Source organism: Polypterus senegalus, chromosome 7 (assembly GCF_016835505.1).
Source record: "Polypterus senegalus isolate Bchr_013 chromosome 7, ASM1683550v1, whole genome shotgun sequence".
Classification (NCBI taxonomy): domain Eukaryota; kingdom Metazoa; phylum Chordata; class Cladistia; order Polypteriformes; family Polypteridae; genus Polypterus; species Polypterus senegalus.
Window position 1 is genome coordinate 77,276,497 of NC_053160.1, and position 72,089 is coordinate 77,348,585.

Sequence of the window (72,089 nt, forward strand, 5' to 3'; positions counted from 1 at the left end):
TTAGCCATGCTCACTCTCTCTCTTAGGGGTCGGGGTCAACTTGTTCTCAATCCTATTTTTTGTAAAAATTAAATGATTTTTGTATGGAATGATTACAATAAAATTAATATTAAAAAAAAGAAAGAGTAAGTGCAAATGTGAGTTATGCAAGGAGGGCTTAGGAGGGATACTGAGAGTTGTCTTCAAAGAGAAGTACAAAAGCAGACAAGAAGCAAACAAGGCATCTCAAAATAACAGAATCTGAAAAGCAGACTTTATCGGAGTGTGCTCAACAGAGGACATGTCTGTCAAGAAAGCTTCAGACACACAAGTATACTGATGAAAGACACTGAAGGAAAACATACAGTAAGAGATGTGAAATACTTTTTAATTTATTCTGTTCCATGTCTTTGACAGGTTACATGGCTAGTGCTATATGAATCATGAACATTGATTCTGCCTAATATGCATAGTCCAAGTAAATTATAGTATTGGTGATTTGATGATTTCCAATATTAACTGAAATTCTGAGAGGAAGGAGGGGAGCAGAATAACCAAGAATTTCCCAAAATAAAATAAATTTTAATTTCTACTAGTTCTAACAAGTTCATATGTTTCAGGTTTGCTCGAATTTTTGAAATAGAACCTCTCTTTTTATTAATAGTTGTTGTACCTTGTATGCACTTGTAGACTTCTTGTGCAGTTTCCTGAATTTTCTTAGCTTAGAAGTATCATTTATATCATTTCTATTTAAATGTAGAAGATACTGTATATCCTGCACACTGTACTTTCTTATTTGAAAAGATTTTTTCTCATTCTTTCAATGTCAGATTATTTCTAGCTTTTTAGAATAAACCCTTTGTAAGGTCCCTCACCATCAGCCATGAAGTGTGTCTACTTAAAGGCTCAGGCTTCCATTTTCCTAATAGGCAGACTGCACATTCACAGTTGTAAGTGACTGAACACTAAGCAGGCATAAAGTACATTAACACAAATCCAGCTTTATATGTACTGCTATAGCACATCACTCCGTTCCTTCCCTTAGAGGTGAATGTTATTTTTTGAAAAAAACAAAGTAAGACTGAGTGTGCATAATTAAATAATGAATTAAATAATGATGCAACAGATAACACAGGTGAATGTCTTGAAGACAAAACAAAGGTCATGATTGTATATTCTAAAGGTTAAATCAAATCTAGAAGAACTTAGCACTTAGCAAGTTATTTTCTTTTTTCTATATTTTTAAAATATTTATTGTATGTGTTTCTTAATGTTTTGAAATATTTACTTTTAAGAAAACAGGATCAAAGAATAAGTGCTGGTCTCTTTTTATACAGCTTTCTAGAACTGACAGGACAGCCATTCAGTGTTAAACAGCCAGAAGCACATGACTATCAGAATCTGGTCTGCAAATCTAGCATTAAAAAATACATAAATTAAAAAGATAAATAATAGTATAGTATTTTAACTTATAAATAAGTAACTCTTTAGCAAATTACAGTGTTCTTTTTGTGGCACAGAAAGTGCCAAAAGCAGACACAGGAAGAAGCTTGCATTTCTCCAAGATTTGCAAACACAGTGACCTCTTTTAAGTATATTTCTCTTATTGAAAGCAGTATCCAGATACATGTGCAGATACAATAGTGTGTGGATAATTAATTATTGTCAGATTTACAAGCTAGGTCTGGGTCTTTATGTGAGCTTTATGTGAGCTTTAGTATCTTACAGTATTGCCTTGACAATAAACATAGCTGTCTGATGTAACAAGGAGGACTATATGTTTAACTATGAACACATTTTCAAGATAAAGTTTTAAAACTTTTAATTATGTAAGAAAATATAATTATAGAATCAAAAAAGAGGAAAATCTCAAAAAAATAACTACCGAAACATTTTCAGTTAATGGCATTCAATGTTGAGTACTCTTTCCTGGGTCATTAAGAACTAATTTTCTACCACTCATTTATGGTGAAATGTTGGTTATTCTTGTTTATTGTCTATCATGTGAGTTATAGGTTTACCTTGAAAAGCATTTGCTGTACAAGTAATACTCAATAAACATTATCTCATAGTTATAAATGAACTAGAAGCAGTAAGTAATTGTAACACAGAACCATCTAACTTCTATAAATTGTGTTTCTTAAAGTGTACCCTCCAAGAAACAGATAATTGAAATTTATTTAATTGGCTCAAAATCTGGGAAAAGGCACTGCCCTTAAAACTCACGGTAGTTAAAAGAACACCCCACCCCATGGTACCACCCAAGGTCAAAATGTTGGGTTCCAAGGTAGTCTATTGTCTCTTCCTGAAAAAAGTATATGTGTGCAAACTTTTGTTGTGATTGGACCAAAGGTGTAGAATTGAATATAGAGCAAACACATACACACACACACACACCAATGCATCCGTATTGAGCTTAATATAATAGATTATGAGTAACTTTAATATTGTCTCCTTCATTCAGTTCTCTTTTACTATCAAAATATGTCCAATGTTGAAAGTAGGTGCAAAAAATTAGAACTCTGTTACTAGAAAAAGTAAACATGGCTAAAAAAACTCAGTGTCTGATTTTACCAGTACATTTTTATTAAATTCTGTAACTGGTGAACTAATAATGGGCAAAATTAATCTATGTTTTAATGTTGAAATGGTTTATTTTAAAACGTCTAGTTCAGGGGTGCCCAATGCGTCGATCGCGATCGACCGGTAGATTGGAAAGGTAGTGCAAGTAGATCTCGTTGCATTAAAAAAAAATTGTTTTAAACGTTAGTCTATCATATATCCTGCCTGTGGCATTTGCCACTTCATTGACATACAGGGCGGCCAGTCTGAGATCTCTTTTCTTCTAACACACTGGTCATACCGCACGCATGATCAAATGCACGAGCTACTGCAAAACTCAGGCTGTGATCTAGTTACCCTTCCAATTTATATCGACTAAAGAAGGGATTTTAAAAAAAATTGTTTGGGGAGGGTATGGCCTGGATGTGGAATTGGAAGAGGATTTTTTTTCTCACAATGTCACAATCGAAGTGCGTTTGTCTGATCTGTCAATCTGTCATTGCTATTCTAAAGAAGGAAAATGTGGAAAGGCACATTACTGTTCATAAAAACTATGAAACTGACTTCCTTCCGAAAAGTGATCTGAGAAAGAGAAAGGAGATGGAACTAAAATTGAAGTTAATCGTACAGCAGTCATTTTTCACTCGGCTGAACTCAAAAGCTCCTTGACTGCATTATTCGGCTGCATTTATTTATGCAAGTCAGCATTTTCCCACATGAAGATTATTATATCCAAATACTGTAGTGACCATAAATGTATTGAATTGTTATTGTGCCATAAAGGTTATTCAGTTATGCAAAGTATGGCAACATATATTTTATGTATGAAATATACTCAGTATATATATATTGTGATAAGAGTCTTATTGAAAAAATAAGTTCCCCAAAATAGAAAAAAGGTTTGAGGATCGTCCCCATATATTGTTGTCCAGACAATTGAAATAAAAGAAACCGATTCAAATGACTTGCGGTGCAAATGAACCATTTACTGTAGGACTATACAAGATGGCATTTTATAACAGAATGGATGATGGGAGAGGAAATGGTTGGCCGGAAGTGACGATTGGAGGCAGGAACACAGAACCAATGTCATCAGGAGTTGACAGGAGCAATGGATTGTGGGACCGGACGTGACATCATCATAATGAACCGGAAGTGAACCCGGAAATGGAGAGGTTTATTTTTCTTCAAGTTTTCTGTAGGTACACAAAGATTTAGGTAAGTACCACGTGACAGCCCCTTGTCTCGCGATATTTCACTCACCTTTAAGCTGTTTGATTGCCTCCAACTCGCAAGTGTGTGACAATATACAGTGGAACCTCGGTTCACGACCATAATTCATTCCAGAACTTTGGCCATAAACCGAGTTGGTCGTGAACTGAAGCAGTTCTCCCCATAGGATTGTATGTAAATACAATTAATCCATTCCAGACCGTACAAACTGTATGTAAATATGTAAATATATGTAAAGATTAAGCACAAATATAGTTAATTACACCATAGAATGCACAGTGTAATAGTAAACTAATGTAAAAACATTGAATAACACTGACACAAAATATCCAGGCTCCCTACTCAGCCTGCTCGCGCTCTCTCTCTCTCTGTAGCACACACACACATATACCACCCACCCCTCCTCCCCTTCCCTTCTCTGCCAAAAGCAAGTGCTTGCTCTCTCTCTCTCTCTTAGCTTGCTCTCTCTAATCTCTCTGTAGCACGCGCTCGCTCTCTCTGCGCTTGCTCGCTCGCGCTCTCTCTCTCTCTCTCTGTAGCACACACAGACACACACCACCCACCCCTCTCCCTCCTCCCCCTCCCTTCCCTGTCAGCAGCAAGTGCTTGCTCTCTCTCTCTCTCTGCGCTTGCTCGCTTGCGCTCCCTAATCTCTCTGTATCACGCCCTAGCTCTCTCTCTGCGCTTGCTCGCTCGTGCTCTCTAATCTCTCTGTACCACACACCCACCCACCACACCCCCCCCTCTGTCAGCAGCATGTGCAGCAGTTTTTTTAAAATGAGTCTTAAGCACAGCAAAAAAAGGAACATTAGAACAAATCTGAACTTTAAACACCAACCACAAGCAACCAAAAACATTGCAGGAGTTCATGCTAATAGCCTTACAGCCCGATCGCTGTAAACACTTTTTTTAAAATGAGTTTTAAGCACAGCGGAAAAAAGCGAACATTTGAAAAAAGAGAAAAGTAACATTGCAACAATTCACGCTACGAACTGAAAAATTAACTTTTGAAAAATCCGTAATACAAAAACCACCAAGAAAACTAACCTTGCATGAGTCAAGTTCTGGCATGAAGTGTTTTCCTTCAGGGGTTTTCTCTCTTGTGATTTCTTGGGTTTCTGGTGTTTTTAGCTGTTTAGCTGGTGGGAGCGAAAGCCTCATGCAGCCATTCCAAAAAGAAAGTCCTTGTGACCCAACCCTTTGTGTTTGCCCTCCACATTACTGGCTGTCTGGCTTTGTTTACATTGTGCTGCTTGAAAGCACGAGGGTTCTCAAATTGGTAAATGAGTAAACTGGTAAACAGTTTTTCCACCTCTTGTAATTTCTTTCTTTACTTCGATTTCAATTTTCTTCAAAACTTTCTTCTCACCACTCTTCACTTGCTTAGAAGCCATAGTTAACTGCAAAAGCACACAAAATACTGTACAGCACAAAGAGAGTGCACGTCTGACTGAAATCAATGAACAAGGAGCGGCTTTGCTTAAATGAAAAAGCCAGGCAAGCACGTGGCTTGCTCGCTCTCTTTCTCTCTCAGCCTGCCTGTGCCGGGGGTGGAGTTGGGGGGATGTGCACGTACTGCTTGCTTCTCAGAGAGAGAGTCTCAGCTGTACCCCCCTTCCCCTATGCAAAAGGCAGGCAGTACGTGCAGCAATCTTCCCCTCCACAGCAGGCACGTGGCTCGCTCGCTCTCTCTCTCTCTCAGCTTGCAGGCAGGCAAGGGAAACTGGCTTGTTCGTATACCGAGTGTGTGGTTGTGAACCGAGGCAAAAGTTTGGCGAACTTTTTGGTCGTGAACCGAGACGTTCATGAACTGAGGTTCCACTGTGTGTGTGTATATATATATATATATATATATATATATTTTAATGTTGGTAGATCATTTCGACCTGGTCATTTTAAAAGTAGCTCGCAAGTCGAAAAAGTGTGGGCACCCCTGGTCTAGTTAATTTAAATCTGTAACTAATTCCACACTGGAAATTTTATACCTAAGAAATAACACAAAAGTTATATTAAAATCACACTTCTTCAATTTCAGTCAGAGATTAACCTTTACCAGGTTTGATGAAACACCTTATACAAGTTGAGTATGATCAAATTTAGACATGGCAAAAATTAGTTTTTATTGGCAGATTATTGACACCAGATGATGGTTTGGTTCATTGGTTAGCGCACACGGACCCAGCATTGTGGGTTTTAATCCCATAACCAGTTGCTGTCTATATCTAGTTTCCACTTTTTCCCCATCTCTGTATGTTTTGTTCTCTATGCACACTGTTTTTTTTTTCGTTCTTTATTTTGCCTTATACAATTTCTTGTATTAGGAATTTGTTAGTTTCGCATACCCTTTGGGGTCAGAGCACAGGGTAAGCCATTGTACATCGCCCCTGGAGCAGTTGAAGGTTAAGGGCCTTGCCTCTTTTGGCAGTGACAGGGATTCGAACCAGCAACCTTTGGGATACCAGCGCAGATCCTTAGACTTAGAGCCACCACTCCGAGGTTTTAGTCTCTCATCTCCAAAAACATGCAGCATAGGTTAATCTGTGATTCTAAATTGACCCTGTGCTAACGTGTGTGTGTGTGTAATTGGGACCAGCTAGGGACTGGTGTCCTATCCAGAGTCCAGGACTTGATTTACTACCAAAGGTGTCTGCATATGCTGCTGCTACCCATGACTCTGAACATGACTGTGATGACTTGAAAATGACTCAGATGACCGAGAGTTGTACATTAAAATCTTCACACAGATAGGATTCTGGATTTGAAACTAGGACACAGGATCTGTGAAGAAACACCACAAAGCTTTGTGTTAGCATGACACACAAGGCCTAAGATACCAGTAATTAAAGCAAATGAACTAGACAAGCCTGAAGTAATTAAGAAAGCTGAGTCAAAACCAAAAGTCAAACCCTGTCTTAGAAACTAGTTTATTTCATTTTTTTTAATTGTATTGATTTTTTTTTAAATCAAATAACATTCCATACAAATAAGTAAGGTTTTACAAGATTTGGTTCAAAACAATTCAATCCCCACCCATGAGAAAGAGAGCTAAGTCAGCAGAGTAAAACTTCAAGCTAGTAAAAATAAGTAAACAGATAAATTAATATATTAATAAAAAAAAAGAGGGGCGAGAATCGGCTTCCTCAATTAAAATGCTTATTCTAAAATGTTATTGATTAGATCCTGCCAGGTTTTGGAAAATTTTTGTATAGGTCCTCTAAATGAGAATTTGATTTTTTTCCAGATTAAGATAGTATATAACATCAGTTACCCACTGACTGAAAATAGGAGAGTTAGGGTTCCTCCAGTTGAGCAAGATAAGTCTACGTGCCAATAGTGTAGTGAAGGCAATCGCAGCTTGCTTGTCCTTCTCCACTTTAAGCCCATCTGGGTGAACACCAAACACAGTTGTTAGTGGGTTAGGACAGATTGTGACACCAAGGCTGTTTGAAAGGCATTTAAAGATTTTGTCCAGAATGATGTTAATTTGGTGCAGGCCCAAAACATATGACCCAATGAGGCTAGAACTTGATTGCAATGTTTGCAGGTTGGATCTTGCCCTGGAAACATTTTGGACAATTTTAAATGAGACAGATTAGCTCAATATATAATTTTAAGTTGAATAATTGTATGCTTTGCGCATATGGAGCGCAAGTGAATTCTGTGCATTGCTACCTTCCACTCCTTTTCTGAAATGTTGAGTAAGAAATCCTTTTCCCAGTTTACTCTTGGATCTTTGAATGGGAGGCATTGTAAAATGGTATTATATATTACAGCGATGCTGTCTAAGTCATCAAGACTGATCAATATTTTATTGAGTGATAGGTGGGAGATGAGGAAGATAGGCCAGGTTTTGTTTAACAAAGTTTCTAATTTGAAGGTAGTGAAAGAAATTTGTTCTGGAAAGTTAAATTTGGAATGTAATTGTTCGTAGAATGCAGAGATGTTGTGTATGTACAGATCTCTAAGTGGTTTAATCTCGAATGTTTTCCAGACATTAAAAACTGCATATGTTTGAGGTGGTTCTCTTGCAGAGGTGCCACAGCTAAAAGCTTCTCTGTCTTAAAATACTTCCTACATTGGTTCCATATTTTGAGTGAGTGAAGCACAATTGGGTTGTTAGTATATTGGCAATGACTTGTACTTATTGGGTTACAAAGCAAGGAATATAAAGAAGTTGTGCAGGATTTTATTTATATTGCGGACCAAGCCTGCACTGTAAAAAATGTAACTAAGTGATAGTCGACCCAGTGTAAAAAAGTTTGTTGTTCCAGCATTTCTGTGTTAAATGTTTAGCTTGACAATCGTTTCTTCATTGTGTGGCGCAGATGTGAGTTCTATTTTTCTTTTCGGTTCAAATGTAAAAATCAGCATTGTGAGAATTAATAATCTGTTGTTTGTGTGAGTTTTCTTTTGCGCAATGCGCATTTCCTGCGAGAATGTTCTCGATTTATGAGGTTTGGACACGTGCATGAGTCCACGACTCCAAAATCTGTAATTACTAACGTTTTATAGTCCCGACTTAAGGTAAGTAAATGCATTTACATGAGTAGGACTTTTCTTTGTTGAAACCTATATAGTTAAAAAAATCGGGGTACGATTTATTAACAGTTGCCACGCGAGTAACCTTACTAACTTCGACGACCATCGATGATAACCTACTGCCGAACGTAAAGATTTTTATGCGTTTAATGTTAGCTTGTGTTATTTGCAACGTGTAATGATGGCGGGTCCGTTAACTACGGAAGATTTTAATGACTGTAACAGAATCTGAAAATGAATTATTATAAAATGAAAGCTCAGTTGTGCTTATTGTCGTGGCTTTTTATCAAAAGCCACACTATTGCGTTATTTCCTTCTTTCCTTTTTTCACTATAACAGCTTATGTTTTTATACCTCAAAACCCGACATCAGGACTTTGTTCACTTAAAGTTAGCGGTCTGAATTCCTGTAGTAGCTGCGGTGACCGACTCAAGCTTTTTAGGCACCATACCAAAGTTGCGAACAGAGACTGGAAGCAGATGATTACATAGTGGATTGGGCAATAAGAGCGTACAAGGCAGCAGCTTGTGGATGAAGTGAAGAAGAAAAATATGAACCTGGACCTAGTCAACACCAAAATGGACCTCACTTTTTCCCTGAGAAGAAAGGAGATTGTCATGGATGAACCACTGGTCTCTGTAGTCCAACAGAGATGGCCAGGCCTTTTCATAGAGCAACAGGTGAGTTTTTTCTAATCTTATAATTCAATTGTTGAGTAGCGATGCTAGTATCTTGAAAATAAGTACATTATTAATTTCTGAATTTTGTTACAGGTATATGCAGAATTTTATCGCATTACCCAGGTGCAATTGAAAGAAACATTTCTGACATCCTTGGACAAGTATTCGACAGCTCTGATCAAAATGTACAGAGCAAATGGAGGCAAGACAGCACATGAATTGAAATCACTTTTAGAATTACTAGATGAACAGGTACGTAATAAGGATCAGGAAAGAATTGTTTTATAGTCATAAGCATTAACTTAACATAGCATGTGGCAGTGTTGTAATTAAGGCTGTTAAACTGTTTGCTTATGAAGGTGCATGTGGCAAACCCATAGACTGTTATCAAATGCATGCAAAATTATTTTATAGAACAAGCTAAATTATACTGTATATGTTTATATCTGAGTCATTGGCACTACACATATTCCCTCCAATGTCATGGACTACAAATTCATAATGTATTAATTTACAGTTTTCTTTAATGGTGAGATTTACACAAACAATATTTTACCAGAAATAAAAGTACATTCCTGAGCTATTCTGTTTATTATAAATTGAAATTGCCCAGGTTAATAGCATTTTTTTGTTTGTTTCTGGATGTGTGCATACATTTTGAATAATTTGCAGATGTACAAAATCCTTTCATTATTTGGATTCATTTAACAAAGATGGACTTTTGTATATAGTAAGGAGGAAGGAAATATATCAAATATATTTAGTTGTTTTGTTTAAGTTTTCTTACATTGTCGTTTTGTTCAAACATTATTTCTTTGTATATTCTAACTCTATGACTATCATTCTTGTTAACTTTTCAGACAATGGATGTTACCACACACAAGAGGGCAACGGTTCTACAAGGACTACCTCTGTACTTAAGAGAATACAAGAAGTTATCAACAACATGTCATGTGAGTTCGGTTGGAAATGTAGAACTAAATGATTAACAAACAAGAAAGTTAAGTTGGTAGACAACCTTTCACTTGGCTTTCGAAAAGAGTCAACTATGGTTTATTTTTTCACACCTTATCTATATCATTGTTCTATATTTTTAGGATACAGACTCCCTTCAAATATATACAAATAAAATGAAGATAGGAATATTGGAGGTTGTGAGGCACCATGAGACCCATCCGGGAGCTGCACCAATGAATGTGGCTGTGGTGATAGAAGGTCAAGTAGTAATTGAAGAGCTTGTTGACTTCACAACTGCATTTGTCATACTTGTTGGTCTTCTGTATGCTCTAAACATTCAATACCCAAAAGAACTGAAATACACTTTTGAAACAGTGCAGAAGGTGTTTCTAAATATTGGAGACTCATACTCACATAGAGTATTGTCACTCAAAAATATGCTGCGCAAATGTTAGACAAATGTGTCTCAAATCTGCAGAATAGGATGTGCTTGTATTTTGATTTTAGATTAAGTTAGCTATATCTACTTTTCTTTGTGTGAAATTCTTTCTCCGTTGCAAATTAGTGTTAATGTTATGACAGAATCCCTTTACCCTGTTCAGGTTCTGTTCAAAAAGACATTTTGGAATTATTGATGTAACACTTTTCAATTTAAGATTCCACAACATCAGAGATGGCATGGCTTGTGGTTATTAGTAATATGTTATTAAGAAAAAATTTGAATGCACTGAATATAAATACATTTATAGAAGTGATTTTCATATTTCACATTGTAATAATAATGTAATGCCATGTCTAAGAAAATAAAGCTACATTATTTTCAAAAAAGCTGTTTTTTCTTTTTTGTTAAAATGGAATATGTTGCTCAATATAGTCAGAGTTCTTAAGTAACTGATTACAATGTGCTTTTTGAGTTTGCAAAAAATAAATATATTAATTTCTTGAATTACTACCTTGAAGTTTGCCTAAATTTACTTACGTTTATTCAGCATAGGTTTTTTAGTTACGCCAATTAGAGATGACATTGACAAAGCCTTAAAATTTATGTTAGATGGGCTTAATGCTGTTTTTACATATTAGTTATTTCTACTTGAGCTAATTTAATTTTCTTAGTTTGGCATAGAGTAGCTTATATCCAGTGAACTCAAATTTTGTAATTGGCTGGATTTGTCAATATAATGTTGGGCAAACTCAAAAAGCACATTGTAATCAGTTACTTAATATTTTTTAATTGGGAGTAGGATTGATTTTTTACAGTGTGTGTATGTTCATCCATTTGTGTCCATGTCCAGGTTTTAATAGCTAGTATATTTGCTGCCTAGTAAAATAAAATGAAAGGTAGAGCCGTGCCACCTTCTGCATTAGGTCTTTGTAGGGTCGCAATTTACATACATGGATGTTTTGAATTCCAAATAAATGAGGTTATAGTTAAATCTAATTTCTTGAAAAATGATTTATTGATGTATATTGGAATGTTTTGAAATAAAAAAGAAGCTTAGGAAGGATATTCATCTTAACAATGTTAAATCTTCCGGCTAAAGTGAGATGAAGGGTAGACCATCTATAAGTCTTGCTTGATTTTTTCCATACAGATGGCAAAATGTTGTTGAAAGAACTTTTTGTTTATTTGTGATGTTTACCCCTAGGTATTTAAACTAATCTGCGATGATAAAATGGAAGGTATCCAACCTAATATGGCGTGCTTGAGAATTCACTGGAATTAGCACACTTTTGTTCTTTTGAAATTCTGTTAGTGCTGTTCGAACTGCAGGCACAGTATTTTGTGGATCTGATATATACAATGCCATATCATCTGCATATAGAGAAATCTGTTCAAGCCCTTCTCTCAAAATCCCTTTTAACTCATAAGCATTTCGACAGTGAACTGCCAATGGCGATTGCAAAAAGCAGTGGTGACAAGGAACATCCTTGTCTGGTACCACGTTCTAGTTTAAAGTAGTCTGAATTAATGTTGTTAATACAAACTGAAGCTTCTGGATTGGTATACAGTAGTTTGGTCCATGCACAAATGTTTCGGGCCAAACCCAAATTTCTCCTATGTAGTAAAAAGGTAATTCCATTCAACCTTATCAAATGCTTTTTCTGAATTCATTGATAATAATATCTCTGGGGTGTTTGACTTTGCAGGTGAATATATTACATTAAACAGGCGCCGAGGATTGGAAGCTAAGTGTCTGCTTTTAATAAATCCAGTTTGGGCTTGAGATATTATCAAAGGAAGCACTTTCTCAGTCCTTCTAGGTAGGACTTTGGAGATTATCTTAAGAAAAGACTTTTCATTCATCAGAAGCTATTTTATTTCTGATGAATGAAAAGTCTTTTCTTTTAAAATAAAGCTCAGACAATGACAGATTGTGTCCCAGCTCTTAACTGTGCAGTGTGCAGCATTTGCATCCACTGAAACCACTCATTCGTCCAAATCCTTTTGGTCTCGCTAATGACCCATTCTGATTGTGCATACCTACTGCTTTATTCCTGAAAACCTTAAACAGTGAACATAGAAAATAAATAATTTCTTAGTATACAGTTTCTTGTTTGCATTTATTTTCACTTAACACTAGAATTACCAGAGCCTACAAAAAAACTCGTAAATCCGTCCCACCTTAAATCGCTTCTTAAATTCGTTCTCACCTCTCCGCCAGCATCATTTGTTAATCTAAATGTGCTGATAAAAGAAAAGCTGCAAGTAGCCGGCTATTCCATCCCCCCACCGACTTAGAACGTGCACGAACTTCTCCCAGCTCATGCCTTGATTGATTTTCTGGGAGTGAAGTGGAGCTTTAGAGTGGAAATAATAGATTGTTGTTTGGAACACATGCATTTCATGTCTGTTCCGTTTCTACAGTAATCTGTGTAAACACATTGTTAAAACAGAAAAGTTTTTTATATTCTAGTAGTAGATGACAAAATGTAGGCATAAACTATATAATGTATGAAGCCTGAAGTCCAAATATCAAAGAAATATTTTCACAGAAGGTACTATAGTAGTAGGTGGTAATATCCCTGGTTAGTAGCAACTAATAATCAATATATCAGCATGATGTGTGCTTTATATGTCCATAAGGACATTGTGTACATGGTCTGTTTATGTTATAACTACATACTTACACATAGATATTCGTTTGCTTCTATACAAAATTATAAAAGTATTTTGGCATATACTAGGAAAACATATTGGCTATTGTTGAAGATTAAACAAGAATTATTGTAATCTATAAGTCAAAGTATTTTCTAATGTTAATGAACAGGGACAAAATAGAAAATAAAACATACAAGATTTTTTTATAAAACCAGGGTCTTGCTACATTTTCTTTTTGCTGAAAGAAGCAGTGATATGAAGGGGTTGTTTTCTGAAACAGGATTGTTTATTGGACAACTTTTTTTAAACAATATGAATAGGAGTGCAGTGAACCCTCCCAAGTGTGGCTACCCCTTCAAAAGGCAGTCTGACTGCACTGCTGCTGGTTTAAAGGAATATTCCACTCAAAAATATTTTTATATGTTACTTACCCCATGTGGTTTATAGTGTTGGCCACCTCTCCCCCTCATTTACTGTTCAAGATTCTTGTCTTCAAAAGCACAACACTGCATGAAAAGGCTTCCTGTTTGTGGACTACTTTCATTTTCCAGAGGTATTTAGGAATATTTTAGTAATAAGTGCATTATGTATATGCAAGTGGTGAGCATGTGACTGGATGACTTGACAAGTGGGTTATGTAACACAAGTAATGTGAAAAGTTTGAAGAACATTTTTGATATTTTTTGCTGTTGTTGGGTTTTGGGCACCATAGGCTTCCCATTCTACAGTATATGAAACATTGTTATGTCTACTTTTCTTAAAATATGAGACTAAAAAATTTCTTGGTTATCACTACATATCACATGGGATAGATAAGTGTTTCCCAACCTCGGTCCTGGGGTCACACTGTGGCTGCATATTTTTGCTCCAACCAGCTTCTGTTTTTAATTGGACTCCTGGGCTAATTAAGCAAACTGTTATTTCCCAAGTTCTGTGTTTGGGGAACAATATAGAAATTAGAAAACTAAATTTGGTAAATATATGTATATAGTGTCGCAGATGGCTGGGGGGGCGACCCGGCCGGGATGCCCAGGAGGACCGGAGGAGGGCTCATGCCTCCCCAGACCATGTGGGGGCGACCGTCCTGGTGCCTATTGGGACCATGGGTACAGAGCTTTGAAGCTCAACCCTGTTCGGGCCCGTGGCCACGGCCGCCACACCCAGAAGCACTGGGGGGAAGAGGAGCAGGGACATCCGGAGTGCTGCCGGGGATGCAGCCGGCACTTCCGCCACACTGGGGAGTGCCGGTGGAAGATTGCCGGGAAGCACCTGGAGCACATCCGGGTGTGTATAAAACGGGCCGTCTCCCTTCATACGATGCCTTGAGTCGGGAGGAAGTAGGACATGTTGGAGGAGGCAAGGAGGCAGCCTGAAGAAGTGAGGCATTGGACTTGTGGCCTGGACTTTGGGGTTATGTGGCACTTATTGTATATAAATAATGGTTATTAAACGTGTGTTGGGTGACTTTGGCGTGTCCGTCTGTCTGTGTCTGGGCCGACAACCACAATATATATTAAAATGTACCAAGCAGTTATATGGGAATGATGTATTTTTTTCTTTTTAACAATATTTTCATCTTAATTTTCATTCTACTTTTCTACGTGTTCTAATTGTTTAATTAATCCATTATTAACTGATTAGTGGGTCTGATGCTAAAGTAGTTTGCCAGCATGTCTGCTCTGCTCATTTTTAATTGTCATTAATAAGATACAATGAAGGGGAAAAACTGCACAGAGAAAGGGCAAAATATAATGAAATCAAGAAAAGAGAGTTAAGCATTTAAATCAATAGCAAAAGCAGAAATATTTCTAAATGTCTTATAAATGAGAAATCATGCTGCTATGCTTTTCTGAATCTATACTAATAAAAGGCAAAGCCCTCACTCACTCACTGATTGACTCACTCACTCACTCACTCACTCATCACTAATTCTCCAACTTCCCGTGTAGGTGGAAGGCTGGCAGGCTCATTCCTTACAGCTTACTTACCAAAGTTGGGCAGGTTTCATTTTGAAATTCTACGCGTAATGGTCATAACTGGAAGCTATTTTTCTCCATATACTGTAATGGAGTTGATCTCGATGGCCGTGAGGGGTGGAGTTTGTGTGACATCATTACGCCTCCCACGTAATCACGTGAACTGACTGTCAACGCAGTACGTAGAAAACAAGGAAGAGCTCCAAAAAGCGCTGAAGAAAACATGCATTATATAATTGAGAAGGCAGCGAAACAATAAGAAGCGAGCGAGTGACATATACAACCATATTCATGAGTGCTGCTACTTCAGAAACAAAGCACGGTGTAAACCTAAAGTTTAAATTAAGTTCATAGACAGGTTGCCGCTGGCGTTTGTCATGCCCACAGCTAATGCGGGATACAAGTTTAATGAGATCATTTGTAACTAAGTTAAAATTTCAGGTGAAGGGCTGTGCTTATGTAAATTCCAAGAGACTGTGTTTGTGGGGGGATTGACAGTTAAGGTGGGTGGGGGAGTCACGTCATCATCTCCCCTCCCATTCACCTCACTTCTAACGCAGTCTTGTGGAACCAACTTTGTCAGGCTGCCACCAAATACTCACAGAAAAATCCACAAGTTCATACACACGCTGTCTCTAGAGTTTCTCCACACTCTGAATCCTCCAGGCTCTACTTACAAAAGGTTACATTGACAATCATGTTACGTTATTTTTAAAATGTTTCCTTTTCTTAGCACAAGTACAGCTGAGAAGCTTCGATACATGTGTTCCATAACGCGTTCAAAAATAACGCATTTAATCACACTTTGCATTCCAAGTAAAGGGGAACTTCTGTCAATGCATGATTTCCTGGTACACCGATTACATTGATGCACACATCAGAGCTACAAAAACGTAACAGTTGGAAGAAAGCGCGTTGCTACGACTGATTGGAGGAAAATTTCATTTCAAAAGACTACCCGACGGAAGCCTTGATAAAAGCGTGGTTTTGTGCACATATATATACTGTATATATACTATATATATGTGTGAATATGTTTGTGTGTGTGTGTGTATATATATATATGTATATATACATATGACAGCAACACTCATGATAATGACAATGTCAATCATTACGTTATTATTAAAATGTTTCCTTTTCTTTTTCATTACTTCTTTAACACACTACTTCTCCGCTGCGAAGCGCGGGTATTTTGCTAGTGTAGAATAAAAGAAAAATAATACCAGCTAATTAAATAAGATCAGTGTTATCAGGTGTTGTCACTGATTAGGAATCTGGTTGGAACAAAAACCTGCAGCCACAGTGTGTCCCCAGGATTGATGTTGGGAAACACTGGGGTAGATAACATAAAAATATTGTTTTGGAATACAATATTTCTAACTGAAATTTATTATGCCATCAAGCCATTGAAACTTTTCTCCAAACCATGTTACACGCACAGCTGAAAAGCTATGTATTGTTAGACAAGGGACTGTTGTATTTGAGATGATATTGATGTGCTGTTTTCCTGTGTTTTAACAGCTGTTTGTTCCCAGAAAATGAAAAGCATTAAAAGCAGAACTAAGTCTTGTTTTTGTATGTGACTTTTTTGTCAAGGTGTATATATATATATACTGTATATATATATGCAAGAATTAAGCAGAAAGCATGAAATAAAAAATGTGGCTTATTTGAGTGGGTGTACTCTCCCTGTCAACTATAATGCTGTCTCTACTAAAGCAGTTAGATATAAGGTGAGGGAGGATGATGTATTTAATACCGAGTCCAATTATTATCTATAAGGAATATGTTACATTAATCTTGACAAAATTCAATATAATGAAATGAATAAATATTAACAGCACTTTTTATAGAAGATTTTTATCACCCATGGGAGGAATTAACACAGGGCTTAAAGCTGGGGTACTTACTAATCAGAAGATTTCTATATTTAAAGTAACACTGATTGTGTTTTTTGCATATTCTTAGGTTAAAAAGGAAGAGAAGCTCCAGCTAGACAGAGATATTCAGTGGATTTAAAACAGAGGTGTTGTCACTAAGTATTCTGGGTAATCAATGGATGCCTGTCTACCAGAGATGAGGAATCTGCACAGTTTTATGCTTTGCAATCTCCCACAAGACAGCCAAGCACCTCTGCTTCAGCTGACTGCTTAATCATTCCAGAATAAATGATGAATCACTCATTGCACAAGAAGAAAGAAAGACATTCAGCTTCAGTAATATTAACTGTATGCTACTCACATTTACAAACTCTACCTCTGACATTCTGATCCTCTGATCTTTGGGTGCATAGTGTTTCTTAACCCCTAAGCTTCACCTCCAATTTGTTTGCCTGTAAAACCCAATGCATGTCCAGTTTCTGACAGCATGTTTCCTGATTTACCCTCAGCTCTGAAAAACTTAGACTCCAAAACCACTCTAAGTTGGTCTCCTAGCTTTACTGTACTCAGGGTATTAACTCTTTTATCCCCTTTCAACTTCATAAATTAAATAGTGAACGTATAACTTGTGCTTGTTTTTGCAGATCAGGACCTTCTCTCAAAAAAAAAAACTTATTTTGTCATTATGTGAGAAGCACAAAGTAATGTTCCAATATTTGGTAAAGTAATCTTAAAAATTGCAGTTGCCATAAGCCTTCAGAAAGTAAAAACATCTAATCATTCTAATATCTTCCTGTTCGACTCAATTTATTTTTTAGTTATTTTCATTTCAGACTTCAGGTTTAGAACATATTACACGGAAAATGTATTCTCAAATAACAAAAAATATAATACCATACAACATTTGCAAATGTATTCTGCATGCACATGTATCTATTGTATTTAAATCTACAGCAGTGCATTTAAAATAATGTTCTGTGTTATTTTGGCTTTAATGACACTACCGGAAGAAAAAGAGGAAGGTTAAAGTTACTTATAAAATAAACTCAGATTATTGCATGCAGGCATCTATTGTGTACTGCAGTACCAGGTATCTATTAACTATATAGTAAAACACTAACGTATTTGTGTCCAGTTCCTCAGAGCGATTTGATTGGTCAGTGGCTTTGGTGCCATGATGAAAGAGTAAGTGTAAGATGCACGATAGAGTCGCATTCAAAGAAAACAAGTATAAAACCAAACAGGAGGCGAGAAAGGTGCCTCATAAATAATGAAGGAGTATGAGGCACAGGCCTTACAGGAATATGTTTAAAAATGGGAGCACTGGTGAAATGTTGTTCACACACATGGGAATATGAAGGAAAGGCGCTAAAGGTACGTGAAGGGCAAGAAATGGCAAATATTTTTGTAATTGTTCTTTTACCCGTCTGTGACTGGTACTGCGGCTAGTTGTATATAGTGAGTGTTTGTTCTGCCCTGTTTTTAATAATTTTTTATATTTTGAAAGCACCTGTTTGATTTTTCATTTATCACGTTCATCCTGAATACAAGTTGATACATGAAGACAGCAGCAGTAAAAAGACAAATGATAAGTAAGGGTTAAAATTGGGTAGAGAAGAGTAAGGTGGTCAAAGCTTTGGTTAGTGTTGTTAGTATGAGCTCAAAAAGACAGAAGTAAAATTTCCAAGTAGCAAAGTGTAGTTTTTATTATTTATTAGTTAATTTGATTTTATTTCGAAAGGGAAACCATGTAGAAAACTCTATCCTATATACAGTTACTTCTGTTTTTAAATAGTTTTGCCATCCTCCATAAAGACATTAATTTCAAGAAATCAATGTTCCAGTAATCCAGTAATGTATATACACATTTTAAAAATTTTATAGTTGCTTTCCATTCACACTTGAAAACTCAGCAAACATCCATTAGACTGCCATCCTAAGAGGATATGTAGAAAGCATTTCACAGAAAGCAAATAACAAGTGATCGAAAGCATAGTGTTACTATTGTATCTTTCCTATTCTGACAAGAGATTGTATTGATTTTATGCTGCAGACACTTCTTTCCTGTCAGCTACCAACAATCATGGAATAACAACTTACACTCCTGTCACTTGCATGACACGACTAAGCTGCTATCAAAGAAAAGAGAAAGCTGGGCTTTCCACCATTAATTTTTTTTTCCAAGTAAAATGCCTTTTAGAATACTGGTGGTCATAATGTTTTTAATATAAGTTTACCGAATACTTACAGACAAATAACTGTCTTCTTTCAGCTTCATTTTTAAATACATTCTATTAATTTGAAGGGTTGCCTTACAAAGACTTTAATAACAAATCAGTAAGACATACAATACTACAACTAGGATATAGCACTGTCTTTCAGCTTCAAGTTTACTTTTTGCATTTCCAGTATCAAACCAGTGTACATTCTCCCACTAACACATTAAATAATAGTGTAAATAACTAGAAGTAGAAATTTCATTCTTGCAATTTATTGAACAACGCAAAGTAGAGACAAAGTAAACAACAAACAAAAATGCAAGAAATATGTGCAATCCGTAGTATAAATATTATATTTCGAAATGTTAGGCAATCACATTAATAGAATTTTCAGGTAATGCTCCCTTTGAGGATAAAAATAGGTTTTAAAAATAGAGTTTTCATACTTACAGTTTATCCCTGTGGTGACTGAAATACTTTATTATAGAACACAGATATTTGCAGAGGTGGGTAGTATCGAGTTACATTTACTATGTTACATTTACTTGAGTAACTTTTTAAAAAAATTGTACTTCTAAGAGTAGTTTTACTGCACCATACTTTTTACTTTTACTTGAATAGATTTGTGAAGATGAAACGCTACTCTTACTCTGCTACATTGGGCAACACTCGACTCGTTACTTTTTTCCATTTACACATTACACTATATTATTGCCAGAGAGAAGCGGCCAGTGGATTTATTGCATGACTGTTTCACAATCAGATGTAGCAATAATAATCTTAAGACTCCGTTTCACCAATCAGACGTAGCAACAATAATCACATGGCTCCATTTTACAAATCAGACGTAGCCATGCAGTCACATGACCACACACAAGCTGTGACAGCATAAATACTGCCTGACTGCTGTGTCTGTGTATAGGAGAGTGGCAGATCCTGCTACAATAAATAACCGTGCTGTTCCTGTTTCAAGCTGAAAAAGATGGCGTCGCTAAAGTATTGAGACTCAGCTTCATGCTTTGGGGTGCAAGACGGGGACTCACACGTCACACCACACACACGGTCACAATACTGTAGTAAACAGTATACACTTGTATGGATGTAGACTGTATGAGTTAGACACACTGACTGATTGCCCACAATCCCGCAGCAAGAGAGAGAACCATCAGCTCAGTTGTGATCACGTGACGCTCGGCAGACAAAGAATATACAGACTACTCGTATTGGAAGACATTGCTCATTTATCAAGTCAAAATTTATCAAAAATTTTAGCCCGTATACTGTAAAACACTCGCAAACCAAATTACTTGCAATCCAAGGTTCCACTGTACATGAAAAATGAGAGCCAACTCCTGCTGAAGCTTAACCACCACTTCACTGAGTGAAGAACAAGCACGTTTTAACCAAACATGCACAGACATAGACAGTCAAGGTAAAGAGACTTCTTGTACGTGCAGAAGCTGCCTTGTTGTAATGTTATTTTCTATCAGCTGTGCTATTTGGAGGGCAAACGCCTATGCAGTATTATACTGTCAGTGTACAGTATATCTTGTTACTGTAAGTCATTTGCACTCTTCAAACATACATGTTACCTACTGTAGGTATTGGCTTCAAAAGCTTTGTTGTGAAAAACTGAAATTTGGAACTTTGTGTTATTTGTGCATCTTTATTTTGTAAAGATGTTATTTATTTTTTATTTTATTATTTGGAAATAGCAGAATTTGCACATTATTTTATATTTATGTCTGTCTTATTACAACATTTCTAAAAAATAAATAATTTATTATGATCAGTTACTCAGTACTTGAGTAGTCTTTTCACCAAATACTTTTTTACTCTTACTTGAGTAATTTTTTGGATGACTACTTTGTACTTCTACTTGAGTAATATTATTTTGAAGTAACACTACTCTTACTTGAGTACAATTTTTGACTACTCTACCCACCTTTGGATATTTGTCTATAGATCTATGTATATGGGATGCATAGAAAGGTGGCTAATTTTGTAATAAAATGAAATCTGATAGTTATTTATTATAAAATTATAATGGTATTATTATTATATTAATATGTATGTGTCTATATATATATATTGTGGAGGATGGCCGGCTGTTTATCCCGGTCAATACTTCCAAGCCGCCAGGTGGAGCCCTCCTTGCAGAATGGAGGTCCCCAGAAGACCAGCAGGGCATCATGGACAATGGAGTTTTTATGCACCGCCCTGCTGGATGCCATGGGGGCCACGAGAGGGAGCTACAGGGAGGACCGAAGAGTTCTTCGTGCCCGATGACCCGGAAGTTCGTCATAGGAAAAGCGACGGGCTTCCGGGGTGAGAAAAAGCATTGTTTACCCTGACCCGGAAGGAATAAGAACTTATGGACTGTTGGATTGGGAACAATTCCGGGTCGGGGGATATAAAAGGACTGTGGGAGCTCCCAGACGGTGAGCTGAGTTGGGAGGCAGGGTGGCTAAGCGTCTGGGAGTGGAGGATTGGTTTATTGTATTTTTGTGATTTATTATTGGAGAATTGTGGAGAGGAGCGTGCTTTGTGCACATAATTATTATAATAAATAATTATTTGGACTTTTATCTGGTGTCTGACGTGTGGTCCGAGGGTACAAGGGTGCGAGAAAGCACTTAATCTGTCACAATATACATATATATACATATATATATATATATATATATATATATATATATATATTATGCAGTATCTCCTAAGTAATACAAAGACTACATAACATAATGTAAATTTATGGAACTTGTTAGCGCTTTTTAAGTTTTTATTCAGTTTTATTCTCTCAGTCACGTTCAAGCTCCCCCAATCTAACACTGCTAGTTTTCAAATACAGACATGCTATAACAGAGGTGAACTCAGATGAGGATGAGGGTTCTACATTGGAGAAAGAGAACAGAAGAAAAGAAAGAAAGAAAGAACAGAAGAAAAGTATGCTCGCACATAAGAACAATGCAGCTGCACCAGGCGTAAAGGCAAAAGATGGCACCATTTGGATGCAGCAACTGGTTGGGCGTCTTTCTGCCCATCAATGTGCCACTTGTATGTCCTTCAAAGAAGAAGCAGAGCTTACAGAGCTCGCCAAGGTATCGTGCAAAGTCCTGCTTGTGATTATGTTTTGTGATGGTCTTTATATGAAAAACATTTATATGTTACTTATATAAAAGTCACATTGAATGTTATTTACCTATTTACCTTGATTTATTTACTTACCTTCCTGCAGCATAATAGTCACACGGGCATGCTGACAAAGTACATGTGTACTAATGTGACTTTAGCTGCAGGTGGAAGTTCCTGTTGCACTTTAAGCAACCGTTGTTATGGTTCTGCCATTGTCCAGAAATGGCTGCATAAGCTTTATGACCATAGTCTCGGGAAGTCAGTGGGACGACTGGGATCTTTTCCTGAATAAGGAGTGGCATTGCACATGTATTTTGTCAGCAGTAAGTGCTCTAGATTTATTTTCAAACTTACTCGCATTTTCCTGTATATTTTCTAGTGAAAGACTGTACCTTGAACTTGAGGCCTGTTGGATGAAGGATGAAGTTTTAGCTGTTTTTTCTGTTTATTTCTGAGCCTTTTTTCTGCCACTCATCCTTATATATACTTGCACATATTGTAATTGAAGCCCTTTGGGTTAAGTAAATGCAGAATACCTCGGAATGATAAAACCAAAAAAAAAAAAGAAAAATAATGCTTCTTCTAACAGAGTTCTGTCTCAAATGTCCATATCATGAAATGGATAAGACTAAAAGCAAAATATTCTATGGATCAACAACTCAACAATGACTCTAACATGGTACTGGAAAGAGGAATCCCCAGGCTGGAAGATACCTGAAATGCGACTGGGAAAGAGCAAGAAGGAGGTTGAACTAACTGGGGCAGTGATGAGGATGGGACAATTCCATTGGGATGCCTATCTGCTGATGTGGCCCACAGGCAAAGAACCACTCTGCACTGCACAAAACCATTCAAGATTGGAACATGGAACGTAAACGGTCTCAACACAGAAAACTTGGACATTGTGAAAAAGGAAATGTATCAAATACAGTAAGTTTCACCATATTGGGCGTCAGCAAAATACATTAGAGTGGCAGTGGTTTCTTAAATTCCGGTAATCACATGATATACTTGTGGTGTTATGGGTCCACAGCTCGCGGAGCAAAAGACATTTTTTTAAATAAATAATCACCAGCTTCATGAGGGGGCATAGTGGCCATAGCAAGCCACGGGGCGATCTGCGTTGTGGGCGTTTCTCACCGAGTGCACAGGTGAGGGACTGCCCACATCCGTGATTGTTCCCGTGGCTAATGTGCTGCAGCTGCTATGGCCCCTCGCTGTTTAATAGAAGCGCGAGTCGGTTGGGAAACGGATCGGAAAAAGAGAGAAAGGAAAAGAGGACGGAGGTTACAGGGAGCGAGGAAGCAAGTCAGTGCGAGAGAGACAGAGACACGTGGAGCATGTGGGCGAGCGAACGAGCGCTCGTGGGCAGCTGCGAGGAAGCTGGGTGTTAGGCCAACACATGTTGACATGCTCTCCTCTTTACATATCAGCCTACAGTTTGTTAAGGAAAAACAAGATGTATTATTTTATTTGTAAGGCTGCTGAATGATTGCCATAAACACATTAAAAATTTCTATGAATAAATTTTAAATGCAACCTCTAAATTAATTACATCGGGTTAAGTTGTCTGCTCTTCACACGATGTTAGCAAAGCAGTGCCAATTGCATCCAAGTATATTTATAGTAGTGACGGCTCACTAGTAGTAGTGACATTTTTTTCTTGGTAATAATCCTCATAATGATCCACACAATCTAGAACTACCCCGAAAGAAAATACAAATGCACGAGATGTCCGCTAAAGATGAACCACTGATGTCTTTCTCCTTATCCACAAAATCAGTTGTTTAATGACCTTACAGACCTGAGTAACAAATTGACTATGATTTTGTCCATTACAGCAGTGGAAGCTACAGGAGTGCAAATACCCAGCCCCAGTTAAGGTAAGGTAAAAAATATTTAGGAACGTTGGCTACTTACTGTTCCTTGTAGTGCTGCAAGCAATGTGTTAAATGTTATGTTTCGTGTTCAGATTACTTTTTAAAGTAAAGCAATACTTATTTTATTGAAGAAAAACTAACATTACTTAAGCCACTCAAAAAGTTACATTAAAATAATAATTATAATTACTGTTTTATTTCCTGTAAGTACTGACTTTTCCCTTAAAGTCGTTGCTTTCTGTGGCTGTCACATGGTGCCTGCACTTCCTCCGGTCATCTGGTGACATCCTGCATGTGATGACGTAAATTTAATTGGCCCAGTTTAGGGTCACAAGGAGCCAGTGATTAATGCAGCTGCACTGGTTGAAAGGCAGGAAGCAAAAGCACCTTACAGGGTTCAGGTCAGGAATACAGTATAAAAATGGGATGGATGTTATTTATTTCACAACACATTAAGGACTAAACATTTTTTCTTAATTGACCACTACAATTAAATTTAAAATATGCTTTTGTGGAGTTTATGTTCTACTGTAAGCAATGCTAGAGCTGACATCCTAAGAAGTAACAAAGGATTAAAATAAAGAGCACTAAAAGTTGCACTATAAATAGAACTGAATCCTATTTGTTATCATCTTGATCAGGAATTGAGTAGTTCAAGAAAACAGATTTATTTTTATTACAAGTAGGAGTTTCATATCTCTTTAAGAAAATAAAAAAATGCAAAGAAAAAGCATGGTTTGTAATGCATTACATTTTATAATAAGTTACTGTATAAAATATTTAGTTACTTTTTTGTAAGTACCCCAACACTGGGCCTTTTTAAACATTTGTTTTGTATCTGGATATCATCCCTTGATCCACCAGTATACATAAACTGGTATGCTTAAGCAACTGGAAGAATTAATGCTAAGTTTAACCCAATTATTAATAGAGGTCTCCGTTCTGGATGGAGTTATTTGCAGACCTCAGAGATGCAGGACACTTTAAATCATGAACATCAGTGCTTGCTAAGATTTTGCTTAAGTGATGCCAAACAGAAGTACCTGGATGAATGTGTGACTGTGTGGAACAGTCACTGGATTTGCACTCATAGAACTGTGTCTTGTCTTGGAGGAGTGCCCAATGAACTGTACTACTTTCCACACAGGTAACTGATTGTTACTTCCTATAGTTTTTGTTTTATTTGTAGCTTAAATGTAAATAAATTCTATTATACAGACCCGTTCCTCAGTATAGATTTGGCTCCAGAGACTGTGGATTTAGGATTGCAGGAATACTTGGAGTACTTTAATGGAGCACAGTCACCTACAGAAGCCAGAGAATTGGGAGTCTGCATCAGAACTGTACATACGTATGTCTTAAAGAAATTGTTCAGGTATAAATGTTCTGTGTACTATGCATCTAAAATGTACACAGTGTCTCCAGCATATGAAGATTAACTTGTGCTGTCCATAAATTTTATATTTTACTGGAAAAGCTCCCACATCTAGCCTAAATTATCATAAAGTGAAGCATGAAATAACATAAATTGGAGTAACAGTAATGCAAAGTATACCATATTTATCACACTATTATATAACTATGGAAAATAAATATGTTTAATTTCAAGTACTCTACATTTGGCTTTTTCCCGTGAAGAATTAATTAAACTATCCAAATGTAACATATTTTAACAAGAACACATCTTCATTTGTAGCTTAAATAAATAGTAATCAAACGTGGTTTCCTCGAAATATCAAATATACACGATTCAGAGTTATATTACAAAATGAAATTATAAAAGTGCATAACAGTGCGTAAATGCATTGCAGGCAGTTGTGAGCTCCCAGGCTGCTGTGATTTAAGGCACACTCCTGTCCATATCTACCGGCTCCATTCACGTATAGTTTCAAAACAGCCAAATCCTGGCAAATTCTGAATTCCAAAATCCGTATGTGATTTAAACACATTGTATGAATCTAGCAGGGGTAATTTCAATGTGTTTGTACATGTGTTTGCCATTGGCAATGGTGAATCATCTAGGAATTCAATTCTAATCAGTGGCTCCAATCCAGACGTGGGGAGTGAAGTTTGCCCTGTTGCAAACATGAAAACATTTTCCATACACACAGCAGCCTGGCCTTCTGTAAAGGAAACAGAATTGTTCAAGCACATCTTGGTATATTGTTAAGTATTATTTTAATTACTGCAATTGCACTGTCCTGGGTATGACGTTAATTTGCATCCAGCTCCGCAAGTAGGTCCTCCAGCTTGCAGGGAAATCTTGCAGGTTGGTGGCAAGATTGGCATTCCAGCCACTGTAAAAAACCTCATACTGTTCAGTATGGTGCTGAGGTGTCACCTGTTGCACAACTGCACCCAGATCTCAATCCAGCTGGTTTGCCATGTGGTGGATGCAGCAACATGCTGTAATCAGCGCAAGCTCCCAACCTGCCAACCTTATTAAAAAAGGGATTTATTATGCAATTTATTTTGCAAACCTTCACAATCAATGGAATAATCTGCCCAATAGCTTAATATTTGTCCATCTCAAAGTCTCCTGTTGCTGCTCCCCGATGGACTAAGGTCAGGCTTGAAAAATCTCTCAAGTTCCAGAGCAGTGACTTTCTTTTCTGAGTGGCACAGGACAGAGGTCAGCAAAGTAGGATGCTGCTACAGTACAGTTAAAAACAGAAGGGCTGAAAGACCATCTTTAAACCTAAAGAGTACAACACACTATCACACTGCTATATAGTGCTAATCACATATTCTATGTATTTTGGACAATATACTGTTTTTAAAACGCGATACGTAAAAGGACAGTTGCAGTAATTTTCAGCATCTAAGGTTTCTGCTGCTAACAGAGTGAAAAATTGTGCTTCACTCTGTTATAGATTTATATAAACAATAGAGTATAGATTTATATTAGAGAAACTTACTGTTGCTTTTAAATTTTCCTATGTTCTTTAAATATGAGTCTGTGGGGCATGCTGTTAAATCCTTTCTGAGGGTCTGGTTTTGGATCACTTATTTTAGATGGTTTGAAGGGTTGAAGAGTATGTCCCCACGTGCTACTGTTGAAGTGAGAGAGGAAACTACACAAAAGGACCGGGATGATTCTCTAAAATCCACTAAAACACATTTTTGACCCTGACTCATCACCAGAAACCCTTTTTGAAATAATGCTTCATGTTGAAAATTACTGGAATTGTCCTTCACTAATAATGCAGTAGTTGTAAGTTGTCTGATAACAACTGAATTACAGATTTGCATCATGTTTGCTTTAAACATGACAGGGTAACTAAAAAGAAATTGTGAGATTAAGATATGATGGTACCTGTACGGTCGATAATATACCATCTGAGGTAGTCTGACACTATTGTTCTCCTTTTTTCAAGAGTAGCCACATGTCTCAGACAAGCAGCTGTCTGTAACATTGTGCTGTGCCTTAAAATACATTCTCGCAGGGCTTCAACTGAAGCAGCACTGTCAATCTAAAAGACAAAAGAGAAAAGGGGATATACATAATATGCAGTTATCTCATAAATTTCTATTCTGTTACATATGTACTTTAACCCTATACTGTATCTTGTACAATCACTGAACAGTAAATGCATTACTCTGTATGTTATCAAGGAAATAAAGATTTTTTGAAAGCATTGTGGAAACTAATAAATGAACGCTGCCCTACCATATCATTATGTTTTTCCTACCTCTCACAAAGTTTTCTCTATTTCTCCTTCAGTTATGTCATTCACTGTTGCTTTGAATAAAGTCTGACCTGCAAGGTATAGTAGATTAGATTAGATTATTTATTTATGAAAGCACATTTAAAACAAAAGAGGTTGTACCAAAGTGCTGTATAAAGAAGCATTAAAATAAACGCAATGCAAACAATCATGCAGAAGCAGATTAATAAAACAACCAATTATAACATCCACCACAATCCCATTATACACAGTGAAAGGCATAAAAAAACAAGGTCTTAAGCTGACTTTTAAAAACCATGATAGAGGATGAAGACCTGATATGAAAAGGCAAGTCATTCCAAAGCCTATGAGCAATAAATGAGAACGTTCTGTCTCCCTTACACTTAAGCTGAGATCTTGGAACTATTAAAAGGCATTAAAAACAAACAAAAAGATTTTAAAATCAGTGCTTCACCTCACTGGTAGCTAGTGGAGAAAGGCTAAAATGGGGGAGATATAATCCCTTTTTCTCGACCCAATTAAGAATTTAGCTGCAGTGTTTTGAACCATCTGAAGGCACAACAGAGCAGATTTTGGCGGCCCCACATATAAGGAATTACAATAATCTAGATGAGATGTAATAAAGGCATGAACAACTGTTTCCAAGTCCTTCTGTGAAGAAAAGGATTTTAGTTTAGAAATTTGCCTCAGTTGATAAAAACTGGACTTTACTACCGTGGAGATTTGTTTTTTAAAACTTAGTGATGACTCGAAGATGAAAGCTAGGTTCCTGACATCATTATGAATCATTGCTATCAAGGAGTTTAACTGAGTGCAATTTTCAACTGCAGATGTGGTAGAACCAAAAATAATGACCTCTGTTTTATTTTCGTTTAACTATAAGATATTTTGTGCCATCCAATATTTAATATCCTCAAAGCATTTCAACAGCTTTTTTTACAGATGAAGTGATGTCAGAACTAACTTTGAGGTACAGCTGCGTATCATCAGCATAACAATGATACGCAACTTCATGTTTGTAAAAGATGGCCCTCAAGGGGAGCAGATAAAGGGAAAATAGAAGGGGAACCAGGATATAACCTTGAGGGATGCCTTGTGTGAGAGGAGCTGGCTGAGAGAAATTTCCATCTATGTTAACAGATGTACATCTATCTTTAAAGTAGGACTCAAACAATTTCAATGCACAGTCTTGAATGCTTGTTTCAACCTCAAGTCATTTTAACAGAACTCCATGGTCCACTGGGTCAAATGCTGCACTGAGATCCAGTAAGACCAAGATTGCAGAAGAGCCCAAGTCCAAAGTTAATAGAAAATCATTTGTCACCTTTAGCAAAGCTGATTCAGTATGATGAAGTTTTTTTAAAACCTGACTGAAATATATCATATACATTGTTATCCTCCGGATATGAAAGTAACTCCAAAGAAACTACTTTCTTCATAATTTTGGATAGAAATGGAAACTTAGAAATAGACCTATAGTTTGAAAGAGCTGTAGGATCAAGTGTTTAAAGTTGTCTGGCATTATACTAGATTTTAGACAGTTTTTAATAATAGTCAAAACAATTGGACTAAAAACTCTGAAAGTATCTTTAAATAGGTATGAGGGTAAGATATCTAGTGGAAAATTGGGAAGTTTCTTATGCAGGATTATATCAGCTAGCTGAGAAGAAGAAATAGGTTGAAATGAAGTAAACTGACTGTGCACTAGCCTTAGAGAGGCTGGTGTCATCCCACAGTCATCAACACCTTGTAGAGTAATGCTGGAACGGGTTTAATTTATAAAATAGTTAAGAAAAAGCTCACAGGTGTCAGGCGTACTCTCATGGAAGCCACTGACAGGTGGGTTTAAGAGGGTGTTTATGGTGCTCAACAGCACCCTAGGTCTCGAGGCAGCATTAGCAATTAGACAAGATAAAAAAATTTGATTTTGCTGCTCTCACAGCCTCTTGATAGGACATCCAGTGAGTTCTGAGAATTTCATAAGAGACCTGCAGTTTGTCATTTTTCCACCTCTGCTCAACCTGCTTGCATTCCTGTCTGAGCGCACAAGTGGTGTCATTTAACCAGGGTTGAACACTGACTTTTACCTTGGCTCGCCTGTACCTGAGTAAAATTAAGAGTTCACAAGACCTAAAAAATCTTTAACCAGGGGTTTTCTCAGACAACAAACATGAAAGTTAAAATCTCCCAGAATCAGCATTCTACCAGCGCGTGACACCATGAAAGATAAGAACTGAGAACTCTTGGACAAAATCCTTATTGTATCCAGGGGGTCTATGAACCAGTGCACATAGGATCAATTTTAAGCCGTTGAGCCTCAAAACTGGAGAAATTAGCTACAGTCAAACGACTACATTTAAAACGGTTCCGAAAAAACGTAGCAAGCTCACCACCTCGACTAGCGATTCTAGGTGAGCTAAAAAAGGTACAATCAGGAGGGGAGAGATCATGGAGAGAAATTGAGTCACCAGCACTTAACCAAGTCTGACATAAATAGAAAGTTTATGCTGTGAGAAAAAAGTACTTTAAAATAAAACATTTGTTGGCTACGGACCGAATGTTCATTCAGGCCATCTTCACGGAGCCATTTGAAGGTGTTTCACTGTCTTTTTGATTGGTCTTTATCATACGTGAGTATTGAAGTGAGTGAAGGTTATTAAATTTACCTCCTCCACCTTTTGCACTTGATCCATAGAGAGAGAATCCAGTAGCAGAATAGATGGTAGGAATTAAAATGACGGTTAGAGAACCAGACGACATATTCCAGCGCAGCCTCCGACGGGAACCGCAATGTATATAGCGGGGCCGTCGTAAAATTACAAGGGCAACACAGTGATTATATTATCCTGCTCCTAGACGAGGCATCCAGTTCAAACTCCTCAGCTCAACAAATGGATAAGTGCGTAAGCTTTGGCCCATAATCTGAAGAACAGAGGATCAGATCCAGAAAAAAATGATATAAAATAAAAACTAGTCACTGTTCATGTGGCTACCTGCTCCCCAACATGCTACCCTGGCACAAAGGTTCAAAAATACGTTAGCCAGCCTGCCCAATGGCAGAATGGACAGACAACTGAACAAAACCCATAAGAAAGTTGCAACTTACTCACGATATGCCGATTCGACTGAAGTGTCATGAGTAAGCAATGGCCAGCAAACCCTAAGATGGCCAGCGAAATCTTAACAAAGGTAACGGAACAAATGCAGGTAGATCTCCAAACAATCGTAGGTCCTCATAAAGTTCAAGAGAAAAAATAAGCTCAGAAGATCCCAATCAGGAACACAAAGAAAGATCCCGCAACAAACACAACAAAAATAAGATCCCACAACAAAAACAAGAATGGGCAGTGGCACACAAAACACGCCAGGAGTTCGCCCAGTAAAAGATCTTCCAAGAGGAAATGTGGGCCTGGACCTGCATGCACAATGGACACTGCAATCATCTTTCCTGTAAAGAATTACTCATCCTCCCTGAGAGCTACGAATGAAAAATCATTCATATTTTCAAATTTTGGGTGATTTACAATTGAACCACAATCCCAATTTGCTTTTAATGTTATTTCTACTTTTCCACATATATTTAACAACAATTTTTGTGAAAATTCAAATATGTTCCATAATACATTGCAGACCTTGTTAAGTTGTTACTAAATATCACTGGAGCAGTTCAAGTAATTAAGCATATCAGGGATAGGATATATAAGTACATGTAAAACATCTTAACACCACTTATACATACCATTTGTATTGTAGACTAAGTAACATCATCCTGCTAGTCCATCAAAAATTAGTTGGTCTTTAAGATGCATTAGTAGAGTCTTGTCTTGGACTTGACTTGATCACATTGTACTGTATTCAGTTAGATTGAGAGTATCCTCAGTATCAGATATTGCTATCAGAAAAGTAAAGTGACACAAGGAAACGTAAATGTCCAAGATAGCACAAAACAAACCTGAGGGCAAAAAAATAATAATAATAATATGAGGTAATATTTACATCAGTGCCTGTCCAGCTCGAATTGTTGATGAATGTCCAGTTGCATCTCTCAAACATGTTAAAATTACTACTTTAGTGCAACAAAGTATTATAGAGTTAAAAAGAAATTTTAAATTGTGGTAAGTCATAAAAATCTAGGTATTTTTCACAATGTTCTTATGCCATTTCCTATTTGATATACCGCACATCCTGCTTTTAATGCTCAGTGGACAAAAAAGGAAGATTCCTGGCTAGATACGATCAAGAAAGATACTGGACTGAACATGAGAAGGGTTTCCTCTGTGAATGAAGAAACACAGCGTATGTATAGAAGATAAGTGAAGATACACAGAATATATACATAAAAAGCTACACATCCCTGATTTATTGACAGGCTGAAAAGAAATTACAAGCTGTTTAGAGACAACATATGGAAAAACAATTTTCACTAAAATATCAAACTCATAGACCTGAGTCTCAGAAATGTGCATTCTCCCTGAAAACTTAATTTAATCATAAAAATATCAAAGAAAACTGTGATGATGTTTTGCACTTACTAGTCAGAAAATGTGATCTTAGTGCTGGTCTGCATTATGATAGTATTTATGAGTGAAAGTCAGTGGCATTTTTTAAGTACTGTTCCCTATTATTTTTTCTTAATCTTAATCTTATTTGTTTCATCATACAAAAATAAATGCAGAAGAATAATTATAAACACTAAGTAATATTAATCAACACTAAGTGATATCATAAATCAAAAAACATAAAACATGTATCATGATCATTTCAATTTTTATAAGGGTGCTCATTGTGCTGCCACAGGTTAGGTGAAGGGTTTACTTTAGCTTTGTTTTATACTGTTATTAGGGTTTTACAGTCAAATAATGCCCTTGCATCTCACCTTTACTCCACTGCACAATGTAATATTTTTGTGAAATTCTTTAATTAAAAAATTAGCAATATTCACCAGCAACTGACATTATCAGTTGCACAATACTCATAACTTTGCCTCTGGTAGGCCTTGCTCAAATTCCCTTTCATCCTTTACAATCCCTTCTGCCTCTGAAATCTTTGATCCCATTGAAAAATCTAAATCTTCCACTTCTCAGTTAGATCCAATTTCCAATCATTTGGTAAAAGCTTGCAAACTTCTATTGTCTTATTAATACCTAATTAACTAATTAAGCATTCATCACTTTTGTCTGGTTTTGTTCCTTCAGCTCTTAAGATGGCTGCTATAATTCCTATTTTATAGAAACCAGGTGCTGACCCTGAAAATCTGAACAATTTTCAACCAATTTCAAATCTGCCATTTTTATCTAAAATAGTTGAAAAAAACAGTTGCAGTACAGGTACAAGTGTATCTTACTGATGATGATCTATTTCAGCAGTGGTTTGGACATGTGCAGAGGAGAGATGCTGAGTATATTGGGAGAAGGATGGATATTGATGTGGTGAGAGAGGATTTGCAGGTGTTGAGTGTAACAAAACAAGATGAAGAGGACAGAAAGATATGGAAAAAGATGATCTGCTGTGGCAACCCCTAACAGGAGTAGCCGAAAGAAGAAGAAGAAGCCCAATTCTGGCCTTCCTTTTCTCATCTTTTCAGAAATTAAAATTTGATTATCTTCTAATTTTCTCAGACTTAATAATGATAAAACTGAGTTCCCCTCATTGGCACTAAATCTACTCTCAGTGAACCTGACAGTTTTTCCCTTGATAATTGATGGGTCTATGGTTTTTTCCTTCCACTCGGGTTAAGAGCTTGGGTGTCATCCTCAACAACTTTCTGTCTTTTAAAGTTCATATTAACAATATTACCTGGTCTGCATATTTTCACCATCACAATATAAATCTTCTCCATTCAGTCCTCGCACATAATAGTACTTCTATTCTCGTACATGCTCTGGTAACATCACAAATTGAATACTGTACTGTATTTCTATATTGGCAGGCCTCCCTCACAAGCTTCTGCATAGGCTTCAGCTGGTCCAGAATTCTGCTGTTGAAGTTATAACTGGAACCATTTCCATAGAACATGTTACCCCGGTTCTTTGAGAACTTCATTGTATTAATTAATTACCATATTAATTTCAAGATTCTGTTATTAACATTCAAAATTCTTCATAGCCTGGTACCTTCATATCTTTTGGATCTGCTACATATTTATACACCTGCTTTTACTCTTAGATCTTCTTCTTTAAATCTCTTGGCTATGCCCTCTGGAACTTCCTTCTTCAAGATATCCGCAGCACTGATTCCCTTCCCTTCTTGAAATCCAGACTTAAAACTTATCTTTTAAAGCTTGCCTACTCCTCTTGATTTTGTCTCTTGAATGTACATTTTAGTATTGTATGATCTTATATACATATTTATTTTAATTGTATACTTATTTTTTATTGTATTGTTTTCTTTTTATTTATTGTTTATCTCTTGTAGTATTTGCCTCAGCACTTTTTTGTCCTGTGGGTCTCTGGAGGCAGCTGATAGGTACCGGCAGGTCAAGCGGAACGCGGCTTTGGTTGTTGCTGAGGCAAAAACTCGGGAGTGGGAGGAGTTTGGAGAGGCCATGGAGAACGACTTTCGGACGGCTTCGAGGAGATTCTGGTCCACCGTCCGGCGTCTCAGGAGGGGGAAGCAGTGCAGTGTCAACACCGTATATGGTGGGGATGGTGCGCTGCTGACCTCGACTTGGGACGTTGTGGGTCGGTGGGGAGTACTTCGAAGACCTCCTCAATCCCACTAACATGCCTTCCAATGAGGAAGCAGAGCCTGGGGACTCTGAGGTGGGCTCTCCCATCTCTGGGACTGAAGTCACCGAGGTGGTCAAAAAATTCCTTGGTGGCAGGGCCCCGGGGGTGGATGAGATACGCCCGGAGTTCCTTAAGGCTCTGGATGTTGTAGGACTGTCTTGGTTGACACGTCTCTGCAGCATCGCATGGTCATCGGGGACAGTGCCTCTGGATTGGCAGACCGGGGTGGTGGTCCCCCTCTTTAAAAAGGGGGACTGGAGGGTGTGTTCCAACTATAGAGGGATCACACTCCTCAGCCTCCCTGGAAAAGTCTATTCAGGGGTTCTGGAGAGGAGGGTCCGTCGGATAGTCGAACCTCGGATTCAGGAGGAACAGTGTGGTTTTCGCCCTGGTCGCGAACAGTGGACCAGCTCTTCACCCTTAGCAGAGTCCTGGAGGGTGCATGGGAGTTTGCCCAACCAGTCTACATGTGTTTTGTGGACTTGGAAAAGGCGTTCGACCGTGTCCCTCGGGAATCCTGCGGGGGGTGCTCCGGGAGTATGGGGTACCGGACCCCCTGATAAGAGCTGTTCGGTCTCTGTACAACCGTGTCAGAGCCTGGTCCGCATTGCCGCAGTAAGTCGAGCCCGCTTCCAGTGAGAGTTGGACTCCGCCAGGGCTGCCCTTTGTCACCGATTCTGTTCATAACTTTTATGGACAGAATTTCTAGGCGCAGCCAGGGTGTTGAAGGGGTCCGGTTTGGTGGACTCAGGATTGGGTCACTGCTTTTTGCAGATGATGTTGTCCTGTTTGCTTCATCAGGCCGTGATCTTCAGCTCTCTGGATCGGTTCGCAGCTGAGTGTGAAGCGGCTGGGATGAGAATCAGCACCTCCAAATCCGAGAGCATGGTCCTCAGCCGGAAAAGGGTGGAGTGCCCTCTCAGGGTTGGGGGAGAGATCCTGCCCCAAGTGGAGGAGTTCAAGTATCTCGGGCCTTGTTCACGAGTGAGGGAAGAATGGAGCGTGAGATCGACAGGCGGATCGGTGCGGCATCCGCAGTGATGCGGCTCTGCATCGGTCTGTCGTGGTGAAAAAGGAGCTGAGCCGTAAGGCAAAGCTCTCAATTTACCAGTCGATCTATGCTCCTACCCTCACCTATGGTCATGAGCTGTGGGTAGTGACCGAAAGAACGAGATCGCGAATACAAGCGGCTGAAATGAGTTTCCTCCGCAGGGTGTCTGGGCTTTCCCTTAAAGATAGGGTGAGAAGCTCAGTCATCCGGGAGGGGCTCAGAGTAGAGCTGCTGCTCCTCCGCATCGAGAGGAGTCAGATGAGGTGGCTCGGGCATCTGATCAGGATGCCTCCTGGACACCTCCCTGGTGAGGTGTTCCAGGCACGTCCAACTGGGAGGAGGCCCCGGGGAAGACCCAGGACACGCTGGAGGGACTATGTCTCCCGGCTAGCCTGGGAACGCCTTGGGATTCTCCTGGAAGAAGTGGCCGGGAGAGGGAAGTCTGGGCCTCTCTGCTTAAGCTGCTGCCCCCGCGACCCGACCTCGGATAAGCGGAAGAGAATGGATGGATGGATGGATCTTGTTGTATTTATTAATTTAATTAATTCTTTGTTTTGGTATATTTCTTTGATTCTTTTAAAGTGTCTTTGAGCACCTTGAAAGGCACCTTTAAATAAAATGACATTATTATTAATAATAATGTGTTATTATTGTAACAGTATTTCTTATTATAGAAAGAAATTCTTTCTCACATTGTTCTAAATAATTAGATATTCATACCATTCAGTGTTTACTTCTATCCATTTTTTCTGTATTAAAATGTGTATTTAGTTTATATTATCTTACTGTGTAGAAGCATAATAAGATCTTTTGATTTGCATGGAATTTTCGATTGCTGACAGTATTCTGTAATTTTAAACTGATTCATTACCAATCTCTGGTCAAAAGTACATCATTAGTATATTTTACTTGTCTCTGTTCTTGTATGCACCTGCTCTGTCATAGTCGCTATATTATCCATCCTGCAAGTAGAAAGAGAATGGCTTGCAAAATGTATGTCTTAATTAGTACAACTATGTATACAATATGTAGTGTATGTTAATATAAGAAAAGTATTGTGGCAAGATGGAAATTTAGAAATCCAAGCTTTTTATAGGGAGTGTCATGTGCTGGGTTCCTCAGATATTTGTTTTTATTTTATTTTATACCTGTTCTAAGAACTAAATTCAAATAAGAATTCCAATGTACTTGTAACATTTGGAGATGTAAAAACTTAAACTTCAACACAGCAAGGCAAAGTTACAAACTTATAATGTACTGTACAGCACAGCAATGTTATTTGGCACTTTGTAACATAAAAGAGTAATTCTAAAATGAACTCTCAGCTTCTCAGCCAACTGGTGTAATTGTGCAAAAGCGGGTATTCTTTAGATGAACCTCTGCTCCCGTAAACATTCAAGCAGCATTTGAAAGTTACTGAAGCTTAGCAACAGCTTTATAAAGAAAGTCACAGAGCACAGCATTGTAGTAATCAAGTCAAGAAGTAACAAAAGCTTGAACCAGCCTCTCTCCTGCAACTTAGAGCAAAAAAATAGGTGCAATCATTAAGTGCGCCTGAGATGTCGTGCTTAACATTGTTCAGATGAAAAACAATAATGAACAAAAATGTTTTGTGGAATGTCACTTTGCTGCAAGCAAAAACATGATGCATAACTCAAAATAAAACAGGACTGAGAGTGACGGAAATAAAATGTCACTGATGTGCATTACTAGGGAAATGAAAAAGTGCTTGAGTGTTGTTAAACTAGGACATCATGACTTAATTTGTACCAGAATACTTTATATTAGAAAATGAGATCATTTATAACATTTAACTTTTTGCTTTGTTCTGTGATAACAGTTTACATACTATATAAGAAGTCAGTCAGTAATTTTCAAACTCATTTAATCCTGAACAGGGTTGTGGATAGCTGAGCTATCTCAGCTAGCATAAGGTGCAAGGCAAGACAGGCCATAAGTCCATCGCATGGTGAACACACACATACCCTAATCATACACTAGGGCCAATTTAATATTGCCAATCCACCAAATCTCCATGTCTTCAGAGTGTAGAGGAAACCAGCGCACCCAGAGGAAACCCACACAGACACGAGGAGAACATGCAAACTACAAAGTAAATTAAATATTTAGACAGGAGTTTTAAGGATTACCTATTTTGAGACATTTGGGTGTTATTTAATGGCAGAGAGGTATTGCTAGAATGTACCGTTTATATTTGTGCTGAGTGCTTGGTGGTCTGACTGAAATATTTACTAGATACTGTACAGTATGTAAATGGAGCTATTCTCTTAAGATTAGCCAGATTTGCTATGGAGAGCCTTGCTGTTCACATAATGAGCCACCACCAGTAAATAAAGGATGTCCTTGGATTTCATTTATAGTGATGACTTGAGTCTCTTTATATTTACTGAGTATTTTCCACAACAAGTACTCATCTTTAAGATAAGCTGCTGTGCATATAGAAATCAAACCATCCTTCTTGTTTTTAATCTCAGTTCCAAGTACAGGGTTGCAGATCGTTAGTGCCAATGCTGGATTTATTAGATGCAAGGCATGAATCAAATGGGAACGATGCATTAATCCAGTAATGATACACTTACACATACATTATATGTGCACTTACAATACTAGTTTAAGGTGATCAGATAATGTAATCGATATACTAATATGTTTGCTTGTTTATTCTTATTGCACAGTTTTGTTTTTCAGGCCACTGCATTGAAATTTAGCACCTAGGTACTTCTCACTATAAGACATTTGACATATAGTTTTTAGCCTTTCCCTCCAGAGTGTGGCAAAAGCAGCTTGGGGTCAGAGTAAGTGGCAAGAAATACTACAGTATGATCCATCAACAGAGACAAGGCAACATGCTGGATATGATGGTGGTGTGATTGTAACAATGATTGTGTTTCCACTATAAAATCTGGATTTGATAGCTGCTAATTACATGTAGCTTTTCATCAAACGCTGCCCTCAATATTTTTGTCATGACTTCAAGGAATCCTGGTGGTATCATATTGTCTGTGGAGTTATTTATTGAAATTTGGAGTTCTTTGTCCTATTAGGAAAAACCAAGCAATACTGTATACAATAAACAGTTATGTTGGAACAGTTAGGTTATGCACTAAATGCAACACCTTTAATGGTAAATGTAGTTTGTGATTACTTTTTATTTTTCCACATACACCAACAACACTAGGTATCTTAGTTTGTATACATTTGTTTGGAACGTACTGTGAATCCCACGAACACCAGTATAAGAAGTGGAATGACATGCACTCTTCAGGTAGTGCTGACAAAAATTGACAGAGGTCACAATCTTGGACAAACAAAATAAAAACACTGCCTAATGCTGCAATCCTTGTGAAAAAAATATATGATCTATGGAATATATAAAGATACAAATATGAAGATATATATATGTATATACTGTATATATACTGTATACTGTATATAAATATATACATATATATATATATATATATATATATGCAACAAGAATATTTTAGATTAAAACAGTGCTCTTGATTTGATCATCTGACAATGTCAGATCTCTTTTTCTGTCAAAATACTCCTCTCCAGGTTCATTGAAGTTTATGATTCATATTGTTTGAAACTGTATTTCATATTTCTGTTCGTTAGTCCCTTGAAAATGTAGCCTTTATCCTGGTCTTCTCTAACATTGTTCATTTTTTATAACATGCATACTTTTCCTTAGCAGCAATTTTTAGACCTCAATTCAGATGAAATACCAGCAATTTAAAATGTGTTCTGGCAAAGCTGTCTTTGATTATTATGTCTGATCAAAACCGACTTTGCACATAACAAAGCACACAACCACTTGCTTTTTTTGCACTGTTTTTCCAAAATTATATCTATATTATAACATTTGTTATTTCTTATTCAGTAATTATTATTTGTTGTATGTGGTAACCATAATATTTCTGTATTCTTGCAAATTTCTTTGAGGTGGTCAAATTGAAGACAAATTATTAGCTGTATTTATTAATGTAAGAAATAAGTGAAATGTGATGAAGGCATGGAATATTACATTTCACGTATAACTATTACATAGGCAACCAATCATTTGCGCCCTTAATTAGCAAGCAAAAACAGCACCATCAGATCACAATAAATCAGAAACATTATGTTACTTTACCATCCAAACTTATTCATCCCCAATCTTAAGGCAATTTCAGTTTTAACTAAGTTACATTTAAGCATGTCCAAAGAAGATTTTATATACATTAAGGAAAGAAAACCCATAAAGACAGATTTTTTCAAGGTTTTCTCTATCTTAGGGTGACAAAAATGCATTTATAGTTTCCTACATTAAAAAATGCAGTCTTATTAAACTCAGAATGCACATAAAATTGACAAATTATAATGTTTATTGAAATATAAAACTAAACAAAAATATATTTTTGGAATATTAGATACTATAACACTGTTGTCACGAAATAACTGGGTCTCTGGTTCAGATCTAATATCAGGTGCATGAAATATCCATATTCCTTATATGTCTTTATGCACAGTGTGAATAAGTGAATCTATATGTGCCTGCTGGCTTGTTAAATGATATGATCCCAACATAATGTCATTCTTTCCACCAAGTACAGTGCAAGTGTCCAGAGTTCCAGGGAAGTTGGTAAACAAGAGTTTGCCTAAGCTGGAAATGGTGACAGGAAATTTCTGTGGAAATGTAAACTAACTAAGCTCAGCCTTTTGCAAGCACAGATTTCTTAATGTCAGATTGACTTATACACACACAGTACTGGAACTAGAATTATTCAGCTGAGGGACCTCTCTGTTATTCTGGAGTTGACCCAAGAAGGAGACTATGATGGCAATGAGGGTTCCTTACAATCTCTCAGCATTTCTATCAGTTTACAAGAGGTTCATCTCAATTCAACTTTCAAAATGCAGAGAAGAAAACGCGACTGTTGTTTTTAAATATGCACCTAACAGTTATTTGTTGTTTTCAGACTTTTAAACAGAGAATGGAAAGGTACTGTTTATTTACTCTGTAGTTCGTCTGGGATATTAATTAGTTTCAACTGACATTTATCCATCCATCCATCCATTATCCAACCCGCAATATCCTAACTACAGGGTCACAGGTTTCTACTGGAGCCAATCCCAGCCAACAGGGCGCAAGGCAGGAAACAAACCCCGGGCAGAGAGCCAGCCCACCACAGTACTGTTATTTATTAAGTACATTTATTATGTAGTCATTACAGATGGGAGAAGTATCTGATGACTTGAAAGTTGCAAATGTGACTGTAGTCTAAGGAAGAGACACAAGGATTATGCCAATTACAGGTCAATAAATCATTTTTCTGTCATGCTAAGTTATGGAAGCTATAATCTATACTAATAAAAGGCAAAGCCCTCACTGACTCACTCACTCATTCACTCACTGACTCATCACCAATTCTCCAACCTCCCGTGTAGGTAGAAGGCTGGAATTTGGCAGGCTCATTCCTTACAGCTTACTTACAAAAGTTGGGCAGGTTTCATTTCAAAATTCTACGTGTAATGGTCATAACTGGAACCTATTTTTTCGTCCATATACTATAATAGACTTCTGCTCGATGGCCGTGGGAGGCGGAGTTACGTCTCCCACGTAATTTAGTGCCTGCCCATATAAGGCCGTCCGTCAGCGGCAATCCAATAGAAACACTGCCGCTAAATATTCACAGGTGAAGGACTGTGCTTATGCAGAGGAAGATGAGATGGTCAGGGTGGTGTTTGGCACAAACTCAGCGAAACTGCGAGAGAAACTTTTAAATGCCGGGTCTTAGCTAACATTAAATACAGCCGTGGACATCGCACAAGATGGCACCAGCACAGCTGGGAACCTTCAATGCATGTACACCGAGCGGCTCACATGAACTGACGCAGTGCACAGACAAAAAGCAACAGTTCCAAAGAGTGCTGAACAAAAACCGAATTACACAACTGCGGAAACAAAGCACAGTGTGAACCGTAAGTTTAAATTAAGTTTATAGACACACTCCCGCTGTCGTTTGTCATGCCTACGACGAGTATGGTATTCGCGATATACAAGTTTAATGAGAAGACACGAGGTATAAACGAGACTTTGGATCACTTTGTTGCGGAGTTAAAATTGCTGTAGTAAGAAACTTTGAAGTGCCGGGTCTTAGCTAACATTAAATAAAGTCGTGGACATCGCGAGATCGCACGAGCACAGCTGAGAAGCTTCGATGCATGTACTCCGAGCGGCTTGCGTCAACTGACTTTGCAGGACTGGAAAAGATTAAATTAAGTTCATACACACGCTACCACTAAATATTCACAGGCAATTTCCACAACTTACTACCGGGAATGCCTGTTGAACATCTTACATTCACGAGTTCCGATTTGGGTGGTGAACACTTTGATGAATGAAACCTGTTATCTTTACAACGGTTGACAAACACGGAATAAACTTGAACACAACAACGTCCTGGAAATACAAACATGATTGAAAGAAATAATGCTAATCAAATCCTTGATGACAGCAACACTCATAACGGTCACAAGACTATTACATTGACAATCATGTTACGTTATTTTTAAAATGTTTCCTTTTCTTAGCACAAGCACAGTTGAGAAGCTTCGATGCATGTACTCCATAACGTGTTAAAAAAAATAACGCATTTAATCACACTTTGCAAAGGGTAACTTTTGTCAATGCATGATTTCCTGGTATATTGATTACATTGATGCACACATCAGAGCTACAAAAATGTAAGAGTCGGAAGAAAGCGTGTTTCCAGGAATGATCGGAGGGAAATTTCATTTCAAAAGACTACCCAACGGAAGCCTTGATAAAAGCGTGGTTTTGTGCACACTGTCCAAATACGAACCTGATTGAAATAAATAATAATAATGAAATCCTTGAATACAGCAACAGTCATAATTGTCACAAAACTATTACATTGACAATCATGTTACGTTATTTTTAAAATGTTTCCTTTTCTTAGCACAAGCACAGCTGAGAAGCTTCGATGCATGTACTCCATAACGCGTTAAAAAATAACGCATTTAATCACACTTTGCATTCCAAGCAAAGGGTAACTTTTGTCAATGCATGATTAACTGGTGCATCGATTACATTTATGCACACATCAGTGCTACAACAATGTAAGAGTCGGAAGAAAGCGCTTTGCTAGCACTGATCGGAGGGAAATTTCATTTCAAAAGACTACCCGACGAAAGCCTTGATCAAAGCGTGGTTTGGTGCAAACTGTGCAAAAATGAGTTTGCATACCACCGAGGTACTTCAACCTTACGGTTCCATCTACATGCAAAACATGTTACAGCGAGCACAGAAACTATGTATGCTGTTAGCACTAGCAGTACGGGTTCGAGTACCAACAAAAGGTGTCGGCAGCCCAAACCTCATGAAATGACTGGCTTCAGGACCAAAATTAGTAAGTCAACATAGGTCCAACTTACAAATTCTCTCCCAAATTACATTGCTTTGGACTGTAGACCACTAGCAGTGGTGGAAGATAGGGGGTTAGAAAATGTGCTACAGTTAGCGTATTTCAAGTAAAATTCAACAGCTTTATGACATTGAAAAGCAAGCAAAATTAGATGCATTACAGAAAGCGGACTTTGTGGCTCTTACTGGGGATCCTTGGACTTCCGTGACTTCTAATTAATTAGATTAATTTTTTTAATCGAGTCCCACCCCTAATATATATATGTAGATACGTATATGCATATATGTGTATATATATGTGTGTATGTCTGTGTGTATATATATATGTGTATATATGTATATGTATATATATATATGTATGTGTGTATATATATATGTGTATATATGTATCTATATACAGTATATGTGTATGTGTGTATATATATGTTTATATGTGTGTGTGTATATATATATATGCCAGCAACACTCATGACAATGACAACACAATGACAATGTCAATCATGTTACGTTATTATTAAAATGTTTTCTTTTCTTTTTTATTACTTCTTTAACACAATACTTCTCTACTGCGAAGATTTTGCTAGTATATATATAAAAAAAGAAAAGGATATGTATGAAAATAGTATACTATGTTGCAGCTAGCATGGGTTTATTGAATGAAAATATTGTCAAATCATTTTATTAGGCATTGAGCAATCTATTGGAGTAGCTGACAAAAGCAAATCATTTACATAAATTTTCCACAAAAAGATTAGTACTGAAACTACAGATAGCCTAGAAGTAGCCTATAAAACTAGATTTCAAGATGTTTAATCGGCTAGAGACAAACAGAGAGGTAAAACATCAATGAACAACAAAACCTCAATTATCAGTACACAATACGTGACACTGCTTTACAGAAAGCAACCTCTGAAACGTTTTTAGGCATTTATGTAGACACAACATAATAATGCAATAAAAAATGAAAATAAAGTTTTAACTTGTAAAACTGGTGAAAAAAAATGAAGAGATTTGAAACTCAGACTACAGTATATAATGCACTAGTGAAACAGTTTCTGGACTATCGTGTGCTCTGAGGCCTCATGTATAATGCAATGCAAAGAATTCACACTAAAACATGCCTTACAGACAAAAACAGAAATGTGCACGCAGATAAAAAAATCCAGATGCCTAAATCTGTGTGTACGCCAACTTCCATGTTCTTCTACTACATAAATCCTGGTCAGCATGAAATGTATAACACATGTGCATGTACCTGTCACCCCACCCCGACTCCTTCCAGAATTATGCCTCTTTGAATATGCAAATCAATATAAATAGCCCCTCAAGTTCAGAGTTTTGTGAAAAGACAATGGCAAAACCATGGGGAAAAAAGAAGAATATCAGCGAATACCAAGTGAAGGCAAGGAAAAATTTACTATTTTTTGGTTTAAGCAGTGGTATAAACAACAAAAGGAAGTTGGTCGAGTGACATACAGTGGAGGAGAAACTCAAAAGTTCAAGTTCAGAAAGTCGCACAGTGCTCAAAATAAAAAGAAGTTGCCAGATATCAAAGTTGCGTGAAAAGGCAAGTCATACCAACCATCTGAGTGTCTTATGGAAGCATATTAGGGTACAGAGAAAAGAAAAAAAATAGGGACACAATAAAAAAAAAAAAAAGTTGAAATGTCAACTTTAATTACATAGTTTATTTTGTAATAAAGTAGAATGTCATAAACTTCATCTTAAAATTGTTTAATTTAGTTGTTTCTCAAATCCCATAGTAACTAAAGTAGCACGTTAAATGTTTCGTATTCTATGTGCTCTATGTACTTTGTGTCTTTCTCTTACACCAACAGGACACAGAATACATTACATTGATAATATTACACCTCTCTAGACAATTTAAATACCAAGATGTATACTTGATATCATTTTCATGAGTTATAGGAATTAAAGCATGTATTAAACATGGGGGCACGGTGGCACAATGATAGCAACGAGCTGGCGCCCTGTCCAGAGATTGTTCCTGCTTCCTGTAAGATGCTTGCTGTGCCGTGCACAACCCTCGATGAAATTATTTATTGCAGCAGTACTGTCTCTTTCAAATGTACTAACCTCCAATTCCTGTTCTTCCTTTTCTTTCTCCAAGTAACCAATCGCCACACAATAAGCTTTGTAATAAATGTCACGCCATCTGTGTTTATTCTAATGTAATACTTTGTTTTAACAAGTCAATGAACTGATTAGTCAATATACGTATATTCAAAGATAGATTTGGATATCATGTCACTTGTAACATTCACAAATACAGTAGTGTACAAGGACCATTATTTAATTTTTCTTTGTGTTAAGGCTATTCTCTTAATAGTGTCTTCTACAGTACTATCAATCACATGTAAATATCATACCCATTGTTTGGTTTGATTTGCTCTTTTTTCTTATGTTTTTGTCACTTAATTTTAGAACATTAGTATTTGTTGTATCTTATGTTTTTGAGAATAATCTAACTTAAAATGTAAAAAGCAAATTTGAAACCAAACTGTGTTATGTTTTTGAGATTAATAACTCGGTGGAACACAATTGCCAAAAAAACTTCCATCCAGAACCTGCTCGTCTAAACTGCCTAGACGTATGTTGACGCAGCTCTGTAAATGGATGATACTTTTTACAATGGAGACCAGTCACAATGTTATGTAATTAATTCTTGTGAACGCTGGCCCGGACACAGACAGACGGACATCTTGTTCATCACCCAAAACACCGTTTATTTACAATATTTACAAGTCTCTACCGTGCAATCACACACCCCAGTGCCTCCAGCACTCTTCCAGTCTTTGTGCCTTTCTCCTGGCCGCCTCCCGTCCTCGCTCTAGCTCCGTCTTCCTTCCTCCCGACTCTCGACCATGACTGAAGGGAGGCGGCCCCTTTTATGGGAACCCGGATGGGCTCCAGGTGCTTCCCGGCACTCCTCCGCAGACACTCCCTTGTGTGGCGGAAGTGCCGGCTGCGCCCGGAAACCGTCCGGGTGTCCCTGTCGTCTTCCCCCCAGCACTTCCTGGTGTGGCGGAAATGCTGGGCTCCAGGGCTGTTCAGGCAGCGGGGCGCCGCCTGGCGGTGGCCACGGGCCCCTACAGGGCTGGGCTTCCATGCCCTCTACCCGAGGCCACCAGCGTAACCAGGATGGACGCCCCCTCGCGGTCTGGAGGAGGTACAAGCCCTCCTCTGGTCCTCCTGGGCGTCCCGGCCGGGCTCTCGCCCCAGCCGGGTACCACACTCTGTATAGCCTCATGCTTCCTTGTTTGTAACAGATGTATTACAACACCCAAATCTCCCTATGGTTTCCTCTGAATTGTAGGGTATGCTTTTTAAAAATGTTACCTTAATCTCCAGGAACCTTGTATATCAGCATCCTCAATACAAATTACTATACTAAAAATAAAATACATTCTCAATATAAAATATTATCCATTGAGTCATGTTCTTGACTCAAAATCATTACTGTTATTTATTCCTGGTAAATGCACCCGCCTCTAGTCCATTTGATATCATTTCTCAGGTTAGAAGTATTACACTTTTTGACCTGGAGCTTTCTATACATATATTCTCTTTTTTATTCACATATTTCTTCAATTGGGTCTCTTTACTCTCCCTCTAATACCTATTCAGTGAAGAAGTTTTGCTCTGGAAACAATATCTGCAAAAAGCCTGACAACCTCCTGTTGGTATTCAAAGCTCACAACCAGTCATTCTGTGTGTGTCGAGATTGTGCAAGTGAGCCTCCAGAGTTGACTCCTGCCTAGTGCTACCCACCAACTACTACAACATACAATCTGACTCTGAATTAAATTAAGCAGAGAATGTTGCAATCTTGTGTATTGTAATGAAGTTGTTGGTTGAATGAGTTTATATCAGAATACATGGTCTGTTATAATTAATTTTCCTAGCATGTAGCAAAATGCCTTGCCCTGTAAATGATAATAAACACAATACTAGGGTTCAGAAAATGGTTAGATGAATTGTGAGATATGGCCGGCCATTCATCCTGGCCAATACCCCGAGGCCGCCAGATGGAGCCCTCCTTGCAGCATAGAGGTGCCCGGAATGCCAGCAGGGAATTATGGACAGTGGAGTCGTAATACACAGCCCTGCTGGATACCATGGGGGCCACCAGGAGTCACTGCAGGGAGGTCCAGGGATTTATATCTTCCACATAGCCTGGAAGTATTTCCAAGTCATGGGAATGGAAGAAATAATATACTTCCAGGCTGAAGAAAAAAGAGAAGTTTTTACCTGACCCGGAAGTGCTGGATAATCACATGCACTTAGGGCTCAGAATCACTTCTGGGTCAAGGACTATAAAGGACTGTGGGAGATCACAGACAATTGAGCTGAGTTGGGAGGCAGAGTGGCTAAGCGTCTGGGAATAGGAGGATTGGATTGGATTGGATTGATTTATAGGAGAATTGTGGAGAGGAACGTGCTTTGTGCACTTTATTTTTGTAATAAATAATTATTGGACTTTTTATCTGGTGTCTGACGTGGTGTCTGAGGGTTCAAGGGAGCGAGAAAGCCCTAATCTGTCACAGGATATTACTAAAAATGTATTATATATAATGTTTGGTAAACATTTACTAGGCCATGTAATGATTTTTCTTTTCAAAGTAAATGAAGGAACTATGTGAAAGTTTAAAAAAATAACCAAATATGTCAATTTTAAGCCAAGAAAGTATTGAGATTACACACACATTGGAAATTGACATGTGTAAGCCATTTTACAAACAAAAAGCACCAAAATTAAGAGATTCAGTCATTGTAGAAGAAGGCCAGCTGTGCACTCTTAAAATAAAGGTGCCAGAATGGTCCTTCAGTGTAATACCATAGGGGAACCATTATTTGATTCCCAAAAGACCCCTCCACATAAAGGTTCCAGAAAGAAGCTTTCTATTATCAAACATGTTCGCTTATCCTATGTTTGGCCAGCCCATTTATGTCAGATAAGCGAGACTCTACTGTACATAAATATATATATATAAAGACTGCTCAAAACAATTAAAGGAACACTTTGAAAACACATCAGATCTCAATGGGAAAAAAATCCTGCTGGATATCTATACTGATTTGGACTGGGTAATGTGTTAGGAACAAAAAATGTCACATTGTTTGATAGAAATGAATATTATCAACCTACAGAGGGGCTGAATTCAAAGACACCCCGAAAATCAAAGTGAAAAAATGATGTGGCAGGCTAGTCCATCCATCCATTATCCAACCCGTTATATCCTAACTACAGTGTCAGTGGGGTATGCTGGAGCCAATCCCAGCCAACACAGGGCGCAAGGCAGGAAACAAACCCCGGGCTGGGCGCCAGCCCACCGCAGGGCACACACACACCGTGTGCAAACACTAGGGTCAATTTAGGATCACCAGTCCACCTAAGCTGCATGTCTTTGGACTGTAGGAGGAAACCGGAGTATCCAGAGGAAACCCACACAGACACGGGGAGAACATGCAAACTCCACGCAAGGAGGACCTGGGAAGCGAACCTAAGCCTCCTATCTGCAAGTCAGCAGTGCTACCCACTGCGCCACCATGCTGCCCCAGGCTAGTCCATTTTGCCGATATTTCATTGCAGCATCTCCAAATCGTACTCAGTAGTTTGTATGTGCTTGAATGCCTGTCTGACAATGTCAGGGCATACGCCTAATGAGACGACAGATGGTGTCCTGGGGGATCTCCTTCCAGATCTGAACCTGGGCATCACTGAGCTCATGGACAGTCTGAGGTGCAACCTGACGGCATCGGATAGACCAAACATTATGACCCAGAGGTCTTCTATTGGATTTAGGTCAGGCGAGCATAGGAGCCTGTCAATGGTATCAATTCCTTCATCCTCCAGGAACTGCCTGCATACTCTCACCATGAGGCCAAGCATTGTCGTGTACCAGGAGGAACCAAGGACCCACTGCACCAGCATAGGGTCTGACAAAGGGTCCAAGGATTTCATCCCGATACCTAATGGCAATCAAGATGCCATTGTCTAGCCTGTAGAGGTCTGTGCATCCCTCCATGGATATGCCTCCCCAGACCATCACTGACCCCGTCACCAAACTGATCATGCTGAACGATGTTACAGGCAGCATAACGTTCTCCATGGCTTCTCCAGACCCTTTCACGTCTGTCACATTTGCTCAGGGTGAACCTGCTCTCATCTGTGAAAAGCACAGGGTGCCAGTGGTGGACCTGCCAATTCTGGTATTCTATGACAAATGCCAGTTGAGCTCCACAGTGCCGGGGAATAAGCACAGGGCCCACTAGAGGACGTCGGGCCCTTAGGCCACCTTCATGAAGTCTGTTTCTGATTGTTTGGTCAGAGACATTCACACCAGTGGCCTGTTGGTGGTCATTTTGTTGGGCTCTGGCAGTGCTCATCCTGTTCCTCCTTGCCCAAAGGAACAGATACTGGTCCTGCTAATGGGTTAAGGAACATCTACAGACCTGCCCAGCTCTCCTAGAGTAACTGCCTGTCTCTGGGAATCTCCTCCATACCCTCCATACCCTTGAGACTGTACTGGGAGACACAGCAAACCTTCTGGCAATGGCACATCAAAAAGTGTTCCTTTAATTTTTTTGAGCAGTATATACGTATATATATATATACACACTCACCTAAAGGATTATTAGGAATACCTGTTCAATTTCTCATTAATGCAATTATCTAATCAACCAATCACATGGCAGTTGCTTCAAAGCATTTAGGGGTGTGGTCCTAGTCAAGACAAACTCCTGAACTCCAAATTGAATGTCAGAATGGGAAAGAAAGGTGATTTAAGCAATTTTGAGCGTGGCATGGTTGTTGGTGCCAGACGGGCCAGTCTGAGTATTTCACAATCTGCTCAGTTACTGGGATTTTCACGCACAACCATTTCTAGGGTTTACAAAGAATGGTGTGAAAAGGGAAAAACATCCAGTATGCGGCAGTCCTGTGGGCGAAAATGCCTTGCTGATGCTAGAGGTCAGAGGAGAATGGACCGACTGATTCAAGCTGATAGAAGAGCAACTTTGACTGAAATAACCACTCGTTACAACCGAGGTATGCAGCAAAGCATTTGTGAAGCCACAACACGCACAACCTTGAGGCAGATGGGCTACAACAGCAGAAGACCCCACCGGGTACCACTCATCTCCACTACAAATCTCCATCAACTGCAAAATGCTATCCTATCAATATGGGCCAACATTTCTAAAGAATGCTTTCAGCACCTTGTTGAATCAATGCCACGTAGAATTAAGGCAGTTCTGAAGGCGAAAGGGGGTCAAACACCGTATTAGTATGGTGTTCCTAATAATCCTTTAGGTGAGTGTATATATATATATATATATATATATACACACACATTTTACAAAGAAATAATTAGAAACATTAAAGTAGTTTGTAGTTTCTTGAAGAACGTTAGGGCGAGACTACAGTTTGCCATCAAACATGCTGGCAAAGACTTAAATATAGAATAGTATTACCACAGTAACAGTAGACATGTTTGGCGTAAATGAAAGACAGCATTTCAGGAGAACCTCATTCCAAATATGAAGTATTGTCATGGTAATGTTATGATTTGGGGTTATATTGCTGCCTCAGAGCCTATAGTCATCTTGCAGTCATCAAGTCTACTATGAATTCTGCCTCATATCACACAGTGTTTGAGGAGAATGTGATACAATCTGTCCAAAAGTTGAAATTGAACCAGAAACTGACCTCTCATTATGATAAGAATCCAAAGCATTCTAGAAAATCCATCAAAAAATGACCCTGAAAGAAAAAATGAAGGGTTACTGACTGACCTAGTCAGATCCCTAACTCGCATTTCATTGAAATGTTGTTGTCCGTGCATGTAAACCCACAAACATCTTGCAACCGGCGGGCGGGCAAAAAGTTGTCAAAAGTGTCAGTATGTTAATAGCAGAGACTGGTGGGTAGTTATGCAAAATGCCTTCAAGAAGTCATTGTTGCAAAGGGAACATTAATTGCTTCTGAATCCAAGAGTGTACTTACTTTTTCCCCAGCAGAACATTACATCTATTGATATTTTTGTTCAATAAATAATTAAAATGTATATTTTCCTTGCATTTTCATTCAGGTATGTCAGCTTTACCTGCAGACACTGGTTGCATGAAGATATTCTGTTTTCCTGTTCGAAAATGTTGAAAAAGACAATTTCCAAATTAAGTACATGTATGTAATGTACTGTATACATATATACTAGCTGTGTAAGCCCATGAGGTCCTAGAAACTATTGAAATTGTCAGAAAAAAAATGAAATGTAGAGATGTCAGGTAATTGAAAGGAACTACTCTGGGCATCTCTCTCCTCGGAGGTTTCGTTTTGCCGAAGTGCTCGCATGGCTTGTGCATTAGCAGCTAAGCGATTGTGTTTCTTCAGAGGTTTCGTTTTGCCGACGTGCTCACCTTGCTTGTGTATTAGCGGTGGGAGAAAAAGTAAAAGGGATACCGTTTTGCTTGCCTCAGTTGTGTTTTAGCGGGTAAGTGAGTGTTTCTTTCTTCGGAGGTTTTGTTTTGCCGATGTGCTAGCCTCCCTTGTGTATTAGCAGCTAAGTGAGTTTTCTGTTTCCTCAGAGGTGGAACCCTTACCCTGACTCCACCTCTCAATTCCGAGTTCGACAGACAGACACACATCCATGAGTAGACGTTTATATATAAGATATATATATATCCATCCATCATCTAACCCGCTATATCCTAACTACAGGGTCTGCTGGAGCCAATCCCAGGGCACAAAGCAGGAAACAAACCCCGGGCAGTGCACCAACACACACACTAGGGACAATTTAGGATCGCCAATCCACCTAACCTGCATGTCTTTGGACTGTGGGAGGAAACCGGAGCACCCAGAGGATAACCATGCAGAACATCCAAACTCCATACAGGGAGGACCCGGGAAGCAAACCCAGGCCTCCTATCTGTGAGGGAGCAGTGCTACCACTGTGCCACCGTGGCATTCATATATGTATATATATATGTATGTGTATGTGTACACATTCATACATACATACATATAAAGTATTTGAATTTTACAATATTTCTTATAAGGAATGTAAAATAAATAAATAAATGTAAATGTAATGTGTAAGTTTCTGCCTGAGACTATTATTTAATACATGGACTTCTTTCACTTTATAATAATTTCAGCAGACACTTATAGATAGCTTTTACCTTAATATTACACATTATTTCATTTCTTCAAGAACATTTCATGTTTTAGTTCATAACCTGGGGCTCATGTCACTAGCACCCCCTATTTCTTTACATCATGTAACTGTGATATAGCAAGTGTAATAAAGAGACAAGAATCATATAAAGGTTTGGGTTTTTATCCCGTATATTGTAACAGAAATATTGTCTTGTGTTTCAAAAAACTCATAAGACATTGAAGGGAGGGAGGACGGACAGTTTATAACGCAGGACCGGAAATTAAACTGTGGGATGCTGGGAGAATTGTGGTGGAGTATGGGAGTATGATGTCATCAATGGGGAAGCAGAGGTTAGAAGGGAACCCAGAAGTGTGCGTCTCTTAAAGTCATTCGGGCAATCTTTATGGCGGCAGTGTCCTGATCTTTCTGAGGAAGCAAAGAGAGAGAGATTAGCTGCCGTTGCCCCCCTGTGGGACTTGTCGCGACGCAAAAGGGATCGTTAAGCTGCTCCCCAAGCGCTCGTGCGTGACACAGATCCATGGCTTAGTAGAAAATAAATAATCGCCACACTTGCGGCTTAAAGAAGGGGAGTGGTAGTGTGGCCGGAGTGGTTCTCGGACGCGACGTGCTGTGGGTGTTTCCTTGCTTATGTGCACAGGTGAGGAATCATCTGCATCTGTAATTGATGCCAGGAGCTGCTAATCTCCACACCTGTGCCACGTCTCCATTATATATAGCAGGAGCGTGAGTGCAGAGGGGTAGAAGAAGAGAAAGAGAATGGAGGTTAGGGAAAGAAGAAGAAGAAAGCTGGAAGCTAAAAGAGAGAGCAAGAGCGAGCTGATGATGTGACAGACAGGGGGTGCTATCGCTCCCTTGAACCCCTGTCCACGACTCCAGACACCAGGTAAAAGTCCAATAGTTGACTTTATTAAATTTCCACAGTGCACAAAGCACCCTCTCCTCCACTATACTCATATAAATCACAATAACAATTACAAATACAATCCTCCACACTCCCAGACGCGTTGCCCTCCTACCACCCAGGTCAGCTTGCCATCTGGGAGCTCCCACAATCCTTTTATATTCCCTGACCTGGAAGTGTTTCCAGTCCCCAGTCCATGTGATCTTGTATCACTTCTGGGTCAGGTAAAATGTCCTTTTCTTCACCCCGGAAGCATGTCATTCCCCTTGTCCATGTAACTTGGACGTACTTCCAGGGCGTAGGGAAAATACCTGTTGTTCCCCCCTGCAGCGTCTCTTAGTGGCCCCCACGGCATCCAGCAGGGCTGCGTATAAAAATTGCAATGTCCATGATGCCCTGCTGGTCTTCGGGGAACCTCCATATTGCAGGGAGGGCTCCACCTGGCGGCTTGGGGGTATTGGCAGCATAAACAGCCGGCCATACACCACAATATACAGTATAATGACAGGCAGCTGGAAGAGGAGTCCCTGTAGAGGGTTTGGCCAGCACTCAGGTGTGCAAAAAGTAGTGGTCGCTCCTGCTGAGTGCTTCAGGGGAGCAGGAATGAGCAGAAGAAGATTGGCTCTCCACAGAAGGCAGCTGGAGTCAGAGGCATGGGAATTGGAAGCCCCAGAGGGAGCGCCCTGGTTGCTGGGGATCCCAAGTCTCAGTCTGGCGGAGCTAATCAAAACCAGTGATCAGGAAGCTTCCTGACCAGTAGAAGAAGTCAGCTGCAGGTAGGGCGACTCCCCTGATGCAAGGCCTGGAAGGGAGAAGCAGGGGAGACGCCAGGTAGAAAGAAGGCATTGTTTTTAACATCGTTTTAATTTGATTCATTTATGTGATTTTAATCTACACATTTCACTTGTTTTTAATGGATTATTTATTTATTGACGCTTGGAGCACTACACTATTTATGTGGAACACTGTTTTTGGTTTTGTTGGTTTTAATAAAAGCACATGCACCTTTTAGCACAATCCTTTTGCTTCGTTGTGTCCTCACTGTCCAACTCAGTTACCGATGGGGTTGGGTTCAAGAGCTTCCAAAAAGAAAGTGGGAGCTTGGAGCAATAACCTGCATCGTCACAGTAACACCTAAAGCACAATGGGTGAAGACAAATTACAGTGGAATTCTTACATAAATCTATACTAATAAAAGGCAAAGCCCTCACTGACTCACTCACTCACTCACTCACTGACTGACTCACTGACTCATCACTAATTCTCCAACTTCCCGTGTAGGTAGAAGGCTGAAATTTGGCAGGTTAAGCAGGTTTCATTTCGAAATTCTACACGTAACGGTCATAACGGTCGATAACGGTCGACAACATCTGCCATGTTGAACTTTCTTATTTATGGCCCCATCTTCACAAAATTTGGTAGGCGGCTTCCCTGCGCTAACCAAAACCAATGTACGTACTTATTTCAACGGTATGACGCCACTGTCGGCCGCCATATTGAACTTTCCAACGTCACTAATTTTCCAACTTCCTGCGTAGGTAGAACGCTGAAATTTGGTAGGCTCATTCCTTACAACTTACTTTAAAAAGTTAAGCAGGTTTCATTTCGAAATTCTACGCGTAATGGTCATAACGGTCAACAAAGTCCGCCATGTTGAACTTTCTTATTCATGGCCCCATCTTCACAAAATTTGGTAGGCGGCTTTCCTGCGCTAACCGAAACCAATGTACGTACTTATTTCAGTGGTATGACGTCACTGTCAGCCGCCATATTGAACTTTCCAACGTCACTAATTCTCCAACTTCCCGTGTAGGTAGAAGGCTGAAGTTTGGCAGGCTCATTCCTTACAGCTTACTTACAAAAGTTAAGCAGGTTTCATTTAAAAATTCTACGTGTAACGGTCATAACGGTTGACAACGTTTGCCATGTTGAACTTTCTTATTTATGGCCCCATCTTCACGAAATTTGATAGGTGGCTTCCCTGCGCTAACCTAAACCGATGTATGTACTTATTTCAGTGGTATGATGCCACTTTCGGCCGCCATATTGAAGTTTCCAATGTCACTAATTCTCCAACTTCACGTGTCGGTAGAAGGCTGAAATTTGGTACTTATTTCGGTGGTATGATGCCACTGTCGGCCCCATATTGAACTTTTCAACGGTCTTTGTTACTTATGGGCCTATCTTCAAGAAATTTGGTACGCGGGTTCCCAACGCTAACTGAATCCTACTTACATACATATACTGCTCAAAAGAATTAAAGGAACACTTTTTAATCAGAGTATAGCATAAAGTCAATGAAACTTATGGGATATTAATCTGGTCAGTTAAGTAGCAGAGGGGGTTGTTAATCAATTTCAGCTGCTGTGGTGTTAATGAAATTAACAATAGATGCACTAGAGGGGCAACAATGAGATGACCCCCAAAACAGGAATGGTTTAACAGGTTGAGGCCACTGACATTTTTCCCTCCTCATCTTTTCTGACTGTTTCTTCACAATTTTGCATTTGGCTACAGTCAGTGTCACTACTGGTAGCATAAGGCGATACCTGGACCCTACAGAGGTTGCACAGGTAGTCCAACTTCTCCAGGATGGCACATCAATACGTGTCATTGCCAGAAGGTTTGCTGTGTCTCCCTGCACAGTCTCAAGGGCATGGAGGAGATTCTAGGAGACAAGCAGTTACTCTAGGAGAGCTGGAGAGGGCCATAGAAGGTCCATAACCCATCAGCAGGACCAGTATCTGCTCCTTTGGGCAAGGAGGAACAGGATGAGCACTGCCAGAGCCCTACAAAATGACCTCCAGCAGGCCACTGGTGTGAATGTCTCTGACCAAACAACCAGAAAGACTTCATGAGGGTGACCCAAGGGCTCCATGTCCTCTAATGGGCCCTGAGCTCACTGCCCAGCAGCATGCAGCTCGATTGGCATTCGCCATAGAATACCAGAATTGGCAGATGCACCACTGGTGCCCTGTGCTTTTACAGATGAGAGCAGGTTCACTCTGAGCACGTGACAGAAGTGAAAGGGTCTGGAGAAGCCATGGAGAACATTATGCTGCCTGTAACATCATTCAGCATGAGCAGTTTGGTGGTGGGTTAATGATTGTCTGGAGAGGCATATCCATGGAGGGTCACACAGACCGCTACAGGCTTGACAAAGGCACCTTGGCTGCCATTAGGTATCAGGATGAAATCCTTGGACCCATTGTCAGACCCTATGCTGGTACAGTGGCTCCTGGTGCACGACAATTCCTGGCCTCATGTGGTGAGAGTATGCAGGCAGTTCCTGGAGGATGAAGGAATTGATACCATTGACTGGCCACCACACTTTCCTGACCTAAATCCAATAGAACACCTCTGGGACATTATGTTTTGGTCCATCCAATACCACCAGGTTGCACCTCAGACTGTCCAGGAGCTCAGTGATGCCCTGGTCCAGATCTGGGAGGAGATCCCCCACAACACCATCTGTCATCTCATTAGAAGCATGCACCGATGTTGTCAGGCATGTATACAAAAACACAGGGGCCATACAAAGTGCTGCGTACAATTTTGAGTTGCTGCAATTTAATTTTGGCAAAATGGACTAGTTTGCCACATAATTTTTTCACTCTGATTTTTGGGGCGTCTTTGAATTCAGGGCTCTGTAGGTTGATCATTTTCATTTCCATCAAACGATGTGGCATCCTTTCGTTCCTAACACATTACCCAGTCTATATCAGTATAGATATCCAGGAGGATTTCTTTTTCCCATTGAGATCTGATGTGTTTTCAAAGTGTTCCTTTAATTTTTTTGAGCAGTTTATATACGTCCATAGCCTGCAGCTCGGTCACCGTGTAAGGCAGTATTGGCTCCCCCATCCCAACGCCTCCCATGTTGTTGGCTGCCTTCCTATATAAGGCCGTCCATTGCTCCAGTCTCTACATTCCCTTCCTTGCTACGCCACGGGACTCACATCTCCCTGCTGATAACTACTGCCTTTTAATTTAGTCCACGGCTTCTCCGCTGTTTTATTGTTCATTTATTACGATTATAGTTATTGTGTAGGTATTTTACACTTACTTTACATTGTTCAGGTACCCATTTTCTTTATCATTCCAACCGTACCCCCATTAACATGTCTATCGAGGTGATCACCATCGATCAAAGAACTGTCACTTACCGAGTTGTTTCCATGCCCGGAGATAGCACCTACCTTTTCCATTCTCTTTGTTACATATTGCACGGCCATATGAGGCTCACTCTTGATATCTGGAGAAACATTGTGTCTTATGTATTGAATGACTGGGACATGTTCAAGGTGTGGACTGATGATGGTACAGGAGATAATTATACTACACAGGAGCACTAGAAGAGTGAAATGCTTAAGCCCTTCACCTATGGATCTGCATGTGAGTTGATGGCTGCAGCTGAATTGTTCGGTTGTCGCTTTCAAGTGTACCGAAATGGCCAAATATTTTACACCTTTCGACAACCGCCAATGCCTCTTAAACATCTTAGATTCACAGGTGACGATTTCAGTAGTGGACACTTTGATGTTTATAAACTCTTAAAAGCTGGATGTGAAGTTAGCGATGAAACCGGTTGTATACTTACAACGCTTGACAGATGCCGAATGTCTCTTCAACACAAGTCCTACAAATACTGTCTTAATTGAAACAAACCATGAAACTCAAACCGACAGCAGCAATCCAAGCTGTGAGATTTGAAACAAGATTACTGTTCACATGGCCAACTGTACGTTGCATGCTCAAGAGTAAGCTCAGCGCACAGCTTGGTCATATTACAACTGGAGGGCCGAACTCACAATGTGGTATACAAAGAGATACTTAACAAATAATTATTGGTATATTTTCCCTCAGTTTAAAAAGGTTTAATTTTATTCTTAATAAAAATTTTAAGGCAGTACTTCGCCGCTGCGAAGCGCGGGTATTTTGCTAGTATATAATATATGCTTTTTCAGTCTGGATTCATAAATGAAGTTCATTTTATAAGCAATGATTCCATGTGGTAATGAAATGAAAAGTGTCTTGTCAAATTAACTTGTGAATCAATGTATTTTTGTCTAGTGGTAATCACTGGCAAATTGAGTCTCGGGAGGCAGTGCCAACTGGCATGATCCTGGCTACTTTTGTTTCATAAAGGTTTTAAATTATAGAATGGGCTGAACGCAAATAGAGAAATTCTGTGAAAGTCACAAATGTATGTAATGTGCACATTAAAATGAAATAGTGTGACAACATTTATTTTGCAGTCAATTGGATCTAGTTGGTAGCCATATTCTTTGATATCCCTGAAAAGGTTTCTTCTCTAGACATTTACTGTCAAAATATGTTAATTTATCAATAATTGAATTAGGTCTACTAGAAAGTAACAAAAATCCAACCAACATGACAAGGTTGAGCTTAATATACAAAACAGAAGTACGGAAGCATATGTTCAGAAATTACAGTTTGCTTTATCATATTGCATGTGCCATCAAATAAGATTTATCTTTGCTCTGTAACGCTAAAATTGTAATTTATAGAGCTAATGCAGTAAGCACTATGTATTTTCACAAAGTTTAAGGTTTTTTTTTATTCAGAAGTGTTAAAAAGTAATTTTGGATATTGTTCAGTCTGTACATTTTCACTGAATGAAAACCTGTTTTATAAAAGTTTTCAAACTTGTCTTTCTTCTTCATTTTCCAGCCTGCTATTTGTTCAGAGTTTAAATGCTGACAGTTCTGCTGACATCTAATTCTAAAGAGATAATGAAAAAAGAAATTTTAACCTAAAAATAAATTAATTCATTATTTCTTTCAGCATTCTTTCTTATTAGACCATGGTCTGGCATTTCATTTCATCATGCTACAGCCTGACATTTGAGATAAAATATTAAGTGAGCAGAAGTAATTTTCTTTTTCATTTAGTTAAATTGCTTCATTTTTGCTCAGCCGCTGATTGTATTTTTGTTTAGTGTAATGTGGCTTGAGGCATTCTATACCTTACCTGAAAACATTAAACTATTATTATTATTGTTGTTATTATTAAAACATATATACCCTGCCTGAAAATGTCACTAAAGCAAACAGCAAAACCAATAAGAAAATTATTTTTCCAATACAGACAATAAAAACAATATTTCTGAAAGTGAATATTATAATACAATTTAGGGAAGTTGGAAGTGCTCTCATACTGTCCATCTACCCAAAGGGATGCTAAGAATGCCAAATATACAACAACTGTGCATTTATTAAAGATACATTTAACACAAGTGAAGCACAAACCTGGGTATATGCAAGATAGCAACAGATAACAACAAACTTACAGCCTGTCTAGGGCTATCTACCAAGTTTTCGAATAACTACCTACCTCTCCCATTCAGCTCCCACCTCTCGGTTTCTCTCTCGCTCAATTACAGCATTTAAACTCTGACCTTAGTATTTCTCCCCACCAGTCAAACATTTGTTTCATCTCATCTTCAAACTCCATGGTCAGTTTGCTACTGGCAGGGAAACGCCTTTCAGCTGCATCAGAAGTTAATTTCAGGATCAGGTACAGCTTCTAAAAGTTCGGAGGTCAGTCTCAGAGGAATTCCTCTGCAGTGTTGCCTATGGAGTAATTACATTTGGCACATTCTTTATATAAACATCTTACACTGCCGTCTAGAACTGCAACACCTCTCTTCTTTCTAAGGTCTTGCATGGTCACGGGCACCACAGTTGTCAGTAATTCATAACTAGTCAAAGTTTTCCATTCAATGGCCATTGAACAGGGATGTCCTTGAGTACACTAAATTGTATATGTGTTTTGCTTGTTTATTTTTAAGGCAGCCATTTCAACCCATATATTAGGCTCCCTCTAATAAATTTAAGAAATGGAAAAGTATATAACCTTAATTGCTTTGTAAATGTAAATGTCTGATACTGATGTTTCAGTTTCTAGTTTAAACATGTATTTCTTTTCTAAAATTGCAAAAGAGTGATTACCGACTGATTAAAGATGTAAGAGAAGAAAATTTTGATAGACAACAATCTATACTCAAAATCCCATTCTTTAATATCTTGCCATCTTGTAAAAAGTCTAGTATTTGGGAGAGAGATACCAAATAAGAGTTATGTGCACAGAAAAGGGGGTATATATTGACTTTCACTGCACCAAAGAGGCTCTATATCCAGTCACAACATCAGGGAGTGAATGCTGAAGTACTGCACTCCCATAAGTACTTGGGGTCCCACATCAATGACAGACTGGACTGGTCTCATAACACAGAGGAACTATATAAGAAAGGGCAGAGCAGGCTCTTTATTTTTATGAAACTGTATACCTTTAATGTGAGTAGTGGCATTCTTTACATTTTCTTCAACTCTGTGATGGCCAGGACAATTTTCTTTACTGTGGTGGGCTGGGCTAGTAACATCATTTCAAGAGAAGCCCACCATATCAACATGATAAATAAAAGTGCCGGCTCAGTAATGGGATACACTCTGGACCCCCGGAGGTCATAGAGAAGGAGAGGATTAAAATAAAAACAAGTGCTATTATAAACAATGCTGCACATTCTCTCTCTGAAACACTAACACTGAGTACTTTCAGCCAATGAATAATTCAGCAGAAGTGTGTCAAGAAACACCACTGGGGCTCCTGTAAACCAACAGGAATAAACCTGCATGATGCCCCACTGTGACTATGACAGCCAAGTCAACAGTTTTCTTATTTCTTAAATCTTCATTTTCAGTTGTTCTGGTGTGTGTTCAGACCATAGTGTGTGTGTATACATTACTGTTCAAAAGTTTTAGAAAACCTCAGGTTTTACAGTTTTTATGGAAATGCGTGATTTTTAATGTCATAATGTTTCTTGAAATCAAGACACTGAAGAAATGCATAATGGCAAATAAAATAATAAGCCAATGAATCATTAAGTGTATAAAATTGTATTCAGATTTTCTATTCATCCAAGTATCCACCTTTTACTGACTTTGGGTATGCCAGATCTCTTTGTATCAGAGTTTCTTGAAGCTTCCAATTGCCTTTGGATTGTGTAGGACACCATACACACTAACACTTTGATTTTTTTTTTACAGTTTCTCTAAACGAAAGGCTTACACTTCTAAGGGTAATAATGTTCTGTCTCACTTAATTTGTTAATTACCGTTTATTACCACACCATTATCCCTGGAGTTTACAAATTTCTAGGTTGTGTTAATGTTGTAGTAACACAGTCTGTTCCAAATCTGCTGTAATCAACAGAAGTTGGGACACCTATGCAAATTGTTTGCTTCAACTTTCAAGGCTTAATTTACTTAAATTGTTGCAGAACATCTGCAGGCTGTAACCTATTGGTATTTCCATAAAGAAGGCCCATTTTTGGGAGCTTCTTTTTCTGTTTTTGCTAAACTAAACTTTACTTTCAAACCTCTGGCAGTTTACTGCTTACCTTTTCACCCTTTTAGGTAATTTATTGCATTTCAAATAATTAAATTTGAAGAAAAAATAGAAAATCTGAGGTGTTTTAAAACTTTTGATTGGTAGTGTATATCTATCTATCTATGTATTTATTTAAAGAACTTCTGTACAAAGACAAATTTCCCTTTGGGGATAAATAAAACTTTGTCCTTCTAAATTTCAACTTGATTTCTAGTTCTGTTCGTTAACCTTCATTAGTGGCCATATTCTAATTATGCTTTTTCTCTCTTGTATTTTAGTCTGTAATTTACTCTTACAAAGGAATTGCATTGATCTGGACAGAAGTGAAATTAGAATGATTAGGTGAACATGTAGGGTGTTACCAAGTGAGAGAAAGGCAAATTCTTAGTTAAGAGAGAGTTTTGAGGAGGAATTAAGTGTTTTGCTAAGAACCATCAATTAAAGTGTTTTGGGCATGTGGAGCCATAGGCAGAAGATAATTGGGTGAAAACATGAAACATTATGGAGGTAGAAGCAATGAGAGGGATGCTGAAGAAAATATGGTCGGAGGTGGAGTCAGATGATATGAAAAGAAGTGTTCTCACCTCAAAGGATATCATAGACAACAAAAAGGGAGAAAAAATGTGGAGGGCATCCGGCTAATTTCTGCAGACCCAGGAAGTGCTCATTAAATTGGTGATGGTATTGCTAACAAATTGTACTTGTATTCTTTTTGAAGTATCTTGTGATGCTATGCTCGGTGAAAGGTATTGCATAAAATAGATATTTCTGTTTTGATGCAAGTCCTTCCTAGGATTTGTTGTGAAAATGCTGCCTTGCCACCAGCTACAGGTAGTGTTCTAGGCATGTCCGATATTGTTCTGGTTGTCATCAGGAATATGGGATCAAAGATAAGATGAGATGAATAAATTAAAATGTGATTCTGTAGTGAATCCAGATTCAAATTTATTCTGTAGTCAATTTAATTTGTATTTAATTATTTTTATTTATTTATTTAATTCAATTAATTTAATTTTTTTAATTCACTTTAATTCTGTAGTGATTCCAGATTCATTTTAATTCTGTAGTTAATTAAAATGTGATTCTGTAGTGAACTCACCAACAGGGATGCACAAACCAGTATATTTCTTCATGCCCATCCTAATCCTGTGTAAAGCTTTGTCAGATCAATATGTGGACAACAATACAGATTTCCAAACTGGAGCAGTCAAGGCCCAGGTTAAAAATGCCCCCCACCAGTACTGTTACCCAATAGGGTGCTGGTGGAAATTGGGCTACTGTTGGCTGAAGAAGGAGAAGAAGAGGGGGAGGTTTGTCCAGAGGCTAATGGAGAAGAGGAAGGATAAAGAGAGTGGAAGTGAGGGTATTAACTTTGAATGTTAGCAGTATGACTGGTAAATTAGAATGTTAGCCAATATGATGGAGAGAAGGAAGGTTGATATATTGTGCTTGCAAGAGCATAAATGTAAGTGGAGTAAGGCCAGGTGGATTGTAGGTGGATTCAAATTGTTCTATCATGGTGTGGATGTTAGGAGAAATGGGGTAGAGGCTATTCTGAAGGAACAGTATGTCAAGAGTGTTTTGGAAATGAAAAGAGTGCTGGACAAAGTAATGATTATGAAGTTGGAAATTGAAAATGTGATAATGAATGTTGTTAGTGCATATGCCCCGCAAGTTGGGTGTGCAATGGATGAGAAAGCCGATTTCTGGAGTGAGTTAGATGAAGTGATGGAGAGTGTACCCAAGGTAGAGAAAGTGGTGATTGGAGCAGATTTCAGTGGACATGTTGGTGAAGGGAGGACAGGAGAGGAAGAGGTGATGGGTAGATTTGGTGTCAAATAGGAATGAAAAAGGTCAGATGGTAGCAGATTATGTGAAAAGGATGGAAATGGCTGTGGTGAATACATATTTTAAGAAGAGGGAGGAACACAGGGTGACATACAAGAGTGGAGTAAGATGCAAACAGATAGATTATATCCTATGCAGGAGGGTCAATCTGAAGGAGATTGGAGTCTGCAAATTGGTGGCAAGGGAAAGTGTAGTTAGGCAACATAGGATGGTGGTCTGTAGGATGACATTGGATATTAAGAAGAGGAGGAGAGTGGGGACAGAGCCAAGGATCAAATGGTGGAAGCTGAAAAAGGAAGACTGTAAGGTTGAATTTAGGGAGGAGGTAAGACAGGCACTGGGTGGAAGTGAAGAGTTACCAAATAGCTGGTCAACTACAGCAGAAACAGTAAGGGTGACAGCTTAAAGGGTGCTTGATGTGACATGTGGACAGCAGAAGGAGGACAAGGAAACCTGGTGGTGGAAGTACAGGAGAGTAAACAAAGGAAGAGGTTGTCAAAGAAGAGGTATAATCAGAGAGATACAGAAAGTAGACAGGAGTATAAGGAGATAAAGTGTAAGATTAAAAAAGAGGTGGCAAAGGCTAAAGAAAAGGCATATGATGAGTTATATGAGAGGCTACACACTAAGGAGGGAGAAAAGGGCCTATACCGATTGTCTAGAGAGAGGGGCTGAGCTGGGAAAGATGTGAAGCAAGTTTGGGGGATAAAGGATAAAGATGGATACATACTCACAAGCGAGGAGAGTGTGTTGAGCAGATGGTAGGGGTACTTTGAGACGCTGATGAATGAAGAAAATGAGAGAGAGAGAAGGCTGGATAATGGGGAGATAGTGAATCAGGAAGTGCAATGGATTAGCAAGGAGGAAGTGCAGATAGCTATGAATAGAATGAAGAATAGAAAGGCTGTTGGTCCAGAAGATATACATGTGGAAGCATGGAGGTGTTTGGGAGAGATGACAGTGGCCCTGCAGCGGGTTGGATAATGGATGGATGGATGGATGGATGGACAGTGGAGTTTTTAACCAGATTGTTTAATGGAATCTTGGAAAGTGAGAAGATGCCTGAGGAGTGGAGAAGAAGTGTACTGCTACCGATTTTTAAGAATAAGGGAGATGTGAAGAGCTGCAATAAGTACAGAGGGATAAAATTGATGTGCCACAGCATGCAGTTAAGGGAAAGAGTAGTGTAAGCTAGATTAAGAAGGGGGTTGATGATTAATAAGAAGTAGCATGGTTTCATGTCAGGAAATAGCACTACAGATACGATGGTTGTTCTGAGGGTGTTGATAGAGAAGTATAGAGAAGGCAAGAAGAAGTTACATTGTGTCTTTGTGGACTTAGAGAAAGCATATGACAAGGTGCCTAGAGAGGTGTTCTTGTACTGTATGAGGAAGTTGGAAGTGGCAGAGAAGTATCTAAGAGTGGTACAAGATATGCACGAGGGACGTGTTACAGTGGTGAGGTCTGCGGTAGGAGTGACACATACATTCAAGATAGAGGTGGGATTACATCAGGGATCAGCTCTGGGCCCTTTCTTATTTACAATAGTGATGGACAGGTTGACAGACGAGATTAGACAAGGTTCCCCATGAATTATGAGGTTTGCAGATGACATTGTGAACTGTAGTGAGGTAGTGTAGTGTAGGTTGAGGAGACCTGGAGAGGTGGAGATACGCTGTATAGAGGAGAGGAATGAAGGTCAGTAGGAGTAAGACAGAATACATGTGTATGAGTGAGAGGAAGGTCAGTGGAATGGTGAGGATACAGGGAGTATAGTTGGCAGAGGTGGAGGAGTTTAAATACTTGGAATCAACAGTACAGAGTAACAGGGAGTGTGAAAGAGAGATGAAGAAGAGAGTGCAGGCAGGGTGGAGTGGGTGGAGAAGAGTGTCAGGAGTGATTTGTGACAGATAGGTACCAGCAAGTGTGAAAGGGAAAGTCTACAGGATGAGCTGTGTTATATGGTTGGAGGCGGGGCCACTGACCAAAAAACAGGAGACAGACCTGGAGGTGGCAAAGTTAAATATATTTAGATTTGCATTGGGTGTGACAAGGATTGACAGGAATAGAAATGAGTACATTAGAGGGTTTGGAGACAGAGTCCGATATCCAAGATTGCATTGGTTTGGACATGTGGAGAGGATATTGGAGGAAGGATGTTAAAGATGGAGCTGCCAGGTAAAAGGAAAAGAGGAAGGCCTTAAAGAAGGTACATAGATGTGGTGAGAGAGGGCCACTGTGAAGGTGGTGGGTGCAATGGAGCTAGATGCTGAGGGCAGGAAGATATGGAAAAGGATGATACACTGTGGCAACCCCTAACAGGAGCAGCCAAAAGAAGAACATTCTATAGTGGATAAATATCAACACCATTCTCTATGTGCCCATGTGTGTTTGTGCCAAATTCTAAAAAAAAAAATCTGGTATGCCATTAACTAAAGGGTAACAACACTATAGAGCAATCCCCTTACTAATATTAGGGAACCCCCATAAAAGCTGAGATTCATTATTTTAGCATAGTGTACTGTATATTTGATAGAGCTGCTGCTAGGGCTGTTTCATATTACTTTCTTATATTGCTTTGACATTGTTTATAGTAATTGTTTTTGAGGAGGCAAACTTAGTATTTTTGGTAAGAAAGACTTATGTTATATGGTAAGTCAGTTATACTCACTAATCACAGCGCCAGCAAGTAGCTTGTTGATTAGCACATGCAAGTAAGAATTTCACTTTACCCTTTACATGTGACAATAATGACTCTGTAATGACATTATTTGTTAAAAGCTGCAAGAATACCTATTAAAATCAACTGCACAGATTTCTGTTACTTTTATGATTGGAGCAGTAAAAATATTTACGTTTTGCTGCCCATTTTTCAGGTTCATGTGAACAGGCAGATTATATTTTGCATTCTGGTGTGCTGGAGTAATATCTGGAGTTACAAGAATGCTTTCTTTCTTATGAAAAGGATTAATCATGCTGTTTTCCAATTAAAAGTTCCTGCAGATTGTGTCAGTGCTGTTAGTTCTGAGGTGAACTCAATAACATATTATTGAAACAGCAGCCGATTAGAATACACACTCTAGCCACTTTGTCCCCTAATAATATAATGGACATAATAAGCCAACCTGCTTCAAAGTGTAAGTGGATGGGTGAAAACAGTCTTAATCACTTATGATTCACGCTGCATTCTGGCAGAGGATATTTATTAAACTTTATGCATTGTATGTTCAGTTCCTGACATAATGTATGTCTTTTGCAATGCAATAGTGTGTATTTGTGTTTTCAATTCTTTACATACTCTGAAGATTTTTCGGTCCTCAATTTAATTATGTTTATGCCAAATCTGACTCTATATCTATTTCAACTTTCACGTCCCCTATCTTTTTCTAATTATTTATATATTTGTAGCTAAAATTCATGATGGATACACCACTGAATGGCACTTTACATGCTGTTAGAAAGCACAGGTCAGTATTTTTTTTCCTTTCATTTATTTATGTATTTATTCATTTTTTAGTTTAGGCACTTCTAGATATTTAGCTATGCGTCTTAATAAGAAAAAGACCAGCACAAGGATAGGGAACCAACGCATTACAATAAGACAAAAAATAATTACATATATTTCATTAGTTTTGTGAGCAAATTAACATCTCCCATTGACCAAGGCAGCACAAGGATTCCTTATTGGTTTTTTTTTCCTTTTCCTAAATGTATCTCTTCATCTGAGTTAAAAGCTCTCAATAATAAACTAATGAAACATTTTTTCTTATCACCTTCACTTCTTACCCACATCCTGGAAAAAAATGAAATAAATAGAAACCTTAATTGTCTGTATAAAATCAACTTTGAAGAACAGTGACTAAAATTGCCACTTTGAGAATTCTATAAAAATACATTCTGCTGAAACCTGTTTATGAAGCACTGCCAGTTTTACACAGAATTTTCTATACATTCATTACACCACAAGTCAGTGTGTTAACTAGACCAGACAAATGGCTATAGCCAATAAGGATTGACATGCAGACAGGAAACAAACAACAGAGCTGCTTTTAGACTGAGTCACTGGATTATACAGGTTGGTTAGACAGCTGTTGTTTAGATCAAATTAGCCAGCTCCACAGGCAAACAGGCACAAGTTAGCTGCCAGCTGGTTGTCTAGGAGAATATTTCTGAAAAGACAAGGCAAGGCAGAAACAATCAGGTGTAGTGTGGTTCTGAGATGGGCACAGACTACTGAGATAAACAGGAATGACACTTGGCAGTCGGCGTAAACATAAAATGAACAAGGCACACATCACCTGTGGTTATGACTGACAGCAGAAAAACAAATTACAGGTGGGCTCTTGCAATTTATAGGTTTACAATTAATGGATTCACCAATAATTAAAAGGAAATTATTTTGACTTTTGTGACTGGCACCCTGCCCAGGGTTTGTTTCCTGCCTTGTGCCCTGTGTTGGCTGGAATTGGCTCCAGCAGACCCCCGTGACCCTGTGGTTAGGATATAGCGGGTTGGATAATGGATGGATGGATGACCTACTATGGAAAACCACTGGTGATGTTGTTGTCTTGCTACTTAAATAGACTGTAACTTCTACCAGGCCCAGGAGTACTGCATCACTGGGAAGTTTTGGTGATTTAGCGAGGGCTGCCGAGTGAAAGATGAGAGCGCTATCTATAAAAGTGAACCATAACAAGCTAGCAGGATCTCAATCAGTGGTGTCTTTTTGTTTCAATGCTTCACTGCACTCTTTGTGTGATTTTGTTTGGGTTAGAAAACATCTTCATCTGGAAGAGTTCCCAAATTCTACAAATCATCACATACATTGGCATCATGGTAGGACAAACTTTACTCTCAGAAGGCTTTTCACAGGGGATTTAATTTCATAACTACACCAATTATCATCTGCCAATGCGAAACTTGACTGGATTGTGAGTGTTTACCGTTTTGTGGTTAGTGTTTTGTTGGATTTCTTTTGTACAGTATCTGTAAAATTAATCTTTTTTGTCTTTTATTACCATAAATATCCATCCATTATCCAACCCGCTATATCCTAACTACAGGGTCACAGGGATCTGCTGTAGCCAATCCCAGCCAACACAGTGCGCAAGGCAGGAAACAAACCCCAGGCAGGGTGCCAGCCCACTGCAGACTACCATAAATATATACAACGTAAATATACACACAAATGTATTATAATTTGATTTGTATAAAATGTTATAGTTCACTAAAGAACCTACTTAACTACGCATTTTGTCGGGGGGACGCCACGCATTTTTGTCTTGTCTTACACACGTGAGTAGCTTGCGCCGTAAACATTGTATCTCATTTTTCTTGAAACTTTTTTCATTTTATTTAATGCAATAAACTTAGAATATGCAGTAATCATTGGCCCAAAACATATGTGGAGATTTTTGCATTCATGGAAGTCCTGTGCCCCAAACTCCCCTGAAATTTCAAGGGATTACTGTAATCAGTTCCTGTCGGATGTGTTCAAGTACTAAGCTATGCTGTGGAAAGCATGCATAATCAAGCTGCAGGTTGCTATGATTACATTTTTTGTTCAATTTTTGCACTGTACTTTGGTTGTTTTCATGCACTGTTCTTTATTTTAGGGGTTTTACTTAATGGTGAATCATTTATGTTATTGACTTTCATTTTTGGTTTCACATCTTCTTTATTTTTTTGTGGTTCCATTTTCTTTTCTGTGGTCACCGCCATTTTGTGGTCATTTGTTTTTTGTTGTTAATCCGGTTGCTATCCTGCAACTGGTGGGAGTGCACAGCAAGTGAAATCATCATTGCAACATATTGTGGATTCTATCTAAAACAAACCTGAGTATTCTAGAAAGTTGATTCAGTTCATCTGGAAATAGCTCTTTTCCAGAGAGATACGTTACATCATTCATCCAAGTGACTTACCAACCTTATAAACAGTACCTTTGTATAATGACCGAAACTAGCACTAACAATGTGCCGTGTGATCACAGAGAGTTGGGGAATGGCTGCAATCACAGCATTGTAAGATGGTGAAAGATGTACCCTTAGGCCCCTTCCTCGGTTCAGAGATGATCAGTCCTTTTTCACGTAAATGCCCTCCTTGACTCCTTGCTCAAACCAGCGTTCCTCCCTGTCCAGGATGTGCACATCTTCGTCACTGAAAGAGTGACCACTGTCCTGTAGGTGTAAATAGACTGCGGAGTACTGGCCTGACAAGATAGCTCTTCTATGTTGTGCCATCTGCTTCGCCAGTGGTTGTTTGGTTTCCACGATGTATAATTCATGGCAATCCTCTTGGCACTTAACTGCGTAAACTATATTACTCTGTCTGTGCTGGGGCACCTGGTCCGCGATGTATAAAACCTAAACTTGGCGTAAAGCCATGCACATTTCCACGGTACCTCATACCCTGTCGTACGCAAGTTCTCTGGTCGGTTTTGAGGACTGGCAGCACCCAGCATCAAAGCAGTGTTACTGCTCCTGTGTGGTTACCCTTTATTTCTTAGATCCACATTCCTGATGCGGCTTTATAAATACACTGAAACTAACCGCATATTGTTTCTTAGTGTAATGCATCTGATTGTAATTAACCTGTAACAATATAATGGTCTAGGGAATAGCCATTGTATTCCAAATACCATAACTGCTTTAGCGTTGTTAATCTCACTGCACAATCTTCTTCTTCTTTTTCTTCTTTCAGCTGCTCCCTTTAAGGGTTGCCACAACGGATCATCTTTTTCCATATTACTCTCACTGCACCACTCAGAGTATTTATATCACTGTATCTGAGTAGGGAATCACAGCAGCAGCTGATTGGAAAGAGAATTATCGGCATACAGCATCAAGCACACGCTGCCTCAGCCACGGCAAAACGTTTCAAAGCCTTTCCTGTACGGACCTCGCAGTTCAGAAACAAATTCATCCCAAGAACTATAAACGCACTCAATCAGTTGCTCCTTGTAGAACTGTTTGTACTTATAGGTACAATCACCTCACTGTAAAGTTGCACTACAGTTCTAATATCGCACAACTTGCGCCACTTTATAAAGCGCATATTTACATATGATGACAATATCATTTTTAAGATGAAATGCAGCAAAATATGTTGATTATACTATACAGATAAAACTTTAACTTCATTTAAATAATCTGTATTGTTAATAATTAAACATGTGAGGACACGGTGCCAAAGCGCTAGCAAGTTCACGTATTGTTCCTGCCTCGTGCTGTATATTTTCTGAGGCTGGCACGACATTGAAAGGATAGCCAGATAGAATAATGAAACATGTACTATGAAGATATTTCAATGTTCCTTAAACGTTTTGAAGAATCGTCGTTGTAAGCTTACAGATGACTTAACGTCTATTACAGAGCTGATTGTGTGGCGATTGGGTATTTGGGGAAAGAAAAGTAAGGAAAGGAATTGGAGGTTAGTACATTGAAAGAGACAGTACTGCTACAATAAATTATTTCATCGAAGGTCGCGCATGGTGCAGCAGCATCTTGTGTGAGACATGTACAATCACTGCGCCACCATTTTCCCATGTTTAATAACATGCTTTCATTCCAATCATCATGAAAATGATATCACATATACATCTCAGTATTTTAATTATTCAGAGAGCTGTAATATCACGAATGTAATGGATTTTGTGTCCTGTCGGAGAAAGAGAAAGAACGGAAGCATGTAGTGATTCACACACATAGAGCACATAGAAGATCAAATACAAAACAAAGCATTTAACTTGCTACTTTAGTTACAATGGGATTTGAGAAACTAGTAAATTAAATGATTTTAAGATAAAGTTTATGATGTTCGACTTTAATGACAAAATAAACTACGTGATTAAAGTTGAAATTTCGAGATTAAAGTTGACATTTCATGCTTTTTTCCCCACTGTGTGCCTATTTTTTTTTGTCTGTACCCTAATAAGCTCAGATGGTGGGCTACAACATACCTTTTCACGGAGACTTTGATATGTTACTTCTTTTTTATTTTGGGCACAGTGCGACTTTATGACCTTGAGCTTTTGAGTTTCTCCAACACACTATGTCACTCGATCAACTTCCTTTTGTTGATTATACCACTGTTTAAATTAACAAATAGTATGTTTTTCCTTTGCCTCCACTTGGTATTCACTGAAATTCTTATATTTTACCTGTGCTTTTCCCATTGTCTTTTCACAGAACGCTGAGCTTAAGGGCTATTTATATTGATTTGCATAATCAAAGAGGCGTAATTCTGGGAGAAACTGGGGCAGAACAGCAGGCGCGTTCACGTGTGTTACTTTTCACGCTGACCGTGATTGATGTAGCCGAAGAACGTGGAAGATGGAGTACGCACAGATTCCTGCATCTGGATTTTTCTGTGTGCAAGCACATTTCGGCTTTTGTGCTTACATCATGTTATAGCATGAATTCTATGCACAGCGTTATGCATGAGGCCCCTGGTGTTTTGAAAAAATGCGTCTCAGCTGTTCCGACACTCCTGACACATAAGGGATCACCAAAGATTTTCGCTTAGGCAACGGTTATTCTTCCTCTCTCCTGGATTGCATAGAACATTCTTTAGGTGTCTTCCCTGCTTTGACAAAAGTCCAGCTGGGATAACCACATTTTCTCTGATGTTCTTCTGCTTCCCTGGCCGCTTTGTCTGTGG

At 38.7% G+C, this 72,089-nt stretch overlaps 1 protein-coding gene across 1 annotated transcript; it reads left to right on the plus strand.

Moving 5' to 3' along the window:
* The first annotated feature begins 8,730 nt into the window (after positions 1 to 8,730).
* On the plus strand, positions 8,731 to 17,048 carry LOC120532032. Its single transcript, XM_039757945.1, has 5 exons — positions 8,731 to 8,993; positions 9,087 to 9,245; positions 9,854 to 9,946; positions 10,091 to 10,369; positions 16,998 to 17,048. The coding sequence occupies exons 1-5, from the start codon at positions 8,865 to 8,867 to the stop codon at positions 17,046 to 17,048; spliced, it is 711 nt and encodes a 236-aa protein (XP_039613879.1). The 5' UTR covers positions 8,731 to 8,864.
* The last annotated feature ends 55,041 nt before the right edge of the window (positions 17,049 to 72,089 follow it).

Coding starts and splice junctions, on each gene's coding strand:
- LOC120532032 (XM_039757945.1), top strand. CDS start 8,865: ATGAACCTGGACCTAGTCAACACCAAAATGGACCTCACTTTTTCCCTG. Junction 9,246..9,853: donor TAGAATTACTAGATGAACAG/GTACGTAATAAG, acceptor TTAACTTTTCAG/ACAATGGATGTTACCACACA. Junction 10,370..16,997: donor GAGACTCATACTCACATAGA/GTATTGTCACTC, acceptor GCATATTCTTAG/GTTAAAAAGGAAGAGAAGCT.